The sequence below is a fragment of the Sorex fumeus genome, unplaced genomic scaffold, assembly GCF_029834395.1.
Source record: "Sorex fumeus unplaced genomic scaffold, SorFum_2.1 ptg000115l, whole genome shotgun sequence".
Classification (NCBI taxonomy): domain Eukaryota; kingdom Metazoa; phylum Chordata; class Mammalia; order Eulipotyphla; family Soricidae; genus Sorex; species Sorex fumeus.
The window spans coordinates 5,587,736-5,659,824 of NW_026606172.1; the positions used below are offsets into that span (position 1 = coordinate 5,587,736).

The 72,089-nt window shown below is 36.5% G+C and overlaps 1 pseudogene; it reads right to left on the reverse strand.

The window, feature by feature from the left end:
* Nucleotides 1-33,027: 33,027 nt before the first annotated feature.
* Nucleotides 33,028-33,190, reverse strand: LOC130043230 (uncharacterized; annotated as a pseudogene).
* Nucleotides 33,191-72,089: the final 38,899 nt, after the last annotated feature.

The following is a 72,089-nucleotide window of genomic DNA, read 5'->3' on the forward strand; positions in this document are numbered from 1 at the left end:
CCAGTTTCCTTGGTTGCTTTCTCTTTTCTCAAAAATCAGCTAAAATATTAGTTTATTTACTATCTAGTACCTCTGTGAAACAAGTGTTCCTGTTATTTCTATTATACATATGAAAAATTTCAGTAATGAGAAGCTAGGTAACTCACTTTGTTGGTGACTTGAACCTGAATCCTCTTCAAATCGACATGATTCCAGATTGCTTGCTTCTAAGTATTGCTCTGTATTGTTTTCCTATAATTTAGTGTTATCTTTCTAATCCCTCCTCACCAATTATTTAGAAAGAAAAGCATAATACTTAAGACTGTCTCACTGTCACTGTCCTCCCATTGTTCATCAATTTGCTCAAGTGGACCCAGTAATGTCTCCATTGTGACAATTGTTACTGTGTTTGGTATATAGTGTACCTCAAGGGTAGCTTAAGACAACAAAGTTTGAAATTAGACTCTCTGATTTCTAATTGGGCTTTAGCAACTGCTTGGCCTTAGGGTAGTTAGTTAACATTACTATGACTCGGTTTGTTGAGTAGTAAAACATATAGCAAATCCCATTTTAGAGGTTGTTGTGATAATGAAATAATTCAATTCACCAAGATGCTATAGTTACCTATGATTTCTCCCAGAACCTTTTATGGTTTCAGCTATTATATTGAAATCTTTATTCTATTTTGATTTATTTTTGAGTACAATTAAAATGTAGCAGTTTAGTTTTTTTCTTTTATGTGTGGCTGTCCAGTTTTCCAGCATCACTTATTGAAGAGGCTTTCATTACTTAATTGTATGTTATTTATTCCTTTATCATAATTATTTGCTTGTATATGTGCAGGCTTATTTCTGAATACTAAATGGAGTTCTATTGAATTGTTTATTTTTATTCCAATATAATGTTGATTTTGTTAATGGAGAAGATTTTGAAATCAAGGAGCATAATTTCTCCAATTTTATTCATTTTTCCTTTATGTGTGTGTGTACTATGATATATCCATGTATATCTACATAAAAATATGTAGATATATACATAGACAAATACATACATATATTGCTTCAGGTAAAAAGGTCATTTCAAGGTTTTGAATTTATTATTTTTGTTTATGAGCACAGAGTATCTTTTGCTATTTCTTGTTATTGCTCCCTTTTTTTATTTTGTTTGTGGGGGTGGATAAATTTTCAATTTCTTTCAGCAATGTCTTAAAGTTTTTAAGATACAAATCTTTCACATCCTTTTTTTTTTTTTTTTGCTTTTTTTGTCTCACCCAGCGATGCACAGGGCTTACTTCTGGCTCTGCACTCTTGGAGTTACTCCTGGCGGTGCTCAGGGAACCATATGGGATGCTGGGAATCGAACCCTGGTCGGCTGCTTGCAAGGCAAATGCCCTACCCGCTGTGCTATCTCTCCAGCTCTCACATCCTTTATTAAATTATTGCCAAGGTAATTTTTCTTTTTGGTACAATTGTAAAATTTTATTTTATTTTTTATTAATTTCTTTTCCTGATGGTTCACTGCATATAGAAATACAACAATATTTTCTATATTGATTTTCAGCCTGCAACAATATTGTACTCATAGTTGCTAATAGATTTTTTGTGTATTCACAAGCTTTTTCTCTTGGTTTGGGGGTCATACCTCATGATGTTCAGTACCTTTTTATGGCTCTGTGCTCAGCGGTCATTCTTGGCTGTGGCAGGGGACTCCTATTCAGTGATGGGAATTGAACCACATTCAGCTAGATGCAAGGCAAGTGCCTTTGCTCCAAATGATCTCTCTGATCACACAGTTTTCTCCACTTAAAATCATGCCATCTACAAATTAAACAGTTTTGGCTCTTCCTTTCTTTTATGATACTGAATCAGGTGCCTTAATTATGTTTCTGTAGATATGTTTCCAATGGCAAAAGAATTAAAGAAAAATTAAACAGATGAGACTACATTAAAAAACTTCTGCACAGGGACTAAACCTTTATTAAAACCAAAAAAGAAGGGTATCTTTGAAGAATACAAAAATCCTAATTCAAAGAGATATCTACACCCTATTGTTCTTGACAATGTGTTCACAATAGCCATTGTTACAGAATAAAGATGAAATATTTTTGTCTTAATTTAGCCAGCTAAATAGTTTCCTTTTTTACTTTTTTGTTTTACTTTTTTTCTTTTTAAATTATTTTATTATTTTTTATTTTGTGACATATTCGATATGCCAGACACAGTAACAGTAACAACAGTAACAACAAAGTAGTTCACAGTATTTGATTACATTTAATATTTGAACACCAATCTCACCACCATTACACCTTCCTACCACCATATTTTGCATGCTTCCATCCCAAACCACAACCCCTGCCCTAATTAGAACCTAAATAATTTATTCTGTATTGTTTTTTATGGAAAACCACTGAAAATGCTACAAAAAAGTTTCCTTAGCAGAAAGAGTGTGAAGATTATTGTATTTCACCCATGGGCCATTAAGCCCTTCTGTAAGAGATAATTAACATGTTGTTAAAGGTTGAGCCTTATGTGCTATTATATATATGTATATATATGTGTATGTATATATACACACATATATATGTATCTTTAAAAAATATTTCCCTCTAAGATTGGTTGCCTTCTACTTTTAACCCCATTGAATATGTTGCTGTACTCTTGGATTATGGGTGGTGTGAGGTATGAGTTGTCGCATTGGTGGCCATGCAGTCCAGAAATATGTTCACTTCTGGATGAGGCTCAGCTGGAGCATGTGCAGAGTGGCCGTGAGAATGGCCGTGGGTAAATTCTGTAGGTTTCCAGCTGCTGGGACTGGGTCCATTGGGGTGGGAAGGGGCCTCACCCTCCCCACTCTGGGATACCCGGAATAAAACAGCCTGGTGTGAGGTCCAACGGCATGATTACGGTGTGAGTTATGTTATGCTCCCTCCTTTTTCTCTTTCTTTCCCTTTGTTGTTGTGTTGATGGGATCCACACACTTGTTTGTGATTCTCACAGAATCAGCTCAACGCTCTTGGGGTTGCATTCTTTAGTTGTGCACTCACATATACTAGATTGTGGTGTACCAAAGATTTCACCTTTATGTTGAGCCGGGCTTGGATGACACTTTGCACGTGGGGTGGTACTGGTACTGGGTTCAAGCCAGTGTTTTTATGTCTGTTGATTCATTTGTACGTATTTTACCATCCTAATATTCTCCTTTTACCCTCCCTCATACCTACATAATTTTGCACCTTCGAATGTTCTGCTTTCTTGTCATTTTGCCTGACTGAAAATCACAGATGTTGACTGAAGTTTATGTTGTAGAGTAAAGGAAACCCTGAATATATTGCCATCAATTTAAGTTAGTAGTTCCCAAATTTGATTAAGCCCTGCAAAACTCCTGAAGAACTGAGAGGCTTGGCTGTCTCAGTAAAATCTTCCAGATGATCATAAATAATTTCAGCCAAGTTAGCAAACCATTAGTTTAAAATTAACAAATAGAAATACTGTCGCATCATTACATTCTTGCCACTTACCCAGCCAGCCCCCTTCTCATGGAATTTGACAATATCTGACTAAGATAAGCACCAAGTGGTGGCCCAGGACTAGTGAGAGAAGACCACCTGTCTTGCAGCATGAGGCCAGCACCAGCAGCATGCCATTTGCTAAGTGTCTTCCAGGAGGCTCTTTTATTTTAACAAAAATTTAATTTTGAAAAAGCCTTCGAAGATCGTTCCACTTGTACACATTTGCATTGCTTCTTTTGCCATTGGACAGGTATCTACAGGAGTCTACTTAGGACTGCTCATATCAGTATTAAATAGGCCCCTGTTTCTCTTGCTTCCATCAGGAACAGCTGAGCAGCTGGAGAAATGAAAGACTGCCAAAACCCAGATGGGACAGTCTTGAAATAAAGTCCTTCTTTGTAACCACAGGTTGGATTTGGAGTGTCCTTGAAATGACACAAGTAACATGCTTAGAAATTTCTGGTCCCGTAACTCCCTCCTGTTGCCTGCAAATGCCCCATCCAAATCAGATGTCCTGTGAAACTGAGATCTTTACCTTTGTTCTGGTCCCAGTCTGAATGAACAGGAGTTCAGCTGGACCTGCTGGTTGCCAATAAATCCTGCTTCTAAAGCATTGTGAGTGTGACTTTTTTTCTGGTCCACCTGGGCCCAAATCCCACAACAATACCAGTAATAAATATATAGGAAAAATATTTTTAAAAAGCTGAACTGGCATTTTTATTTCATCCCTTCCTATTTATTTTTCTCTTCAGTTTCATAGACCCGCTTTCTGTGTTAGATTAAATAACTCTAACCTTATTGAATTTCATGGCAATGTCTGTCCAATTCTAAGTTCTTTCTTTTTTATAATTTTTCTGGGGGGCTCACCCAGCAAGGCTCAGGACTTACTCCTGGCTCTGTGCTCAGGGATCACTCCTGGCAAGCTTGGGGCATTATATAGTTGCTGCGGATTGAATCTGGGCTGTTTACAAGAAAGCCAAGCACCCTACGTGCTGTACTAGAGTTTTGTCTCTATAATTTCGTTTTTATATCAATAAATTCTACACTTTTTAGTTTTTTTCTCTGAGATCTTGCATTTTCTTTTAGGATTTTCATCACATTATATGGATGTTTTCTGCTTATTTTTTTCCTCATTCAGGTTATTTTCTTTTGCTTCATCTGGATGGTTATTCTGTTTCCCATAGGTGGTGACTTTAATTTTAGAATTCTCTCATTTATGCACCTGTGGTGGGAAGGTGGAGGGTAACACATAGACAGTCTGGATCACTCCTGTATGGGAGGTGATGCACAGGCACATAGGTACAGTTCCATGTTGCCACTCTGGATTCATGCTCAGAATAGGCCCATAGCCAGGCATCCGAACAACATATACAACAAAAACAACCTGTTTCCAATTTACACTTCCACACCCTGAACCCTGCTGGGAGTGATCCCTGAATGCAGAGCTAGGAGTAAGCCCTGAGTAAGTCAGTTTATGGCCTGGAAAACAAAACAAACAAAAATTACCTAAGAATGAATAGCATCTGCACACCAATAAGCTTCTTAGAGACACAAGAATTCAAATATGACAAATACTACCGAAGAACTAATTCTCTGAGCGAGCTCGGGAATCTATGTTTTGCTAGAAGTCCAAGTAATATTTATGTCCTCTAAAGTTATAGAAGGACGGTTTTATAATATGTGTTGTGTCAGTTACTTACACTGAAAGTATGATCTCTTACATCTGCAGATGACTCCAAGCTGGGAATGACAATCAATAGATCCAATATTACTTTGCGAGGGACATTAAAATTGTGCAAATCAGAACAACTGATGTGACAGAATAACATTTAAAATGCGTAACAACAAACCTTTACCTAGTAATTATCACACATTAAATACTTCATAAATAATGGCATGGTTGCAATGTGATTACAGCTCTGGCCCCAAGATAGTGGCTGCAGAGTGGCAGGCATGAGAGCTGGCAGATTGGCGCAGCTCTGAGAGCTCTGAAAAGCTGGCCAATGCAGCCATAAATTTCTGCATGAATGAACGTAAGTGCCCTTTAAATAGTCTATCTCAAAAAAGAGTTCTTCTAAGCAAAACCAACCTGGTAACCAGGGAATGCTGGCTTAGAGTGTGACCCATTAAGATGGCCACACTAGCATCACAGCTGATGGAGCTACCTCAGCTCTTGGTACTAGGAATGGGGATGCCTGATGGCTACCCAGAGGCAGAATTTTTGTGTGAATGACTACTGCTCTTCAGGTCTAGCCTGGTACCACTGTGGGGTCTGGGTCCTGGAGTTGAGGGAGTGCCTCGGGTTCTCACAATGGATGATTTACTGTCATCAAGGTATTTTAGCTGCCACTCCTCCCCCAGATAAGCCCTCATCAGTGCTGGTGCTGTTTGAGGTGCACTATGAATGAAAATCTCCCTCAGAGTCAACTGGCTGGAGACTGGATCGGAAAATGGGGCCAAGTGCCCCTTGGTCAGGTTCTGCTCGACTGGTTATGGTGGCCCACCAGGAGTTCCCAAGTCACATGTATATCTGCCCTGGCTCCTGTACTGGTCCCTGCTGAGGCCGCTGCCACCATCACCAATAGGGCCCAGAGGGCCCGGTGCTGTAAGCTAGTCAGCCTGGTCCCAGGGGCAAAAGCATTAGCAGCCTCATGGTGCCCTTTGACTTCCTGATGCCTTGAGTTGCCCCTGTGCCTCTGGCTGAACTCCAACAACTTGGGATCAAGTTTTTCAAGAAATTATACTGCCAAGATTTAGTTACACAGGGGCTACACAAATAAACTACTTCCAGTTCTGTTGTACAAACTCATTTATCAGCCTTGATCCAAGGACTTATGAATCAATCTTCAAGGAGATAAAAAAGACACAGTGAATCTTCTTGGACCCTTGCATGCCTGAATAACCTGGAGTACATCAGAGGAGTTTGGATGATCACAGTACCTGCCCAAACAGAGCCCTCAGCAGTTGCTTGCTCCCATAATTCAAAATCACTGCCGGGTCCCTGGCCAGATCCTACCATTTTGAGTCAGAGGTCACCGAGAAATTAACCTGCTGAAAATTCAGTTATACAAGTTTTGTGACTCAAATCTCCAAGCTTTCTTGGAATCAGGATGGGCTACCTTTCCTCACCTTCCTGTACTTCTGGAAGCCCAGAAGTCATGTCCACACCTCAAAACTGCCACCCAGTTTAAAAGGCTACTTAATCTTTACTTTCCCAATAAAAATTCTGAACTTCCTGAACAAACCTGATGACCACTTAGTACCTGTATTGCAAGCCATAATGCAAAGAAAGGAGAGAGAGAAAAGAAGAAAAGTGCCTGACATAGAGGCAGACTGGGAGTGATGGTAGGAAGAAAACTGGGGACATTAGTGGTGGGAAATGTACACTTATGGAGGAATGGGTGTTGGAATATTGTATGTCTAAAACCAACCATGAACAGCTTTGTAATGGTCTATATCACGGTGATTAAATTAAAAAATTTTAAAAAATCAGACTAATAAGACAGCTATCCACACGAGTTATTAAAAGCTGCAAGCTTTAAGTTATTTTAGTCTTAAAATCCACCCCTATATGTTTCTATATAGTGTATGGGGTGGTATTTTCCAAATTGTATTTCTGATTTGACTCTGCTTAAACTCTAATATTGGAATTCTAAAGGAAGTCTGAGGAATGAGAAAAAGGATAAAGACTTTTTTATGCAATTTCCTTGCTGCTCTCATCAGTTTCCAGTTGCTATCATTTTCTCTCTAGCTTCACTACATCAGCCTATATTAATGGTTCATTTTAGAAGCAGAAACTAAACTATTTGTAGTTTTCTAGTATTTATAGAACCGGAGATTTTCAACAGCCTCCAGAAACACAAGAACAGAAGATCTTTGCCTTCTACTAAATATCTGAATTTTTATTCCTCAAAGTTATTTTAATCTCAGAACTAGTGCCAGCTCAGAGACATCTCATCAACATTTTTGAATTGTAAGAATTCCTTCCCTGGTTGTGTCTCTATTTCTGTAGTTTGTAGGTGCTTAAAATTTCCACTTCCTACTACATGGAAAGTATCATGCTAAGCAAAATGAGAAAGAGAGGGACAGACATAGAAAGATTGCATTCATCTGGGGAACATAAAGTAACAAAATAGGAGACTAACACCCAAGAATAGCCAAGATTAGTACCAGGAAGTTTACTCCATGATTTGGAGGCCAGCCACACATGCTAGGGGAAAAGGAAGCTCAGATAGAGAAGGGAACCAAATAAAGGGTGTTGGGAGGATCCTCCCAGGATAGGAGATGCATGCTGAAAGTAGACTATAGACCAAACATGATTGCCACTCAATGCCTCTTTTGCAAACCACAGCACCCATAAGGAGAGAGAGAACAAAAGGGAATGCCCAGCAACAGAGGCAGGTTGGGATGGGGGGGGAAGGGGGGTGGGAGGGATACCGGAATCCATGGTGGTGGAAAATGGGCACTGGTGGAGGGATAGGTACTTAATCACTGTATAATTGAAACCCAAGCACAAAAAATTGTAAGTCTACAACTGTACCTCATTGTTTGTCACTAATAAAAATTAAATTAAAAAAATTTCCACTTCCATAATAACTCAGTGTTCTTTTTGCCTTTATACCCTATCAGCTTCATGAATTAGCAATTTTCACATTGTTACCTTCGTTAGAATAAATTTTAAACTTTCCCCTGACTCACTGAGCATAGACTAATATTATAGATTACAATAGATCATAACTCAGAAATGTTTAAACTGCAAATTCTTAGACTGTTTACATACTGAGAACATACACGTTATTGAATAATATTATACAACTAAGGACAACCAAGTTTTTTTAACCAGTTTTATAAAACTAATTTTTGTTTTCACTTTAAATTTTAAATTACTTTCTTTATCAAATTGTAGAAAACAGCTATATACTAGTTGATGTATCACAGGTGGACTAGAGGCAACTGTTAGATGATCTAATATATAAAACAAGAAAGGATCCAGAAATAGTTTATATCTCTTCAGAGATCAAAACTTTAACAGATTGAAGTAAGGTTTGAAAACTTTCCCAAAAAATCAGTACTATTTAAAAATAAAATGTACTTCTGAGAAAGGAGTAAATTTCTCATCATAAAAAGTACTCTAGGATAATTTGTAAAACTACTACTTGAGTCTATAAATCATGGATATTCTTAAATTATATAAGTAATTAAATTAAATGAATTATCTAATTGCATTGCACTTCTATGATAATGTAGGAGAATGTATGAATTGAGTATGTTGCCACAAGATAAAAAATATTAAAGCCTAACTTCCAATGAAACAAATGACACTAGGAGTCAGGGCCTTTGGACGATGACTAGGTTATAGGGTTGAGCACTCATATATTGAACCTTGACCTTATAAAAGATCACAGAGATCTCATTTTCCCCTACAATACTAAAAGTACCATCCAAGACCTTCAACCAAGAAAACATATGAAAAGAACTGTCTTCTAATAGAAATCTGCTAATTGCTCTGCACTGAATGTGCTAGTGCCTTGAAATTAGACTTCCCAAACAGCACAGTTCAAGAAATAAATTTCTAATTTTTAATAAGCTAGTAAATATATTTATCTTGTTATTTTATAGCGACCACAATGGCCTAAGATGTGAAGGAAGGTCAGAGTTATGGGAGATCATTGGGATCTGTGAATGAAATCTATCTACATGGTTGTTAGGTACTAGAGCAAAACTGTGCCAGAAAAGTGCTGGAAAGAAAATAGGAAATTATACTGGGAGAAATACTGATCTTTGGCCCATTCACTCTTAGCAATAAGCAAGACCAGTAACCCTAGAAATTGAGCTTTAGTCCTTGCCTCAGGTTTCATAGACAACCTTTGAAATACTCTGCTCCAACATTGTACGTACAAATGTAAAAAAGTTTCCATCTGAGATGGTTAATTTTCAGAGTTTGTAAAGATATTTTTTTCTTTTTGGGTTATACACAGAGATGCACAGGGGTTATTCCTGACTCATGTACTCAGGAATCACTCCTGCTGGTGCTTAGAGAAACATATGGGATGCTGGGAATCGAACTCGGGTTGGCCATGTGCAAGGCAAATGCCCTACCTGCTGTGCTATCACTCCAGCCCCTGTAAAGATATTTCTAATACATTTGAAACTTTCTATTATACTGGAACAGAATAAAAATACTATTGATGTTTCTAACAAAAATATTAGAAATTTTCTCACAATATCACCATCAGCCATGACAACAGCACAGCATATTGGAATACATCCCTTTAAAATGTGCCCAAACATAATAAATAGACAGCAGCATGATATTTGGTGTTTATGAGATATTAAAATCAAATGGATGTCAATTTCTATAAATGATGTAAAAAGAACAATTTTATATACAATTGGAAAATATAATGGGATGAATTAGTAAGGTCTGCTAAGGTTTAGACTGAACAATTTTGTAGCCTTCACACGTAAATGTATACTAAGAGGAGTGAATCTGTATTCACGAGAGTTTTATTATTATTAAAATTTTACCTTTACAATACTTAAAATGAATATTAAGAAAGACATAAAATAATAATCTCAGTTCTTTGCATAGAAGGTATATTTGATAGTTTTATTTTTTGATACTTTTAATGTTACTCAGATACGAATTTATCATTGGTGAACTAAGCACTCATTTATATTTTACTTCTTTAGCGTTATAAATGTAAAATAATTGCTCAAAGTCATTGTTTTCCAAACACTGGAGCATATGGACAGAATATACCTTTTACATATAAAATTTCTTGTACATGCCAAAATTCCTTCTCTACATACAAAATTGTTATACTTGTTATTCTTAAAGGAAGGAAGATAGAATTTTTAAGATATTATATGTTTACTGCTACAATCTACCTTTTCACTAATCAAATTTTTCAGGTCTAATGAGAACAATTTACTGGTTTTGGCATATGGAATACGACACAGATAGCTTGCCAGGCTCTGCTGTGTGGGCGGGATATTCTCAGTAGTTTGCCAGGCTCTCGAGAAGGATAAAGACTTTTAGAATGGCCTCTGATCACCGTTGCAGGTATTCCCATGGTTCAAACCATATTTGAACCCCATCAAATACGGTGCGGTAATCTTGGAAGTTGGGTATTAAGTGTCTTATGATGTGTTGAGCGGCTGCAAAGCGGCAGCATAGTTCGGAATGTGTCCTGGAGCGTGGTGGCGTCTGGGTAGTGGGGGTAGTGGAGGCAATGCCCACCTGTTCTTAGCCAACTACAATACCAAGATGACTGCTCTCTGACGTCCTGATAGATCTATCACATCTTCCAGAAGTGCAATGGAGAAGATTATCTATGACTTATACTCAGATCTCTTCGATAGCCACGTCCACCTGCCCACATACCAAATTCTGCAGGATGGATATGTCGTTCTGAACTTTCTCCCTTTTGAAATTGACACGCCATTTCATCAGTAAAGAAGTGAACAGCGCCCAGTCCAGACACGGTCAGATGCGAACAGCTGAAGAACCTGCCGTCAGTACTCATCAATACACTAGCTCGGCTCTTCACACGCTACCTGTCTGAATGCAAGGTTACATCCCAATGGAAAATGAGCAGGACTATACTACTGTACAAGAATGAAGACATCCACAACATAGGCAACTATTGCCCGATCTGTCTGTTGTCTGTCATCTACAAGCTGTTCACTCAAGTCATCCTGAATAGGATTGGCAGAACACTAGATGAAGGACAACCATGAGAGCAAGCCGGGTTCCGCAAAGAATTCAGCATAATTGACCATATCCACACGACAACCAAGCTCATTGAGGTTTCTCGGGATTTCATGATGCTGCTCTGTCTAACATTCATTGGTTTAAAGAAGGCCTTTGATTCTGTTGAGACTGAAGTGATCATCGAAGCCCTAGTAAAATAGGGCATTCAAACTCAGGATCTTTAGTGAGCTGTATTACGGATTCACTACCAGAACCTCACCATTCTACAAGGAAGTGATCATCCATCTCAAGAGAGGGATTCGGCAGGGTGATACCATTTCACTGAAAGTCTTCAGTGCCACCCTTTGAGTACGTCATACGATGACTGGAATGAGAAGGAATGGGAGTGAAGATAGACAGTTGGCAACTACACCACCTCTGCTTCGCTGATGACATTGTTCTAACAACACCAAACATTAGCCAAGCGACACAAATGCTGGCTGACTTCGACCGTGAGTATGGAATGTTCAAACTACAGCTGAATCTCATGAAGATAATGTTTATGAGAGATTGTCTCATTCCTGACATTCCATTCTCTCTCAATGGAATGGACATCTCTGAATGCAACAGTTATGTGTACCTAGGTCTAGAAGTCAACATGACCAATGACCTGGTACCTGAGTTGCGCAGAAGGAAGAGAGCAGCTTGGAATGCCTTCAAGAGCATCGAAGAAATAGCCAAGGGGACAAAGAACCTCTGCCTCTAGGTGCATCTCTTCAATTCCACTGTTCTTCCTGCATTAACATACGCCTCAGAAAACTGGGCCCTATGAAAACTGGATGAGAACAGTATTTGTGTCACCCAAAGAGGAATCAAAAGAGCTGTGCTTGGAGTATCACGCTTCACTCAAGTGAAAGAAAGAATCCGGAGTTCCGACCTCCATCGATAATCAAGAATCAGGGACACTGTTTCATTTGCCAAGGCGTCGAAAATCACGTGGGCTGGACACATATTGAGATTTGGAGATGACTGATGGACTAGAGCCATTACCAACTGGATTCCAACAAGACTTCAAAAGATCGTGTGGCCGCCCACCTATGAGATGGTCAGACTTCTTTATCAAGACCCTGAACAATCAGTTTGAGGCTCTTCATGTTTCTGGAGCGAGCAGATGCCATTGGGCTACACTAGCACATGACAAGGACAAATGGAGACATTACTGGCATCTGCTCGAGCAAATAAATGAGTAACAGGATGTCAAGTGATCAAGTGATCAATGAGAACATTTATACTTTTAACATACAAACCTGATACTCAGAAGGAAATCTTAAAGAATAATGTTGGCAAATATAAGGACTATCATAAATCTATAAAAAATTTTAGCTATTGATGTAAGTCTTCAGGTGTATTAGTAATTGCTTTATAATATTTGCTACCCTTAATTTGGATAATAAAGGTCGGTAAGTGTCAAGTTCTCTTAATCTATTGATTCCTTAACCAGTAGTTAATATCTATACCACTATTATTACTTACTCTACCTTTAATGCTACATGATACAAATATTGTCAGGCCTTCCTTTAAAAAATATCTATCATTACTTTGAATGATATTTTTCTATCCCTTTCCTTCAAGCCTGTATTTATCTTAAGCGTTCAGGTGTGTTTCCTGTAAGCAGCAGAAGGTTGGATTTTGTTTGGGGATTTGTCCAGTCATTCTGTGACTTTTATAGGAAAGCTCAGTTCACCGACATTTAGAGAGATTATTGTTGTGATGGAGTTTTTGCATTTTTTAAGAGGATTTAGGTTATTTTTCTCTTCAACATTTGATTTTTATACAAGGCCATTTAATATTTCTTGTAGAGTTGGTTTGAATGCAACACATGTCTTCAGCTACTGCAGAAGAATGGTTTGTTTTGTTTTGTTTTGTTTTCAAGGGGGTCACACCTAGTCGTGCTTAGGGTCTACTCCTGGCTCTGCGCTCAGGGATCTCTCCTGGATGTGCTGGTGTTTATATGTGGTGCCAAGGATCTAGTTGGGATGAGTTGCATTCAAGGCAAGTGACTTTTTCCCTATATTATCTCTTGCCCTTTAGAGAATATTTTTATACTTCTCTCAAATCTGAGTGATAACTTTTAGTTTAGAGAACTCTTAGTTGAGGATTCTTTGAATTCAGTACTTTGGATATGTCATTCCATTCTTTTCTTGCTTCTCATTGCTTGCAGGGTTTCATCTGAAACCTCGTGTAAATTTTATGTCTTTTTCCTGGTATATGAGATGTTGCTTGTCTCTTGTTATTTTAAAGAGTCCATATCTCTCTTCAGTTCTTATTTTGAGTACAAAGTATCTTGATATTATTCTGCTTAAGTTTATTTTGTTTGACACTCTTTGAGCTTTCTCAGTCAGTATAACAGATTCCCTCTATAGTTTCCTACTATGGAAGTTCTCAGCTACTGTCTCTTCAACCAGCCACTCTCCTCCCTTTTTTCTCCTTTTCTATAAGCTGATAAAATTTCTTTAATTCTGATATCTTTTATCTTGCTATTATCTGCAAAATATCTCAACCCAAGTGTCTGAGATAAAGATGAATGAATAAAGAATCTATGGTACATCTACACAATGGAACACTACACAGCTATTAGGAAAAGAATCAAGTCATGAAATTTGCTTATACATGGATGGATTATGATGAGTGAAATGAGAGTATTATGATGAATGAAATGAGTCAGAGAGATAGGGATGAACATAGAATGATTGCACTCAATTATAGCATATGAAATCATCAACAAAAACAACATATTTGGTGAATACCCAGAGACATAGAAACAAGGGACAAGAGAAGTGGTCCATATTAGGAAGCTTGCCAGAAAGTGGGAGGGAGAATGCAGTTAGGACAGAGAAGGGACCACTATGACAATGATAGTTTGGAAATGATCACTCCGAACAAAGCACAAGTGTGGAAAGGAGATAAAGTGATATGCATAATAACCTTTCAGTAACAATATTGAAAACCACCAAGAATACCTAAAAGGAGAGAGAGGAGAGAGAGAGATATTTTGAGAGGGGGGGGGAGAGAGAGAGAGAGAGAGAGAGAGAGAGAGAGAGAGAGAGAGAGAGAGAGAGAGAGAGAGGAGAAGTGTCTGCTATTGAGGCAAGTGGGGGGTGGGTGGACATTAGAGAAACTGGGAATATTGCTGATGGGAAATATGCATTGCTGAAGGGATGATTGTTGGAATAATTGGTGCCTGAAACTCAGTCATCAACAACTTTGTAACTGTATCTCATGGTGAGTCATTTTTCAAAAGTAAGTCCATGACAATAAATAAAATTGTTTTCATTTCAAAACAATTGAAGTTGTTTTGTGCTCCTAGAGAGTGTGTCCATGTATGAATACATACACAAGTACAAATAAAGCAAAGATAAAATAAAAAACTTGAACAACCAAAAATATGTAGTTTCTATTAAATTTTCTTTATTGATTTTATGTGCCTCAATTTGAGGTCGTGAATTTCTTGTTTTTTTCCTTTCTGCTGCTGAGACCTACTATTTTCTTCTTTTAGGGTTGGGGGAGGGGGCACACCCAGCAGTGCTTAGGGCTTACTCCTGGCTCTGTGATCAGGGATCACTCCTAGTGGTTCTTTAGGGAGCATATGGGGTGTCAAGAATTGATTAAATCCAGGTCAGCCAAATGCAAAGCCTATCGTCTATACTATTGATCTGGCCTGAGACCTTATTTAACTAATTTCTGTTAGATGACGATTTTAATTTTTCCTCATCAAATTTTCTTCATATTTATGGAATTTCTCTTTCTTTCAATGGTTTCCCAGTTTAATGGCTATCGTCAGGACTGTCATCTTGTAGTCACTTTTGACTAGCATTGAAAATTCAGATGTAATTGAGGACTTACCTGGAATTCTTTCCCCATATGTTGAAACTGCTGAGTTTTTTTTTTTTCTTTCTGTTATCCTGGTGCTTTGTGGATGCTGAGGGTGAGACTCCAAGTTCTAGGTCTTTAATTCTTTCCCAATCGCAGGTTTAAAACTCTTTTATTTCCTGACAATTGCTTTTGCCTTATGAAGATGTCTTCTTCGATTGGTGGGAGTAGGTCTTGAGCTCTAACTCTGCAGTGCTCAGGGAGCAGACCAGGGCTACAGCAAGATCTTTAAGCTCAGTGGTGGAAGAGAGTGTTTGAGCAGTGAGAAGTGGAGTAGAACTGGTGGAGGAAACATGGGCAGAAGCATGGGCAGAGGTCAGGGTCCTATTAAAAGGCAGAGTGGCAAAGAACACATTGAAGATAGTGAGTGAGATATTGAAGGACAGGAAAAATTAGTTACTCAAAAGCTAGTTTCTCGCAGGTTCTAAGATTGATATTTTTTTTCATAGGGACTATACTCAGTAGGATTCAGAACCACTAGTATCATACCTGGCTGTGCTGGAGGCCTTAAAATACTAGGGATCAAGTTCAGGACCTCACACATGCTCAACATATGTTCTACCATTTGAACTATCTCACCTATTACAATATATTTAAATTAAAGAACAATGTCTCTGGTACTTAAAGTAGAATACACACATTTTGAAAGTCTATTGAAATGATATAGCATGAATTTATTTATTTAAATTCAGTCTGCTTTGTGTTAATTATGAAGGTCTTCTGAAATTGAGATTATTTGCTTCTAGGAAGAATTTGGAAATGAAGAATCATATTCTTAGATACGCCTTTTGGTAAGGTGAGTTATTTTACCATACTTATTTCTAATAAAATGGTTCCTACAAATACTTTTATTACTTCTATGGAGAGTCAAATCATGATCCTAAATGGGAAAATTTAAATGAGGCCAACTTGCTGAAATCTGTGTTAGAATTGGATATGCATGCCAATGAATCTGATTCACAGTATCTATTCTTTTAAGACAATATGAGTACAACAAAAATGGATTGTTTTTTTACTTATTTGATGGGTTCAGATGACAAAAGTACCAAATATGTTTACTGCTCAATGGGAGATCTGGTTTCCATGGGGACTAAACCAACCTCATCTGCTGTTTTGCAGACCATGCTCCATACTCCACCTCCACTTTGGCAGGACTAGAGAGTGGCTGAACACAGCTACTCTGGCAAGTGTGCATAGTCATCTATACAATGTCTTCTCATTTTCCACCCCCTTCCATCAACAGAGCCCAGGAGGGGGCTTCAGGGAGATGCAGTTTTCCTCCCACTTTCAAGTTACATCACTTGTGATGCTCTTTGAAACAGGAACAGTCGACATGGTAATGATAAACATCCGCCATGTGTCACAATGTTTCTTCAAGTTAAGTGTCAAATTATCTGGCAATATAAATAGGTGCCTAATTTTATTGTTATAATGTCTTTATGAAATACTCAGCACAGATCAATGGCATTTCTTCAACATATTGATTCAATATCTATCACTCCATGACAAATTTTTCTAGTTAACATATACTTAAATTCTGCTGTTCATCATTCATGTGTTCAGCTTGATATAAGTCACATATTGTGCTAAGAATGAAGAATATAGATATAAGTGATAGAGTTATAACTCTTCATAGCTTAGAATTTAGAGAAGAATCAGAAGAAGTGGTATTTGTGGCAAATGTGATGATATTATACTTTACTGGATAATATGAAACCATAGAAAGACCCCAATATCATAACAGTGATTTAAGGAAGCCAGTGGAAGTTTCCTGAGGGATTACTTCAAGTATGAATAAATATTAGCCTGGAGAAAGAATCATTCTGAGCAATAAGTAACAGTAAGAAAAGATGAATGTTTTAAATTTACTTTTTAAGACAAACTTATTTATTTTGGTTTCTGGCTTTTTAGCCAGAGACAACCTGTGCACTTAACTCAAACCTGGATAGCAGAGAGTGGCGATGTAATGCCAGGAAGTGTGAATTTTTATTCAAGCCCATTGAAGAAGGATAAAGACAATTTAAGAGAAAAAAATTGTCTTATATGTATTTTTTGGTAATATTTTCCTAACACTGTGCAGGACACATTTTGAACAAAATAATATATTTGCTGGTCATTTGGTCATTTTTTTGGATCTGAGTCAAAACACAGTACTGATAAATATTGAAGTCAAAACCTTAGCATTTGAAATTCAAAGTTTCACTTAATGCAATTTATGTGCTGCCATTACAATAGAAGTGTTGCATATTTATGTATTTACGCATATGCCAAACACAGCAACAAGTCTCACAATGTTACTGGACCCATTCAAGCAAATCGATGAACATCAGGAGAGTGACAGTGACAGTGTCAGTTTAGGAAGGAAAGAATGGTGAAATGGCAGGAGATTGGCAAACCAGCAAGCATGAAGATATATAAAAGGCTCTGGCAAAGGGCATAAGCCTAGAACAATAAACCAAAGCATTAAAAAAAAGACACCAGAATACAAAAGTGTTCTCAAAATTTAACTTTTTGAGGAGATTATTGAAATCACAGCGTTTCACACTATAAATGTGGAAAGGAAGAAACTCAAAGATTTTCAGAAACTTCAAGATTATCAGCTGAATCACTTAATTTTATTATAAGTACAAATAAAAAGATAATAAGATGAAATGATTTACTTTAAACCAGGCAAATCTACTCATTTGCTCTTTGTTCAGTTTACTTTTCCCTTTTTCTAAGACAAGGCATAAGATAAACATAGGAAAATTATGTAAAAAGAATTGTAGGCCTTGGGAGTGACTTTATGTGATCGAGTTTTAGTCTAAGAGATAGGGATTATTAAAAGGGATTTTTCATTTATAAGGCTCAAATAAAATATTAGCAAATAAACTGGAATATTCTCTCTCCTTTCAATATACAACAATACTTGTCTTCCATCAGCTTTTATATTCCACTTTCATTAGATTATTGAAAGATTAAAATTCTGTTTAGTAGTAAATATGTATTAAAGGCCTCAATGATAATTTTCTTTTAAGAAAAGTGTATAGACTAACTGGGTGGTCATATACAAGTATCACAACCAATTCCATTCTTTAGGAATTTGACCTGAGGTCATTCTGCTAGTTTGTTATCACAATATTTTGTAATCAGTAAGTAACTGATTGAAGTAGTGATATAAATTAAAAATTCGTTAGGAGAGGGCAAAGCCCAGGATATATAAAACTAATTAATTTTCTTATAAATTGAAAAATATTGGGCATAATGAAAACAATATTCTGAATAGTTTAAGAATCTTAAGCAGGACATTTGATAACTATAGTTAGGATTGAATGAAAAGGTAAAGCATTTGTCTTTCATTTGGAATAGTGATAAGTATTCTTCAGGATTCCAAGTTACAAAATGTGTGGACATTTGCATGTGTGTGGGTGCCATTCAATTTAGTCCTGGGCAATTGAAATGGCTAAATAACACCCATATGGTAAACAGCTTGGTACGCCCAGTATAAAGAAAAAAGGTGTTGGCAGGGGATCTGTGAAGGAGGCATTATTATTTTCTTTCATAGAGGTGATGTAAATGTCCAGTTTCCATTTAATTTTAAAGATTTTTTTTGTTTTTTTCTCTCTTTTGGGTTAACATACTAGACTTTGGTTATGTCTTCAAAGAATATAATATTTTCAAAACTAATGTTCATGCCTTTGAAAAGAATTAGGTAGCTCATGCCTTGGAGGGTGATGGAACACATCCTGGATATTTAATTTTATATGCTAAAAATTTGTTAAGTTACAAAAGATACAGAAAACACAAAATATTATTTATATGGGACAAAACCTTTTATTTTTGTAAGGAAACATGGCATATGTGAAGCACAGATATTGTGATTATGGTAGTTAACAGTTGACCATTATTGAAATTGTACTATCGGCCAGTATTTTTGTTATAATTTCTAAATATTATTAAGTGAATTTAATTTCATTCCCGTAATAAGTCTATGAAATTAGTATTAGCTGATGTGGAAATAGAAAAACTGAGAGGTTAAGTAAATTAAATTATTGAGTGATGCAATCAGGAAATCAAATTCAGACCCTTATTCCACAGCCTGAGTCACTATCATACAGTGGTAAGTTGTGTTTTTATAATAAATATCAACATTTTCCATGTTTAGTAACAATTTTACAACTTTTTGGACTAGGAAACGTATTTAATATCAGGATGCTTTTATAGCTGGAAAGACGGGAGAATTTGGGTAAAAGGATATGTTTTCATATCACTTTTTTCCTCTATAATGAGCTTCATCTTCTTTGTCTAATATTTTGTAAAATGTTTTCACTAGCAGTGGCTTTCCTTTTCTCTTAAAACAATCTTTTTCAGGTTCATAGATCCCTTTGAGAAAGTAAAGAGAAGGGTGCTCTTCATAGAAAAACCTCCGTACACAGCAACAACACAAACTCCAAATGAACTGAAGTTTCTCAGCCTCCTACAATTTTTTTCAGGTACTCTGTCTTGAAAACTTCATACCAATCCAAAGTTATATTTATTTAGTACAGAAGTCTTAAATTTTAATCTGAAATTCATGAATTATAAGTAGCTGTAGAGCTTGGTAAATCATCCTTTACCATTACTAATATCACAAAGAGAAAACTTTTAATCGATTTGATTTCACAGACCATGTGTGAATATTGATTTCAACCCTGCCATATAGCTTTTCAGCATGCTGGGTGAAGAGACTATTCTGCCTGCATTTCAAGGCAAGATTTACTAACCACAGGAAGAAAAACTAAGAACAAGGCACCTAAGATTTGGTGCCTGAATCACAGCATAGGCTACTCCTATATGTATCCAAAAGACTAGTTAAATAATAATGATACTTCTGCATGCAGTGATGATTTATTTGTCACAGACTTGAAAGTAAAAGTTATTTGAAGTTTTCAAATTCATATAAAAAGGCAAAGGGTTCTGAACTTCCACTGTTTTGATTATTTACAGGTTAAAGTGTTAAAGATTTAGATCTAAATGACAGTTTATTATGTGTAAATATAATATACACCATAAGTCTCTACTTCATTAAGGAAAATGTAATTTTTAAAAAAAATTGTGTTCATTTGTGCAGCAGTTCTATTCTTAGAGTTTTGTTTCTTCAACATGTGTATGGAGTATATTTTAGATTTGGTTTATATTCAGAGTGTCTATCACAAGTTATTTTCATGATTTATAATGTTTTATCACTTACATCTTTAGTAGACTTTTCTGTGTTTCAAAATATCATGACTTGATTCAGTCTAATGTGTTCCCCTAAGGTGTGTAAAAGTGAAAAAGAATAAGACAGGTTTATTATACTGTCAAATGTTTCAGATCAGATGTCATTATCATGTGGTTTAGAAATATAAATAAGAAGTTATTCTCTTTTTTTAGCTTTTTGGGTCACATCCAGTGATGCACAGGGGTTACTTCTGGCTCTGCACTCCGGAATTACTTCTGCCGGTGCTCAGGGGACCATATGGGATGCCGGGGATTGAACCCAGGTTGGCCGCGTGCAAGGCAAATTCCCTACCCACTGTACTATCACTCCAGCGCCCCAGAATTATTCATTTCTAGGTGATAGAGATAGTGCAGAGACAGTACCGGTGCTTACAGATAGAAGTAGTGGAAATAAAATTTGATAAGTACTTAGTACAGTGATTAGAAATGGGATCTTAAGACTTTTAATTTTCCTCCACCTTCTAATGATCTTGTATTTTGATGTCAGCATCTATTTTGCCCCAAATCATTAATTTAACATTTATCCAGTATTTATGTTCATAATGTATTTAAAACAAGAACCCACCAAAATCAAACAAAAACCAATATTGCTAAATTTAATAATAATCCTTGTTGTCAAAAGTCCCCAGTCTCCTTTTGAATCTGTTTAAGTATGGAATTGCCTTGGAGGTGGAGAGATAGTACAGCAGGTAAGGTGCTTGCCTACCACCTGGTAAATCTGGGTTTTAGTACTAGGCAACACATATGGTTTTCTGAGCCCTGCCAGAAGTGATTCCATAGCACAGACCAGGAGTAAGCCCTGAGCACCGCCAGGTGTGGCTCAACCCCTTCCCTCAAATACGTGGAACTACCTCAACTAATAAAGTAGATCTCACCTAATTTTGGAGGCTTGATAATAAAAGGACATGCCACTTTCAACTTGCTTGCTAAAATTCTTCTAGAGTTAGAGTTTGGACAATCTTATATGGAATAATTCCAAATAAAAGGAAAACAAGAGAGGAGAGTAGGAGAGAGGAAGGGAGGATAGAGGAGGGGAGGGGAGAGAGGGAGAGGGGAGAGAGAGAGAGAGAGAGAAGAGAGAGAGAGAGAGAGAGAGAGAGAGAGAGAGAGAGAGAGAGAGAGGAGGAACTCTAAGTGACAGAGAACCAGACTCTCCTTTTTTTCCCCAGTCATATCTGGTAGCCTGTGATTAGCTCCCAATCTTTGATAATTCCTATGCATTCCTGTCTACTTATCAGTTCTTTATACTGTGTTCTTCATTTAAAATCTACTTTCTTATTTATTTACTTATTTATTTTGCTTTTTGGGGGAGAGGAGGTCACACTCAGCGATGCACAGGGGTTACTCTTGGCTCATGCACTCTGGAATTACTCCTGGTGGTGCTCAGCACATATGGGATGCTGGGAATAGAACCCCGATTGGCCAAGTGCAAGGCAAATACCCTACCCACTGTGCTATCATTCTACCCCTGAAAAATCTATTTTCTTTACTCTCTGAAAAGTCAATTTGTACTGTGCATCTGCTATTTTTCCATTTAATCCTTTAATCCCCATATATAACCCATACATATCTATATATCTATATGTAAAATCTTTAGTCTCTCTCTCTATAATTTATTCCTCTAAATACTGATAGAATTTACCTCTTCACTTGATTCATTAAATGAAGCAAGCATTGTATTATTATTTTGTGCACATTTAATCATTTCCAAGACAGAGTTTATATGTGATTTTACTCAAAGAACATTTAAAAATTGTAGCACTGTATCACTGTCCTCCCATTGTTCATGGATTTGCTTGAGCAGGCACCAGTAATATCTCCATTGTGAGACTTGTTACTGTTTTTGGCATGTCGAATATGCCACAGGGAGTTTGCCAGGCTCTGCCATGTGGGCAGGATACTCTTGGTAGTTTGCCAGGCTCTCCAAGAGAGACGGAGGAATTGAACCCAGGTTGGCTGTGTACAAGGCAAATGTCCTACCCGCTGTGCTATGGCTCCAACCCTATTTAAAAATTGTAAGTAAAGTAAAGTAAAGGCCCTCCCGTTGATCATCGATTTGCTCGAGCGGGTCCAGTAACGTCTCCATTGGAGACTTTGTTGTTACTGTGTCTGGCATATCGAATACTCTCCGTAGCTTGCCGGGCTCTCCGAGAGGGGCGGAAAATTGTATTGATTTTTATTTAGTTAAATAACATTATTTACAAAGGTATTGATAGTTGGGTTTTCAGCATATAAAAGCTTAACCCCGCCAGTGTGAACCTTCCTCTACCAGTATTGCCATATTCTATTCCACACTTACACTCCTGCCACAAAGCTCTGCCTGCCACTTTGGCAGGGACATTAAAAAAGTTTGGTGATTGCAGCTTAGGTCTTATGCTTTAAGTATTATTATTAAGCATGTATTTTGGATATATGGCTATATAACTCTCCTACACACCAGTGTAAGTGAAACTCAGATCCCAGTTACCCCATTACTTCCCTTTATCATCTTCTTTCTTCCCTCCTTAATTTTTTTCCCCTCCTCTGTCCTCCCTCCTAAACTCTGGAGTTAAGAGTGATCTAGACATTCTGCCTTTACTACAATATATTTCCTCTCCAGTTATTTTATATACTACAGACAAGTGAGACCATCCTGTATTTGTCTTTCTTCTTCTGGTTTACTTCATTCAACATGGTAGCTTTCAGTTCCAACCAGCTTACTGAAAATCGCATGATTTCATCATTCCTTGCAGCTTCCTAATATTTCAATCGTGTATATGTAGCAGCACTTCTTCCTAATCCATTGTTCTGTCATTGTACACCTAGTTTGACTCCATCTCTTAGCTTTTGTACTGAGTGCAGCAATGGGTAATAATGTGCATATGTCTCTTTGAATGAGTGCTTTAATGTCCTGGGGGTAGATGCCCAAAGTATAATTGGTTCATGTAGCAGCTGGGTCATATAGCAGCTCACTTCTAAGTTTATTGTGGACTCTCCATACTGTTTTCCACCAGACAACATTCCCACCAGCAATAGATGAGAGTTCAACAAAGGGCATTTTGTAGGTGAACAATGTATTCCTAATAACTCAACATTGTTCTGAATTAGAGTTGTGGTAATAAGACATGTGTAGCTTTATTATATTACAGTTTCCTTTCTCCTCAAATTGCATTATATTACTTCTGTCATGTTACATAGACTTGATTTTCTTGCATAAATATTTGCTTTATAAGGAAACATTAATTAGGTCTTAGCTACCATTGGCAACAAATCAATGTTTTGTGCTTTAGTTGTCATTTCACAAAACATTCTTGAGGTCTAGAACAATGGTTTATTGTACTATAAATCTTATATTTATAAACTGTTATTATCCTCATGTTTAACAGAAACAGTAAAACAAAATTACCTAGGTTTCAATGACTTGTGTTTGCTGAAGAACATATTAACATTTAATTTTTTAAATTTTACTTTATTTTAGATATAATTTATTCCCTACTTTTCAAAAATATTAAAAGGAACAAAGATTAGTTTAATTTAGCATATATTTATAGGGGTCTGAGGTAGAGCAGTAGTTTGGGTATAAGTTTAGCATGGTCCCAAACCGGGTTTTATCTCTGGGCACCTCTAGGTAGTGGGCCAGATAATCTCCGGAATTGAGATCTCAATTAGCACTGTATCCCTAGCCCCTTGCATTGAAAAACTGTTCCAGTTGACTTAGAATCATTAATCGGGTCACCGGATCTCCCTAGCACCAATTTTGAGCCCTTTCCCCCAAAATAACATATTTACATTGAAATTACAACAGGTTTCTTATTTAACATTTTAAGAAAGATTTTTTTCTTTTCTCTCACTGCCTAAATGTTTGGATTCAGGTGGAAAGGGTAGAAGAGAAGAAATTTTTTATTTATTGTATATGTCATTACTAATGAGCAAAATTATATTAATCGCTTCATTTGTTCACCCCATTCTTACAAACTTTCCTTTAATACTAAGAAAAGATATTATAAAACAATGTCAGCTATTTCTGTGTTTGACAAAAATATATTAGGTTTTTTTAAATAGCAAAATCAGATGATGTTTAGCCAACAAAGAGTTGTGTAAATAAATGTATCCAATAACCCAGTAATTGCTGAGAGAGAGGCAATGTTATGAAAGAAGTCTTGTACTAAGTGTGGGGTTAGACCCTTAACAAGACTGTGCTATTTGAAGACATCCTGTAGTTCTCTGAATTCCCATCATGCTTTTAGTCATAATTGCTTCACTAGTACTCATCTGGGATGCTATCAGAAGAGGCTTAATTTTTCCAGGAAAGAACAAATAGGGAAGCAAGTGAATTCTCTCAGAGCTCCAGTTCTGCCTTGGTGAAGGTTTCTCCATAATAAAACAATGAAGTAAAGCATTAAAGAAAAAGATTCAACTGAATCAAGTATCTTTAAATAGATTATTTTCCACAAGAAATTAGTGGGTGCTAATGTTCCCTTGTTGGCTATAAAATCACTGGGGGAGAAATAACAATTATGGCAATCAGAGAATAGGTTAACCTTATGAACTTAGATACAATGGGGGGAAAAACACAACTTTTAAAAGATATTCAAGAAGATAGCACAATTAAGATGCTCCTTTCCAGGTTTCCAGCTACTTCACTTCCTCTCCAGAAGGGGCTCCATAGCATCTATAGATACCCTTTAAGGCATAATAAAGTCCATTTCTGTTTGTGGATATTAGGAACTTGATATGTTATTAATCAAATGAGTCTCCGTAGTTTTATTGCTTCTAGAATCTCCTGAGGCATTATATACAGCTGCATTCAAGAAAATGAACTGTTATAAACTTGATCATATTCATCCCTTGGGCTCATCTGATTACAAAATTGCCCAATGAGCTGTTACAGTATATTTAACTAATTAGTAAACCCATGCATTCTTACTTTCTGATTTTCTTTTTTTTCCTTCTGATAGTGCATATCTTCCCTTTCTGTAGCAGTGTGAATAACCAGTGATTGTTGTGCTGCCAAACACTCAAATCCTATCAATAAACTATGCCTTTTCTCATGTCACTCATTGTGTGAGGAAAATGAATGCCGGATGTTTCTTTTGCCATTTTATTGATTTTTAAATAGGACACATCTGAACACAACACAATTCAATTCAGGAAGTTAGAGAGTCATATCTTACTTCCAGATCAAGCAATTTCTAAATAAGTGGATAAGAGTCAAAGGTCTCTTTGGACAAATTTACACTGTGCAAAATCAAAAGGCATGTTTTAAATAAAAGAGATTGCCATATGGTGCAAGACTGATATTATAGCGGGTAGGGCACTTGCCTTGCATGTGTCCAACCCAGGTTCTATCCCTGAGACTCATCTGGCCCCCAGAGCCTGCCAGGAGTGATTCTTGAACATAGAACCAGGAGTAAGTCCTGAGCACTTGAGGATGTGGTCCCAACTGCCCTTTCAGCTCTTAAATGAGAGAGATTATCATAGACAAGTGGATTTTTAAAAAATTTTTTTTTATTAGTGAAACACCATGAGGTACAGTTGTAGATTTACAATTTTTTGTGCTTGGGTTTGATTATACAATGACCAGATACCCATCTCTCCACCAGTGCCCATTTTCCACCACCATGGATAATATCCCCCCCACCCCCATCCCCCCATCCCCACTGCCTCTGTGGCAGGGCAATCCCCTGTGTTCTCTCTCTCCTTTTGGGTGTTGTGGTCTGCAAAAGAGGCAGTGAGTGGCAAACATGTTCAGTCCATAGTCTACTTTCAACATGCATCTCCCCTCCTGGGAGGATCCTCCAAACACCCTTTATTTGGTGTTCCCTTCTCTATCTGAGCTGCCCTTTCCTCTAGAATGCCCGACTGGCCACTAAGCTATGGAGTAATCCTCCTGGTGCTGATCTCAGTTATTCTTGGGTATTAATCTCATATTTTGTTACTTTCTATCCCCCAGATGAATGCAGTCTTTCTATGTCTATCCCTCTCTTTCTGACTCATTTTGCTTAGCATGATACTTTTCATGTTGTACCACGACAAGTGGATTTTTAAGCAGGTGTATTTCTGCCTTTGTGCATGTTTCTTCATAAAAATTGAAGTCAAGCATATCTTTAAAAAAAATCCTTTCTGTACTCCCCTGAGAGTGGTTTACATAGAAAAGTTCTGAATTCTTATCTTACTTAATGGGAAGCTTCCAACAGTGTCCAGACCCCACATAAAGAGTAAGATCTTCAAGGGGAGAGCCAGCTTAAGCAGTACTAATTCGCATTTCTAATTGGAACAATACATTAACAGAAGGAGTAGTGATGCTATCTACATCATAAAACTCAAGAGAACCTTTTGCTGGTTGCTTATGCCATTGGCACCTTTAAAAATTCACCTGCTGTCAGTGTGATATCCTGTAGGAATTTTCTGCCAGTGAATTTATTGAAATTTGAAAATGCTGCCAGCGCCATTCCCATTACTCCTGGAAACTTTGGTAAGTAAATCCAAGCAATTTTGTAGAAGTTGAGACTATCTCTGACAACTAAGCCCAAAGCTGATCACTATCCCCTCCGGAAGGATACCAATGTTTTCCCCTCCTCCCCAGTGACACTGCTCTGTGTCATGGCAGACTCTCCTCTGAGTCTTAGAGAACTTGTGAGTTTATGTAAGAACAAGGAAACACCCTCAACAGTTCTAATATCCTGGATACTGACCTGGAGATGCTGTGCATGTGTGGTATCATCATGTGACCTTCCATGTGACGCCTACTTCTGCAGAGATCCCGCAGCATTGAACAAGAAGAGCAGGGTACTGCTCTTTTTTATGCCATAAACAGGAGGAACATCAGAGTGAGTATATGGCTGCACCACTTGTCCTTAATTTTCTTCTTTTATTTAATTAATATTTTTAAAAGAAGGAACTGTGATTTATAAAGTTATTGATCATTTTAGGCATATAATATTTCAACACCAATTTCACCACCAGTGTCAAGTGCCCTCCACCAGTGTTCCCAGATTCCCTCACCATCCCACCCCATCCCCTACTGTCGATTTGACAGGCACATCGCAAAGCTTCAGTGGTTGCCGCTTAGATATCATGTTTTTAGTACTGTTGAATGTGTTTTGGACATGTGATTATACCACTCACTCATATCCTGTTATAACTGATGCCCCAGTACTTGTTTTCCCATTATTTTCCATTCTCTTCTCCTGCTTGAATTCTTCCCTCCTGTCCTTCTACTCTCTCAATATTGGAGTGAAGGGTGATCTAAGATCTCCTCTTTACTCTAGTACATTTTCCTCATCCAGTATTCTATATACCGCAGGTAATTGATACCATCTTGTGTTTGTCTTTATTTTTTTTACTTATTTCACTCAACATGATATCTTCCAATTCTAACTACATTGCAGCAAATTGCACAGTACTCCATTGTTTGCATATATCATGTCTTCATATTCCATTTGTCCATCATTGGACACCTAGGCTTATTCCATATTTAGTTATTGCACTAAGGTTTTAAGTTGATCTGAAAATGCACAGGTACCTTCTGGACCTATTTGGGAGCTCTCCAGTGAGGACAGATGTGCTCCTTCTGAAAGTGATGGCTATAAGTCTGCAGTTTCCACTGCTCAAACCGCTGATTAATTTTATTTAGATACAGTCTTTCTATATTAATGATAATTAATGATACACATGCACATATATACACATTATATATACTATATATCACATCATTAAATACATATATATATTTTTTATGATATACTATTCAGTACATCAGAAGGATGCTGCACTATTTGGAAACTTTATGAGGATTATGTTGTATGAAATAAGTCAAAGATAGAAAAAATATATAATCTCATAATAAAATAAGCTCAGAGGTAAAAGAACAGGTAGTGGTTGTCAGATGAAGGGGTGGGAAGGGGTTGTTATGGGTAAAGGTAAAAGTGTTAAAGATTCCACTATAAAGTGTCTAGGAAAGTCATGGGAGTGCCCTAATTATAGTTAATAATAATTTATTGAAAAGTTTCTAAGAGAGTATTTCTAGCAGTTCACATCACAATAACATTTTTATAATCCTGTACAATGATAGAGTTTAATTTGATTATTGTTTTGAATGTTTTGAAGTATATACAAGGAAGGGAAAGTTCAAGGGAAATTTTGGGAACTGAACTATATACAAACCAATTTCTATAATTTGTTATAAGTGGATTATCTTTGGGGAAAAAGGCATATATTAATACTGTCCTATTAATTACTGCTCAAAATCAAAGTACACGCTATGATTCTGTTGTTTATAAATACATGAATATTCATAGGATAGAAATATTTCCAGATTGGATAACTTCTACAAGTATGGCTTATGTAGAGGTCCTTGCAGAGAAGGGAAAAAAAAAACTTCCCAATTAACAAAAAAGTGCATAAATCTGTGTTTTTATCTACTCTATGTCAATACATTAACAATTAAAAGAAAAAGTCTCCATACAATTGATTTAGAGGTTGACAGTATAGATACTTTAACAAATGATAATGCTGATAATATTCAAGTTGAATAATTTGTTTCATTCTTAAGATTCATTAAAATCAGTTCTATAAACATGGGGAAATGTATTTTAAGTTTTTCCTTGTTTCTTATTAATAAAGACTCTACTTCCAAAATATTTATATACTTCACCTTTTCTTTTGATAATTATAGTTTCTTTGAGGTGTCATTACTTTTTGAAGATAGTGGTAGGCACAGAGTATTACAAAGTGATAAATATAATAAAGAACAAGAGTCTACCAGTGGAGGCAACTGCTGCTGTCGGTAACTGGTCTAAGAGCATTTTTTAAGAACTTTTATTAGTGAAACACCACGAGGTACAGTTGTAGAATTACAAATTTTTGTGTTGGGTTTCAATTATACAATGATCAAGCATTTTAAAGAATGAAAGCAAGGTCTGTGTTTTGTAAGTTTGACAGAACAAGGGAGCTAATACAGGACACTTTCCAAGAATTATAGAAGCAATTCACAGAAGAGACATAAATTAATTTTTATTTAGATACAGCACTTTCTATATTAAAGGGAAAAATAGATCACTCCAAAGTTAGTTTCAAAAATACTAAAAAAGAAAGAAAATTAAAGGAGCCTGATTGAGGGAGAAGTAAAAAGTCAAAGAACTCTTGGGGGTTGAAGAAATAGCACAGAGTTTAAGGCCCTTGACTTACAGATGTCCAACTCTTGTTTGATCTCCAGCACTGCATCTGAGTAAGCCCCACAATGATTTCTGACTTCTGAGGCAGGAGTAGACCCAAGCAACCTTAAGGAGTTATCAACATCCCCTAGCCCCTAAAAGAAGTCTCAAACTGGGTGGGAGAGAGTTCAGGGGTTTAAAGCTTTTACCTTGCTTGCCACCAACCCTGGTTTGAACCTGGTTTTATATATGGTCCCCGGATAACTCTGTGGAGTGACTCAGAGTAGCTGAGTAGACAGTTAAACTTGTTCTGTTTAACTGAAAAATAGCTTTAAAATTTTGATAGAAATTATTCTATAAATTGCTTTAGAGAATATTGTTGGTTTTCATGCAGTTTTACAAAACTGAAAATACTTTTAATATCATTAATTTATTTTGTGCATGACTGTAAACTAAAAGACCCTTCAGTTTACCTGTTTTCTCCACAAATTCTTTAGCCTAAATGATTCAGCTGAGAGTCTCTTGTATATCAATGTTTGTTTTTATTGTTGAGTTTCCATCTATGTTGTTGTAATTCCAGTTTTTCAAAGAAGCAGGGGCTATTATAAAAATTTAACTAAAATGGTTCTTCTTTAGACCATCTCTTTTGGCATTAACAAAGATGTAAATCATGTAGAAGGAATCCATTAGAAATATCATTACCAAAAAACCTATGCTTTTGACTAATTATAATCACATATCTGGGTAATACCTAGATTTTATACTTGAGTAAAGAGTAGAAAATTATTCTATTTTTCTACATTTTATCCACTAAGATGGAACAGATATTTTAAACCAACTATATATATACATAGTATCAATATGGGTGGGTGCTTTGGTGGAGCAAAGGAAAAGACAGAATTCAATTATTTTTTCTTATAAAATTGAAAATGTCATATATCAATCATACACAACCCATCCAATTTAAAATTATTGCAAATCAAGTTCACACAAGATTCCAATTCAGGTTGTCACTTTGAAGATGAAGTATCTGTTATAATTTTTGTTGTTAATTCTTACACATGGCTACATATTTTGTGTGCATATATATGCATATTTGTGGTGCACAAGCTTGTTAATGATATAGTGCTATTAATCTTTCCCTTCATTTTCTTGGCCAACGGCATTCAATCATTGGAAATGCCTCAATGCACATGTTCAATGTTCAGTGTTCTATGTTCAATGCACAAAGGGTTCAGCCTGTTTTCTCCAATGTAATTTATGGATTCACTTTGTAGATTAAGGACTTTATTTACTTTTGTGAATGTTATGAAACAGGAGTTCAAGTTTATTGGGTTTTTTTACATGTAACTGACCAATTTCCCCAGCACCATTTGTTGAAGAGATGTTCCTTGCTCTATTTCAAACTCTTTGGTCCTTTTTTAAAAAATAATATGTCCATATATGAGAGGACAAGTCTCAGAACTGTCTAATCTATTCCATTAGTCTGAGATTCTGTCTTTTTCCCACTTAAAGTACCACACTTTAATAGCTTTATACTATTAAAGTTGAGCAGACAAAACCACCCAATTTTCTTTCTTCCTAAGATCTCTTTAACTATTCTGGGGTGAGGCATTATTCCATGAAAATTTTAATAGCATTTTAACTGTCTCTAAAAAGTGGCTGGTCACTTTCAGAACTAATGCATTGAGTTAGCACTATATAGTGCTTTGAGTAGAGTTGTCATTTTGACACTATTAATTAGGGATGTATTCCAATCCATAGACAGGAGACATGTTTTTATTCTCTTGTAACTCCTTTTTAAATTTTATTTAAAATAAAATATTTTATTTAAACAAAAATTATTTAAAAGAGTTCAGTAAGCTCTTTTTACATGGACACAAATCAAATTTATGAGAGTTCCTTTCTTATGACCTAATTAAGTCCCAAAGTTCCACCTCCTTATACTAGCACACCAAAGGTTGTCATTTGGAATATAACTTTTAGGAGGACCAGGCCTGAGCAATAGTACAGTGAGTGGGGTTCTTGCCTTTTAACTTGACTGACCAAGTTTTGATCCCTTCACACACTCCCTTGCCAGGAGTCACCCCTGAACTTGAGCAATGAGTAATCCCTAAACAACACTGGATGTAGCCAAAACACACACACACACACACACACACACACACACACGTAGAACACAATCAGTCCATGACACCTGGATCTTGTTAATTTTCATATTATGTTTCAATATATTTGGGATGGGGACTGATTTTACATTTATTGCAAGATCCCAGGTAAGACTGATAGTCCTGGTCCTGGAATAAATATGCTGTATAAGTCTTCAATTTTTTCCTTGCCCTTTTCTAGGTTCATTATAATCAAATAGTCTCCCCAGTTCCATTGTTACTTAAATGGTGTTAGACCAACTGATAATAAAAACATGCACTATAACTAATTTTTTTATTTTCTTTTGTTTTCTTTTTAATTTTTATATTTCAATTTTATAAATCTTGGGTCATAGTAATAATAAAGGGGTTAGGGCATTAGCCTTGAAAATAGTTGGCCTGGATTCCATCTGGCATCATATATGGTCCCCTGCCAGGAGTAATTTCTGAGTGTAGGGCCAGGAGTAACCCCTGAGCATCACCAGACGTGGTGCCCCAAAACAAACAAATGGAAAATCAAATTTATAAATATTTTGTTTTGCTTGGAGTGTTTAATAAAAATCACTTTGGAGGAAGGAGCTATAAAGATTGAAGTCTATCTTTGTGTCATGATGTCACCTATGGCCTGATCCACTCGAATGGAACTGTTCTACTTGATTATGACTAGCTGCTGCCTGTCACAACATATAAAATATCCTTTCTGCATCTCCCTGATGATTAACTGTACCTCATGGTGTTTCACTAACAAAAATTTTTAAAAAATGTAAATGATAGAGAATGGGCACTGGTTGAGGGATGGGTACTGGATCATTTTATAACTGAAACCCGAGCACAAAAATTTGTAAGTCTACAACTGTACCTCATGGTGTTTCACTAATAAAAAATTTTTAAAAAATGTCCTCTCTTTGTGTGGCTTGAAGAGGATAGTACTATTTCAGCCTGGTCTTTTGGGAATATTGTGGCATCCTGCAATTCCAAGGGGGTTATATTACCAAACAAATCAACTAAAATAAGAAGCAGCCCGACAGAAGTTTTAATCTGGTACCGACTTCTTGTTTGCAGATAGTAAATAAGCTAAAAACAGTGTGCTTTATACTTTCAGTGAAAGCTGCATCTTGTCACTCTTGTACATGGATAGAAGAAACATACAGAGAGAAAATGCAATTGTAATTTGAAAAAGTTAGAAGGTGAGGGAAGGGACTTCCTTGACAGTTAACAAAATTTTTAAAAAAAATGTTGTGAAAGCTTCTAATACTATTGCCATTTTTTCAATAAAAGGTAAGCATTTATTTCTTGAGGTTCTAAATTCTATCTCTTATAATTATGTTACATAATCCCTCTATAGACTATGAAAGACTTAACTTCTGCCATAGCTAAGCAGAAATTTTCATCATTAGTGTCCGCACACCAGTCATGTCCTGATGATAGTCAAGAATGGCAGCATAATCACAAGTCATTTCTATCAGAACTTAAGACTAACATGCAGGTATATTGATCTCATATGCCAATGACTCAAGCACCTTTGACTATACAACCAAAAAAAAACTATTGGCATGTTTAAAGAATTTCTGATATTTCTGTTGCTACTCTAATTTCCTTTGTTTTCCCAGAATGGCTTGTTATTTGTGGGCAATTGTCTGGAAACAATAGGAAATTATTTTTAAACTGTAGGCATCAATATGCAGCAAAGTTGTTGCATTAGGTACTGGTTTATATAAATTCATAACAAGAATTATACTAGAAAAAAGACAAACTCAAAAGCAGTTGGAATAGTCCAAATATTTCAAACAGAAACTCAGAGGTTTTTGAGGTTTTTGTAAACACAAAAGGTAGCTTGACAAAGGGCTTTGTTCTGCATCAGATTAATGTCTCAACTTTTCCCTTACTGAAAATAGAGGGAATTTCTGCTCCACCTCTGCAGGAATATTTTGGAGAAAATGGAAGTATTGCTTTTCAAATACTACATAGCTATAGGAACATTAAAATGTCATCATTTATGGAAACCACATCCCTATTTGCTAAGGATGTTAAACTCATCTTTGTATTGAAGGGAATGCAAGGTGTATCCTGCCTTTGTGTCTTTTTTATATGGTGTATGGGAGACAACATATTTACTCCCCACGTAGTCATTGGACCTTTATATTTTAAAGATGAAAGGGTCAAGGATATAATGGTAGACCATGCTTCATGTTTATGAGAACCTGACTTCAATCCCTGTTACCACACACACACACACACACACACACACACACACACACACACACACACGATGTAACTCAAAGCTGAGTAAATAGCAAAGAACAAAATAATAGAGTTGGGTGATGGCAGAGGGAGTGGGGGGGGGGGGAACCAGACAGTATTGCCAAATAAGAAGCTGTATGAAATACATTAATTATCATCACTGTAATTTCTAAAATAAAAAATATATGCCAATACAAAAATGTACTAAGTAAACTCTGATATAATGCTGTACTAAAGAACAACTAGCATTAGACTAATCTAAATGTAAATTCCCCTATTTCTCAAACCCTGTAAATAATAGGTTTTTCTTTTCCCATTTTTATTTATTTGTTTGTGTAGCTACAGACTGTGTAAAAGTCACTTAAGACCATAGTTTGAAATAACACATGAGGAAATTTTCTTTTGGTCAAGGTGGTCAAATGACTAAGATTTTTGATTCCATTTTAGGCTGAGGCCTCTGTTTATGGTTTGTGGCTTCAGTGATGAAAAGAGATTGATTTTATTGTTTAGAAGATATGAATACCTTAGTGGCACTATTCTAAATCAATAAGAAAAGCTTTCACTACAAAGATGACATATGTACATACATAGACCAAGATCTTTTATGGAACCTTATACATTGCCCTGTTAATAAAACTGAAAGTCACACTTATTATCAGGATGGGAATATTTTGGCATATCTTTAATGAACCACGTATCTCAATTGCATTATGAAATATTAAAGCTAACTCATGTTCTCAATTACTGTTATACTTGTTTCTTAAAACTTATTTTGCACAGGATAAGGCACTTTCAAGAGGGAAGAGCAATAAAAACATTGACTCTTTTCAGTGATAAATGTGTTATACATATATTTAATTAGTCATCATAATTAGAAATATCTGAAGCAATAATTATGCGATAATGTTTGGTTCATGTAACAATGAATCCCTTGAGAGCTTATAAAATATGATGCAATTTAAATGATATTAAGTATATTCATCTTCTCTGAGTAAGAAACATACCAGCAAAATCCAAGTTACATCGAAGATGAGTTCAGAAATTAGTTTTTAGAATAAAATTTGACTATGCATGTTCATTTTGAAAAATGACTAAAGTAAAATGAGAAGAAATCTAATAACATTTATTATAATATAGTTTTTTATCTTGGGGAAAATAAAGCCATATCAAAATATTTCAAATATACAATTATATTTGAAAATACATTATTGAATAAAATGAGGTGGTTGAGCAACTATTATTTGACTGAATTAAGCATCTTGTGAGGTATAATATGTTTAGTAAGCATTTGATAAATATATGATTAATGAATTTATAAATATAAAGGTAGTTAATACCTTTGAGCATAGCTTTTCACATGTAAGTATACTACTCCAAACTAATATTAATCTATAGGCATGTGACTCACTTGTACATGTTTATCCCTTAAAAAACATGAGAATATTCTATAAGACTTATCTCTTGATGTGTGTCTTGTTATATGTTTGAATTGCAAGGTAATAGCTCTCTTAAAAGATTACATGGGACTTATTACTCTCTGGAGAAAGCCATGTTCTCATTCTTCCCTCACACTTCTCTAAATTTCTTTCACTTTTGTCATACAGAGTTGTTCCAAACAGACTAAACATAGACAATGATTCTTCAGTTACTTCAGAATTCACATTTCTCCTCACAGAAGTAACTGGTCATTATTAATAACATCTGTGGATTCACACACACACACAAATTGGAAACCATTCACTTTGTTCTTTAGTTGATTATTGAGGCTGATCTCAATCAACTCTTCAAGCAACCAATCTTGTGGAAAGACTAATCATCTTTATAATGTAAATGTGTAATAGTTTTTGGCAATACGAAACAGACCTTCATCCAGACTTGGCCCACAAGGCTTCAGTTTGCTGACAATGATACTGGATGCTAATGATTTTTGAGAGATGTCCAATACCTGGTATAATGTGCAAAAGAAAGGACTATTATATATGAGTGTATTTATAAATAGATATGTGCATGTTACCATATTATTTTATGGATTTTACCTGTCAGTACATGTTAGTTAATTGTTTTTCTGTATCTGAGATACAAATTGAAATGGAAGAATAAAATATTTTTTCTTGGGACATGATTAAGTAATAGATATACTCTTACCATTTTGCTGAAGTTGTTATAAAATCAGTGAAATATTTTAGCCAAAAATTAAGTGCATATATTTAAATAAATTTTACTTAGATAACAGATATTTTACATTATGTATTACAAATTAGCACACTACACTTTGCTATTATGTTTATTTGTGAGACTATGTCAATTGACTCTTAGGAGGGAAAAATATTTGAATCTGTGTGGCTCTGAATTTTCACACAAGCCTGAATTCAATCATGGCATATTACACACATTCAAGGTGGCTATCATGTACTGATAGACAATGTTAATATGAAGTCCGAAAATGATTTATATTTTCTTGGTTGTCTAGATTTAAGAAATTACACATTAAATGCTAACAAAGCAGGTGAAATGTACTTAACTGAATCACAAGTGAAATATAAATATATCAAATTTATAATCATCACACTAAGAATAATTGCACTCAAATACTATTTGAAATCGTCGATTGCCTCGAGCAGGCCCCAGTAATGTCTCCTTGATCCTAGCCCTGAGATTATATTCAAGGCTCTTTAGGAGAATGAGACCCATCATTGTTACTGGTATTTGGCATATTGGGTACGCCACAGGGAGTTTGCCAGACTCTGCCGTGTGGAAAGGCTACATTCGGAAACCTGCTAGTTTTTCCAAAGTAGGAATGAGATAATAAGATGTCATAATAAGTTCCGGGAGCTGGTTTTTATAGTCTCTGAGTCTTGACTGTTGATGGGATTACACGGCGCCAGGGGGCCAGTTGGTGGGTGTGATTTGTGTGTGACTATTTGAAAGCTCTTATTTAAATCAATAAAGAAATCACTTAAAAATTGAAGTTTTGAGGTATGTCTTTGTCTCATTTCTTTGTGCTCATCATTATGAATGCATTGGAGGGCAAAATGGTTGCATTCCCCAGGCTACTGTTGGTCCAAGAGTCTGCTTGGGTCTGGCTTGGCCACAGTGCTTTGGCTTAGGGGGTGTTCCCAATAAACAAGTGGCTGTCAAGGAAGATAGGAGGAGTCAGGAAGGGGGAACTTCCAAGGACTGGTAACTTAGCTTAGATTTATCTGGACAATGATCAACTCTCAGTTTGTCTCAGTCTAACAGTGGTTCTCCATAAGCATCACTTAACCCAGAGGGCCAACTAAGAATCAATTCCTAGCAAAGAGAAGAATGGGGCCAGCGGGTGCCCTTAGGCTTGCTGAACCACAGTCACAGGGCTCCTGGAAGACTATTTCACCCTTTCCTCCAGGGTCTGCTGCCATCTCTGACTCCCCTGCCTGAGACTTGGGTGAAGGGTGAGCACAGGTTCAAATCCCATTTGCTTTGCTAGAGGCTTTCCTAACCTACCTTAGAGTGCTGAGTAACAGCACTGAGTAAAGTGGCGGGAGCTTGTTTCTCACATACCTTGACCATCTGCATTCTCCTCTTGCTATCATCTTACCTATTCAAACCCACCCCTGAGAGCACTGGAGACTCCTCTTGGATTTGCATAAAAGTAACCCAAAGCTGGGACTAATTTCCAGTCAGTTTTCGGGAACCTCTATAATCCTGCCAACAAAGTACACATGTTAGGTGATGGGCATCGGTCCTCATAGATGTTCCATATGCCGCGGTGCTCTCTTCAGAAACTCTCAAAAATACAAAGGATGGAGCTATGGGATGGGACTTGCTCATCAAACTGGAATTAACTGGAATTTCTGGAAAGCGTCTAATGGCCAGGACTGTGTTGGGTTCTACCAGGGCTCTGAGGCCCCAGGATCCTGCACTGCGCCCTGAAGAACAGGGCATGCACAACATCCTAGTTGAGAAGCAGCTGATACAGACTAAGGACTGAAAGGCCAGGGTTATAGATCATGGCCCTGCACAGAGGAAGGTGAAATGTGATGCCCTAAGCAACCTGCAAGACCCTGATCCCACTGAACCTGAGGTGCAGTTGATTTTACCACCCTTCACTGTGATCCCTAAACATTGTTTTTCTGCTTTCTTAACATGGCAAACCTCCTCTTCCGGCTAGCAATCTTTCTAAACATCCCTCAGATGTGTCTTCTTAATTTTGATTTGTTTTTTATTAATTTTGATTTATTTTTCAGGTTTTGGTCCACACTCCCGACTCTGCTCTTGAAGACTCCTCCTGGAAGTGCTTGGGGGAACAAATATGATATACTAGGATTTGAGCCCAGGTCAGCAGCATGCAAGGCAAGAACCTTACCCATTGTACTATCTCTCAGACCAAATGTGTTTCTTTAATGAGTTTCTTCAAATGTCAGAGTTCAATGAAATATCTTTGCTTCTATTAAAATTAGGTGACAGCATTACACTAATTCAAATTATTCATAATGGGAGGGAGCAGTAGAACAAGCTCTGTGTCAGAATTTGTCAAACTTTGAAAAATTACATGAAGAATTTTTTATAAAATCTCCAACTTAAGACACCTTTTCTAGGGTCCTTAAAAATGTTACATGAAATCGTGATGATAAACAAAGATCTTAGTCACAATAATATTTTGAGAAGAGAAAAATAAAAATTAGCTAAAATAAGGAACTGGTTAAAGAAACGATCATACATCCATTTCATGAAGCGCTGGTTGTCAACTAGAAGGTTGACTAATCATACCTTGCAAAGGGAAAGAGATCATTTTGTATGAAAGGCAAGGAAAAAGTGTACAGTGAAATGATTTAGTTTTGTTTACTTATGCTTAATTTTATTTTGTGATGGGTTGGACTATACCCAGTACTGCTCAGTCCTTACTCCTTGCTCAGTGACCAGGATCACTGCTGTCAGTGCTATAAGGACCACGTGAGGTGTCAAACATGTAACCAGGATTGCTGAGGTGATGAAATGCTCTGGTTTGAAAAAACCTTATTAAACACAATTTAATCATTTTTGTGGAGAGAAAGAGTCTCTTAATCAGTGTTCAGGAGGTCTGGGGATGGTCACTCTCTGGGCTATAGGAAGCCCACCAAGATTCCTGTTCAATGTTCAGTCATGTGATGAAGTCCTGCTAGAACTCTATGCTGCTTGGGGCAACAAGAGGTACAGCCTGTGATTCTTAGGGACATGCGGTGTCAGGATCAAACTCAGGTTCCAGGGTATCTAATGGATCCCTGGCAACTGAGCTTTCTCCCCAAGCCTTTTACTTCAAAATAGTTTTAGGGTGCTTATAGAAATTATTTTGTATGTGGTGGAGTATCATAGTTTTTGTTTCAAACGATACATAATAGAGAATGTGTCAAAACAGATAATGAAGGGTCAGAGAGAGATAGCTCAGAGCACTAAGGACTTGTTTTGCTAGGTAGAAAAGCTGAATCCCATCCCTGGCACCTCAGGACTCCTGAGCACCACTGCGAACAGCCCCCAGCACAGAGCCAGGGGCAATTGTTGTACCACACAGTCGGTAACCCCCCCCCCCAAATTTAAAGAAATTTCAGAGTAAAAAACCCTTACCTCTTTGATAAAGAGTTAGTTTTAATTAAACTTGTTTGTAGTGGTGGGTTGTCAGTATGAAAAAGCCTTCATATTAATTCCTAATGGCAGAAATAGGCCTTTGAAACATCTGACATATTGTTATGATTGGTCTTTGGGGAAATTTAGTCATGTAAGTTTACTCATAAATTACCTATTTAGACTTCACTGTCTCTCAAGTAATAAGGAAAGTAATCTACAAGATAGGGAATGGACTTTGGTATCTGATACCTGAGAAAAATGTTATCTACATTTAGGTTTTCTGTTGTGAGCACACAAAACTTCACGGGACAATTGACAGGGTCCTTCTAGCATATCTTGACTCATAGAAAATGGGCAGATATGAGAGGATATCAGTCCACTGCATTCTGCCTGCCTTTTGACCTTTAGGAACAGTCATGGTGAGTGACCTATGGAATTCTTTCATCTTGCATGCCTGAATATGAAACAGACCTGACAGTGGATATTTGAGATCCCAGCCTGTTGGGGAACAGTTTTTTCCCCAACAGTGCCTGGACACGTTGTGCACCGGGTTCAGACAGATGTGGGGTGAAGGATGACAGGCACATGGAGAAACAACCTCCAGGAGCAGTTGATGGCTGCGCACTGTTGCCAAATTGATGCATATTTCATAGTGGGTTTCATCTTAAAAGGATGGTCCAATCACAGAAAGTTTATCATTATTAGCCTATCATTTCTCCAACTCTGCTTTGTCCCAGTCTAATTCGAATCAAGGCTAGATGCTGCAGTTAGGATGAATATTGCTAAGAATATTTGACAGTTTATGTGTCTTGGGTTCCTGTGACCAGAGGCTCAAGGCTGAACACCTGGTTTTGGCTGATGTCCTGTTCTTGCCAACTTTGCACAGATACTCTCTCTCGTGAGGCTTTGCTTCTGGGCCACTCTGCAAGGTCTGGTCTGATCTGCACCAGTGTCTGTCACCATGCTCCACACCAGCCTGGTGGAATAGAGCGAGCTAGTTCTGAAAATGGGCAGCATTTACCAAGCCTTGTTATTACACACCCTGAGCTTTGAAGGTTGTTCTAGACAGCTGTTGCTGCAGCAAAACCTGCCTCTTTCCATGGACATGGAAGGTCTTTCCTATGCAAATGACCTAAACACACTTTATCTTCTTCCCTAAAATATACTGGAAATAATAAATGAAAAAAAATAGATCTAAGCCCTGACTATATAGAGATATGGGTCAAAAATGCACATTTAAGAATAAGTCCATGGAGATACGGTAGAAAGGGTAAAGCACTTGTCTTGAATGTGGTAAAAGCAGGTTTAATCCCTGGTACTATATATTGACCCAAGAACACCTCCAGGATTGCTCATTGAGCAGAGCAAGGTGTAAGTTTTTGCACACTGGGTGTGGCCCCCAAACGCTCTCCCCCCAAAAGATATAAGCATCCATGTAGTTATAAAATATGCATTATCAATGTGATAGCCAAATATCTATCTATCATCTATATCTATATATATATCTATCTCTCTCTCTCTCTCTCTCTCTCTCTATATATATATATATATATATATATATATATATATATACTGTAGCACTGTCCTCCTGTTGCTCATTGATTTGCTTGAGAGGGCCCAGTAATGTCTCCATTGTGAGACTTGTTGTTACTGTGTCTGTGTTTGGCATATCGAATATGTCATGGGGAGCTTGCCAAGTTTTGCTGTGCAGGTGAGATACTCTCGGTAGCTTGTCAGGCTATCCGAGAGGGTCAGAGGAATCAAATCCTGGTCGGCAGAATTGACCACGTGCAAGGCAAACGCCCTACTGCTGTGCTATCACTCCAGCCCTGGATTTTAGGTAACACATAACCCTAAGCATTATCAGATGTGTCCTTCCTAATGGTACCCAGCTATATGATTTGAGCAGCACCACATCCTTGGGCCCAAGAATTGAATTGTCCACTTGGGTGGCCCCTTGGCTTCCCGAACACTACTTGGGAGGTCCCTGCAGACTATAAAAAACAAATATTTAATATTAATTAAACAATATTAATTAGAAAATATTAATTGAATCATCATGAATATATATTGTTTCAAAGTTACTCCTTTGATTATTCCTGATTGAGTTTCAGTCACACAATGTTCCAACACCCATCCCTTCACCAGTGAGTGCACAACCACCACTAATGTCTCTAGTTTTCTTTCCTCTCACTTCCACCACCCAACCCCACAGTCATGTTCCTTCTCTCTCTCTCTCTTTCTTATTTTCCTTTTAAGCAATGTGATTTGCAATATTTTAACTGAAAGGATATCATGCATATCACTTTACTTGGGCCAGGAGAACTGGTCCATGGTAGGCAACTTGCCACAAAAGGGGCAGGGGGAGTGCACTTTGGACAGAGAAGGGACCACTATGACCATGATAGGTGGAAAAAATCACTCTGGACAAAAACTGAGTGCTGAAAGGAGGAAAAGTGATATACTAATTTCAGTTGTTATTGCAAAGCACCGTGTCTAAAAGAAAGATGACAGAGAGAGAGTGAAGAGAGGGAGAAAGAGGAGAGAAAGAGAAAGAGAAAGAGAAAGAGAAAGGGAAAGAGAAAGGGAAAGAGAGGAAGGAAAGTTTCTGGCATAGAGGTAGGTTGCAGGGACAAGGGACATTACAGGGTGGGGCAGGAGAGGAAAAATGGAGACATGGATGGCAGAAAATGTGCAATGTGAAGAGATGGGTGTTGGAACATGTATGACTGAAACTTAATTATGAACAATTTTGTAATTGTGTATCTCATGGTGATTCAATAATTAAAAAAAACATGATGTAAAAGACAAACAGAAAGCTTCTTAGGAGTAAAGAAGCAGCTGACTGAGCAAACAGAGGTACTAAGATACTTGAGCTTCAACTTGAAGTTGAAAGACAAGGAAGGGATTGCCCTTAAAGCACTATTTACTACAAGACTTACTGCAACTGGACACCTAGGTGTCCGGAGCCTGTTAGGTATGAGAAGAGTTCTGGAGAGTTGACAGCGTTCAGTGCACTCAAGGTCATGAAGTGTGCAGTGAGCAGAGAGGTGACTTTACACTAAGTCCAACATAACCCTTGAGACAGTACTTCCTTTCAACTAAACTTTACTTCATGTGTCTCTGTGTGGAGCGGGGTGGAAGGAGGTTTGTGGGACACTTATTTGGCCACACCCTACTCCCAGCTTTGTATTTTTGGGTTGTGCTCTGTGGTGCTTGGGGGGTCATGCAGTGGTAGGGTTAAAATCTGAGCCTCTTGCGTGCAAAACATGCACTCCTCCCATTGTGCTCTCTGCCAGGATTCTAACATTTAGTTACCTGAAGCTGTTTTCCTAACTAGTATAAATTCCGCCCTTAGTATACATAAATGAACTTGGAATGTTGAATGTCTGTAATGTGAGGACATTTCTGTAGAACTCTTGCCATAGATTCTAGAAGCAAGAGAAAATAAAGCAATTTACTCATGAAATTAGTTTCTAATATCATCCTGAGTATGATGGGTTTTTCATACTTTACACTTAATCATAACAGTTTAAATAAGAAAAAAAATCGAAACTTTGGAAGAAAGACAAAAATGTTACATTTTTCTGAGTCAGCGACAGTCTTGCTAAATAGCAACAACGAAAATACTAAAATTACACTGCCTACCTTAAACTCAAGTAAAATAAGATTATCAAGAGTATAACATAAATTTATAAAATACCATACAAGTAATTATAATCTATAATACTTCTATTTGGATTATTGTATGTTAAGAATACCGAAATAGAAAAAAGTTCAAAATGATTCTATCAGGTCAAAAAAGATTTTCTGCATTATGTAGCTAACTTGTTGGCAAAAGAAAAAAGAAAAAAACAAAACCAGAAATACTGCCTAAAAATACAGTGAATACAACTTAAAGGATTCACCTTTAGAAACGTGTAGTTATGGAGAATTAAGATATCATTCTATCCAACTTTTATTTGGATCACTATTTATGCTTTAGTAACAAAAATTTAAAAAGAGAAAAAAAAATCACAACTTTAGTTAAGCAAGAGGAATGTGCCTTACAGTGGTTCTGAGACTTCAGAAATAAATTTATCAGATAGTTGAATCACCCAGAAGCTGAAACACTTCTATGTTGCAGGTTGAATGATGAGGAGACTGAATTGAGTAACATTGTATGACCTTTTTTGCTTGTGAGATTTTCTGTAGGTTGTCTTCTATAATGTATGACTGATAGGAGAAAGCAGTGAAGGCCCAAACTGCCCTGTCAGATTAGAGGGTTTGCATCGTGTCAATATCAGTCATTGAACCCTTGCTCTGATTGGCAGTTGTCTAGGTCCTCTGCAAATGTCTCTTTTTAAAACATCAGGAAGTGAAAGATACTTTTCAAAATATTTCCTTAACACTTTGACTACTTATGAACAAACAAATAAACTTTAGTTTGGCTCCCAAATAATCCTTTACCATAAACAATGTCTTAAATCTATACACATTTATTTTCTGACAACGTGGCCCTTAGAAATGCAAAAACAGTTTCACTGGGTTAAAATCAGAGCGTTCAGGGAATTTTGTTTCTTTTAGAGGCGTTGAGCACAACCCCTTCCTTGTCTTTGACAGCTTCTGGAGGTGCCTATAATCTTTGACTCATAGCCTCATTACTGTGACTTCTGTTTATAACAGATCACTTTGTTTTCTAACTGACCCTAATGCCTCTTTCTTATAAGGACCCTGGTGAAGGAGGTTTTCTCCATGGCTTGGAGGCCAGCCACACATGCTAGGGGAAAAGGGAGCTCAGATAGAGAAGGGACCACCAAATAAAGGGTGTTGGGAGGATCCTCCAAGATGGGAAAATCATGCTGAAAATAGACTATAGACCAAACATGATTGCCACTCAATGCCTCCTTAGCAAAACACAGGACCCAGAAGAAGAGATAGAGAACAAGGGGGAATGCCCTGCCACAGAGGCAGGGTGGGATGGGGTCGATGGGGGGTGGGAGGAATACTGGGACCCGTGGTGGTGGAAAATGGGCACTGGTGGAGGGATGGGTTATGATCACTGTATAATTGAAATCCAAGCACAAAAATTTGTAAGTCTACAACTGTACCTCATGGTGTTTCACTAACAAAAATTTTAAAAAAAAGAGGACCCTGGTGATTAGACTGGGCTCACCGAGATAATCCAAGATATTCTCCCTATCTCAAAATGCTTTCCTTACTTAAACCTAGTCTACTTTGTCATGTCAGTTCTTGAAAACTAAAAGATGAACAACTTGGGAGATGAGGAGCATTGTTCAATCTACCATCACTATATGACTGTACCACTGTCATCCTATTGATCTTCAAATTACTCAAGCGGGCCCCAGTAATGTCTCTATTCCTCCCAGGTCAGAGATTTTAGCAGCCTCCTCTTACTCCTCTTTTCCCAACGATTGGAGGCTCTTTCAGGGTCAGGAGAATGAGACCTATTGTTGTTACTGTATTTGGCATATCAAATACGCCATGGGGAGCTTGCCAGGCTCTGCCCATGCCTGTGGGATACTCTCAGTAGCTCCCTGGGCTCTCCGAGAGGCATAAATGAATCAATCTACCATAAAGATTTTTGTTAATGCCGTCACATCAATTGTTTCTTCTAAACAGTCTACTCTAAGAGGTCTATTTTCTGATGTATTCATTTTGTAAGATTTCAAATTTTCACAATATATTTATGTTCTCTAAGATTAGAATACATTCGTGCTTAGCAAATGCTCACCCAGAAGTTTTATGACTTATAATCTCCACGAGCCCTATTAATGATTTTATAGAACTGCATTTTTGTTTATATTTACTTATTCTTTATTTTCAGCCTTTCAAAGCAGTTTCCCTGCTTTCCTCAGGATTGAAATTTTCATTCAGTCATTTCTTTAATGTTTGAAAGTGGGCTTCATTTTTCTTGTATAATAAGTATAATGGCGGTGGTTTAGTTGGATCTACTTGAAAATATAAGTGTCTTGATGCACTTGCCATTTAAAAACAGAATCTTTGTTACATTTGTTATCACTTCCCTGTTCTAAACATTAGATTACTCTTCTTTTAGTCCTTGTTAAAGTCTCCTTTCTTAAGTAAAAATTTTCAGATTTCAGGTTCTTATTAATGGCCTCCAGCTTTTGTATTTCGGCTAGAGTGTTCTCAAGTCTGGCTTCCATTAAAGTTAATTCAATCCTGCAAATTCTTCTTTATGAAACTAAGCATCCCAAAGATGTGCTCTCTTTCCTTCAGAACAGCAAAAACTCCAGTGGTCTGTTATTTGTTTCTAACAGCATAAACTCGTGTTTTGATGACTAAAGAATACTAACATAACTAAACTGTCTGTCTCCTACTGCAATCTGCAAGTATTGACTGTTTGAGGCTCTTGATCGGCACTATCATGCTGTTTCACTCTCCAGGAACAGCGTGATTCAGAGCATCAACAGACTGGGCATGGTCCCAGAGTTCACAGCTATGGTCCATAATATCGTGAGGTGAGAGAATTCCATAGACATGCTTCCTAGAATCAACACCATCCATGGCAACCAAGGCAGATCATAGTGTCGGTAGGAAAGAAGGAATAAATACAGAGGAAGAGTATCTTCAAACCTTTAAAAATCTGACATAGTCCCAGCTGATGTGAACTAGGCTTCCAGAGGCCAGTATTGGGTCTCTGAATCTCAATACCATTACCTAGTGCCCTAACATCTTGGGAATTCATGACTTGTCTTCCCTATAAAATGTTACGGGACACTGGTTGGAATGTTCCACTGCTTATGAAATACTTATGGGATTGGGTGGGTGGGGGTGGGGGTGGATTTGTAGGTTGCCAACTCTTGACCAATAATTTATCTTCTTTTAAATAAATTTCTCATTCTGAGACAATTTTTAAAGTTATAAATATTTGGGGGCATAAATGATATTAACTTTATCATTACACACACATATATGCAGATATTCTAAAAAGATCATTACAGATTCAGTTAATGTCATTTACCATGCACACTTTTAATTTATCTTGCATTAATATCTTTTTAAGATCTCTTAGCAACTTTCAAATATGAAATAGAGTATAATTAGCCATATACACTTTAACATACATACCGCCAATGTATATTCACTTCATAAATAGAAGTTTTGAATGCCAATTTACTTTATAACTAGATGTTTGTTCCTTTTACCATCGTCTTCTTTTTTTGAGCAATTCTTTTTTTTTTTTTTTATTAGTGAAACACCATGAGGTACAGTTGTAGATTTACAAATTTTTGTGCTTGGATCTCGGTCATACCACGATCAAATACCCATCCCTCCACCAGTGTCCATTTTCCACCACCAGGATAATATCCCTCCCCCCCCATCCCCCCATCCCCCCCTGCCACTGTGGCAGGGCATTCCCCCTTGTTCTCTCTCTCCTTTTGGGTGTTGTGATCAGCAAAAGAGGCATTGAGTGGTGAACATGTTCAGTCCAGTCTACTTTCAACCTGCATCTCCCCTCCTGGGAGGATCCTCCAAACACCCTCCACTTGGTGTTGCCCTTTCTATCTGAATTGTCCTTTCCCCTAGAATACCCGGCTGGCCTCTAAGTTATGGAGTAATTCTCCTGGTGCTGATCTCAGCTATTCTTGGGTATTAATCTCATATTTTGTTACTTTATATCCCCCAGATGAATGCAATCTTTCTATGTCTATCCCTCTCTTTTTGACTCATTTCACTTAGCATGATACTTTCCATATTGTACCACTTGTATGTAAAGTTCATGACTTCATCTTTTCTAAGAGCTACATAGTACTCCATTGTGTAGATGTACCAACGTTTCTTTAACCAGTCATCTGTTCTTGGGCACTCAGGTCTCTTCCAGTTTCTGGCTACTGTAAAGAGTGCTGCAATGAACAAACAAGTGCAGATGTCACTTCGGCTACACATTTTTGCCTCTCTGGGATAAATTCCCAGGAGTGGTATCGCTGGGTCAAATGGGAGCTCGATTTCTAATTTTTTGAGGAACGTCCATACTGTTTTCCAAAAGGGCTGAACCAGTGGACATTTCCACCAACAGTGAAGGAGTGTCCCATTCTCACCACATCCGCGCCAGCAACGGTTGCTTTTGTTCTTTTGAATGTGGGCCAGTCTCTGAGGTGTGAGATGGTATCTCATTGTGGTTTTGATCTGCATCTCCCTGATGATTAATGATGTAGAGCATTTTCTCATGTGCTTTTTTGCCATTCGGATTTCTTCTTTGAGAAAGTTTCTGTTCATTTCATTGCCCCATTTTTGGATGGGGTTGGATGTTTTCTTCTTGTGGAGTTCAACCAGTATTTTGTATATCCTTGATATCAACCCCTTGTCAGATGTGTATTCGGCGAATATTCTTTCCCATTCTGTAGACTGTCTTTGTATTTTGGTCACTGTTTCTTTGGAGGTACAGAAGCTTCTTAGTTTAAGATAGTCCCATTTATCTATCTCTGTTTTCACTTGCTCAGCCAGTGGCGTGTCATCTTTGAACATGCCATTAGCCTCAATGTCATGGAGGGTTTTGCCAACTTTGTCTTCAATGTATCTTATGGTTTCTGGTCTGATGTTGAGGAATTCTTACCTAACCTCTGGCAAGCACTACCCTGCACTACTCTTTTTCTGTATCAGTGACATTTCTGTAAACTAGATCTCTTTGCTTCTATCTCTTTTCTGTTTTTGCATTTTGTTTTGGGTTATTTTTATTTTATATGTAAGTGGAACTATATATTATTGATCTTTTCTGTCTAATTAACTTCACTAAGCATAATACTGCATACCCAACCTTGTTGTTTCAAATGGAAAGATATAATTTTAATTGATAAATTCTTTTCCCGTTGAACATATATGTATATATAACTATATTTCTCACAATATTTATCTGCTCATTATGATGATGAATGATTTATGCATTTCTCAGTTACTGAAAATATGTTAAAACGAGGTGCATTTTTCTAGTTGTGTTTTTATTTTATTTGGATAAGTATCAATATGAAAAATTGCCAAACCATGCGGTATTTCCACTTTTAATTGTTTTGGTGGAATGCAAATACTGTTTTCCACAGTAGCTACACCAAATGACATGGTTTTTAGCAGTGCATGAAGGCCCCTTTTTCTCCACATTCTTGTAACATTCATTTATTGTATTTTTGCTAGTAACTATTCTAACAGATGCCTAAGATCTCACTGTAGAATTGATTTTCATTTCTCTGATAATTAGTGATCCTGAACATCACTCACATTCCTGTTGTTAATTATCTATAATGCCATCATTAAAAAATGTTTTTAAATGATTATTTTAATAAGATTATATTCTTACTAATAAGAATCTTACATATTTTGTATGAGAACTTTATGTATTTTGAACATTGGTTCCTTGTCCTATATATGACTTGTCATTTTTTTTTTCATTTATTAGATTGCCTTTCATTTTGCTGTCACTGTCACTGTCCTCCCATTGTTCATCGATTTGCTCGAGCGGGCCCAGTAACGTCTCCATTGTTACGACACTTGTTACTGTGTTTGGCATATTGAATATGAATACGTCTCGGGTAGCTTGCCAGGCTTTGCCGTATGGGCGAGATACTCTCGGTAGCTTGCCGGGCTCTTCGAGAGGGGAGGAGGAATTGAACTCGAGTCAGTCATGTTGGCTGCATGCAAGGCAAACACCCTACCCTCTGTGCTATTTTGCTAACTATTATTAATACTTTTGGCTTTATTGAAGCTTTATATTTGTTTGTTCATTTGTTTTTCTGTTTTAGGGAAATACTAGCTGTGTGCAGGAGTAATTGTAACTTGGGAGGCACTTTTGGAAGTGCTCAGAGTAACATAAGACTACTCAGTTTCTCTAAATCCATTTATAAAGGAGTATCCTTTCCCTGTCATATATTCTTGACTCCATTGTTTTCACTAAACTGCTTATATATGTGTGGGTTTATTTTTGAGTCCTTATATTCTACTGATATGTGTGTCTAAGTATATAGCAATGCTATACTTTTTAATTATCTGGGTTTATGATGTTTTAAATAATTGAATATGCTGCTGCCACTCCTATTGTTCTCTGTCGCACTTCCAAATTTCCAGAGTCAGCAAAAAAATAAATCCTCGGGGTATTCAGATTCAATTTAATTTTATAATCAGTGGATGTTGTTTAATTATAAATATATTCATTCAGTAGATGCTATACGCTCACATTTTAATTAATTTTTTTTCAATTCACTTTTCAGCTGGATTTTGGCAGATATTACAAAAGATTAAAAGTGGCAGATATTACAAAAGATTCAGCAGCTCTGGCTTGCTGAAGTCAGATCCTACTAGCTGGTCAGTGCTAAGTTATAATAATTTCCCAACCCTGTTTTAGTAGTGTATCACTAATAGTTGGAAACACAGCATGGTTGGCATATAAACCAAAACTTCTATACCTGAGAAATAGACAGTCAAAAACAGGTATGAAAGTATGTCTACCCTTTGGTATCCAGTCATCCAAACAGTGGGTTGTTTTAAATTACATGTGACTACTTATTATCAATCATCTTTAACCATAAATGCTGTCATTCTTAGCATTTAGGAAAATCCTTAAAGTCAAACATTGTCATTCTTGGGATTTAGGAAAATCCTTAAAGTCAGTTTTCTCCCTTTCAGAGCAAAGGTGAATGAGAAATACCATTGCCACCAGAGGTCACTCTTAACCTCCTGAATCAAAAGTACCCAACCCAAACAAAACTCTTGGCATGTGGAATCAGGAAAGAAGTTTTCTGTTGAACCAAGTTAATACCCTAAAATCCACACTACTTTTTCTTAGATATACCTGTGGGAATTTTCATGAAAGATAAAATGCAGCACAAGTATTATGAATATTATTAATTAGAGTCACTTTCCTATTTATAGTCAAGCATAGAAACTGCATAGGGTCTACTGTTCAGTGATATCAAAATAAATAAAATTATTAATAGAGGAAGTAAACCATATTTCATTAAGATTTAACTTTGTAAACACATTATTGTGAAACACATTATCATTGGAACAGTCTTTTAGTTCCCAAAATTAAGGAGAAGGCTTTAGTAGAGAAAAAACACCTCAACAACCACTTGACCCTGGGAGAGATGATTGAATTTTGGAGAGACCATAAACTTCTGCCTAACTTTTGCAGCAATCTTAGAATTTGATAAAAAATGTAGCTCTATTAAAAATAGACCATTCAATCAATATTTACTTGAAATATTATTGTTCAATAAAATAATACGTTTACTGGTTACTGTCTGTAAATTCTATAAAACAACAAAATGCTACTGCTCTCTGATGTCTTAATTCAACTCAGAAATATAGTCTGATCTCCAAATAGTATATGTGGTTTCAAATGTGTGTGATGAGAACTCAGAAACAAAATTAGTTATTTGTAACTTTCTCTTAAATTTGTTGCCTGATGGCCCAGATGTAAAGTTGGTGAGAATAGGAACCTAAAGATCTAACTCTCTATTTGAGGAATATTAGACATTATAGAAACAAGTAAATGATTCCCAGAATTCCCAAAACTTATTTGAAGAAACTAGCACATAGTCATAAAATAGAGGGTAGAGGGATTGGGATAGAGTAGTTTCAAACAGAAAAGTCCTCTTAACTCCTAAGAGTGGAGTTAATTCTATGAAAGAAACCACTGCAGCCAGAAGAGTGAAAATTTCTATATTTATTTATCTTTTCTTGCAAGGGTGTAGAGAATCAAACCCAGGTTGATTGCATTCAAGGCAAGTACCCTGTGTGCTATACTATCTCTTTGGCCAAAGATGACTTTTTAAAAGAAAAAAGTCAATGCAATAGCTTTTATTTAGATCTGGTTTCCTGAAAATCACCCTTTGTAACTAATTTTTTTCTCTGCACTTTGTGTTATGTTAATTTCATCTCTTTTGGATATCAATGGATAGAATGTGGGCACAATAATAACAACAGCACTGCAATACACAGCTAGAAAGCAAACATCATGGTGTGTAACTTGACTAAATGAGACATATCTCTCATTTGTTCAGTTTTAAAATTAGATTAATACTGGCTTAAATGTTATTTTCTTGATATTTTAAGCATATATGACTGAATATAAGTGACTCATTTTCTAATATCATCATTAACAGAAAACTGCAGGTCAAAGGAAGATACTATATACACAAAGTATTGGTTATTGAGGTTAAGTAAGAATGTATATAGGTGCTGAACACAATGCCGTGAACCAATCCTCTCAGTAAACAAAGAAATGATTCTATTTTTTAAAATTCAATTACTAATTAATTTAGATTTTTATTCACTACTTTTGTTGTGGGCTGGAGCAATAGCACAGTGGGTAGGGCATTTGCTTTGCACACAGCAGACCGGGGTTCAATTCCTCCGCTCCTCTCGAGAGCCCACCGAGCTACCAAAAGTATCCCCTCTGCAAGGCAAAGCCTCGCAAGCTACCTGTGACGTATTCAATATGCCAAAATCAGTAACAACGAGTCTCACAATGGAGACATTACTGGTGCCTGCTCCAGCAAATCGAGGAACAACGGGAGGACAGTGCAGTGCAGTGCTACTTTTGTTGTGATGAGAACTGTGTGCAGTTATGAGAGTAGGAAACAATAGTTTGTCTAATACAGAAGTCTCCAAACTTATTTGGCCTACTACCACCTTTTCATAAAAAGAAAAATCACTCACACCCTGGAAATCTACCTGCTTTAACTGACCAAACAGAAAGAGCCTCACAATTGCACCAGAGCCCAGGAGAACTCACCCCAATCATTCCACAGATTCACCACTTTGGGAGGATTTGTCTAATATCTTCTAAACATATATTAATTCATTATTTACTCTTATATAATCACAAGTTGATTGCTGTGTATAGAGAAAGTTTGTATGAGAAATAGCTATCATCATGATCTCTGTTCACAAGGAAACTGAGATGAGAACAAAATAATGGCTTTCCTAAATGGCCCTGTTCATGGCAGAGTTAAGGTTTGTTTGACAGCACTTCTGCTTAGTCCAGCCCTATTCTCCAAACAATGAGTACCCAAGGGCTTGCCTCCTTCATTCAATAAAGAGCTGTGAGTTCTGTCTGGGTGACTGTTAATTACTGACAGTAAGTCCACTTAACAACTACCTTTACATTCTGAATACTAATCGTTTTCCTGAAAACTTTGTGGGGATATATGCTATGGCTGTTGCAGGTAAAAGGTATTAAATGTTTGTTTAACCAAGTGTCCCTGATAGAGGTGCTTAAACAAAACAGTGTGAAACATTTTGCATCCAAAATAATTTCAGTAGCCTCTCAGCCCATGTCTCACTTACTTGATTCCTGCCCAGCTGGGTATCAGTCTTCAATGACTTTGATGCCGCCTATTCTAATCTTTGATTTTTTCCGAGTGCCTATGGAAATACTGTGTCTGGGGTTCAGTCACCTGTTTATTCCCTTTAAGTGAAAATATTACCAAAATATACAAAATGAGTTTTCCAAATACACTTGCAGAATTTTATATTTCTCTAATCATAGTAAAATTCTCATTATTGTCGACAATGCTATTTATTTCTGCCCATTCCATGTCCATTTCCCAAATTTAGTGTTACCATATCAGTCCATTAGAATCAAATGTTTTATTCCTTTCTTCTTAATTGCACACTATTGTTACTTCTCTTACTCCATTCTTTTAGTTACCAAACATTTTTCTAAGTGCATTTCATCATTACCCATATCCTCTAAAGTGCCTTATATTTCCACATATTTCCTAACATAAGAAGAAACAGAACCTGAATATTACTACTAGTTTCATTCTTTCTGGAACTAAATTACTTCATTAACCAGAGCCTCAAGACTCAAAAATTTACCCTTTATTTATTTTATTTTATTTTTTTATTTAAATGTAGGAGTATTGCTATTTATTCAGTCATTGATCAGGCTGATTGAATTGGGCATGAACTCCACTAAAAATTTACCTTTTTAGAAACAGGTAAATTAGTGAAACTGGAACCTCCATTTCCTAAATTTTGGAAAATTGGTCCTTCAGCTGTTGTTCATAAGCTTCAATATTTCTTTTTCTTTTAAACTGAACCCATTAATCTTACAAAGTCTTCTCATGTTTTCGTGATTTTCAGTGTTTCATACTTATCGTCTCATTATTCACATTTCTCCCTTGAGTATGATGGTAAATTTATGCTTGATCTTAGCCAAAGGACTAAGATAAGATGTTCAGTAAATAAATAAAAAAGGTTCTACTAGTTATGACACAGCAAGGATGAGAATCAGTCAAGTCTTTTACTTTTGTTTCCAATGATCTGTGATACTTCATTTGCAAGAGCTGGCTCAGTATCATAATTTCATGCTTGTCATGCCTTTTATGTGATTTAGTCACTGTTCTCAATGATGAGGAAGGGACTGTGAACACTATTCTGTCCAGTTGTAAAAAAATTACACCAGAATCATGTATTAAAATGATATTAAAATAGTTTTAAGTGGCATATATTATAATTCATTATTCATGATACACAGTTTTTCCCCCTTTTTTATTAAGAATCATTTTATGTAATGAATGTCATTGTCAATTCATTTTAAGTCAGTGAGACCAAGGCATTCATTTCCCCCCCATCTTTTGTCAGGATTCCTTTGCAGGCAATGCAAACAATGAGTTGCTATGCGGTAAATTTTCTCAGGGACGATTTAGCTACTCCATTCCCAGACACTCATATGTAGCACTCAGATATATCTTAATATGAAGCAATGACAATGATCTCTCTGTACAGGCTGTTATGGGCTGGTGCTAATAAAATATAGCTAACCATAGGGAGCTCATTGGTGTGTTTTATGAGTAAGGTATGATTATATGAATTACAAGTAGTAGGACCTAGGTAGAATGTGATAGGATAATCAACCACAATAAAAAAATGCTCTTTTGTATCACTTCATAAAATGGAAATGTAAAATTCATTTGCATCTTATTCTCCAAATACATCTGCTACAATTATTTTCATGATGGAAACTTAGAGACATTTTCTTTACAAATGTCTTTATACTCTACAAACTGATGTTTGTATTTTTCATCATGTATATTTGAATAAACAAGATAAAATACTATGTAATTTGTGTTTATTTTCTTAGATTATCATACATAATGCTATATATATTTATTAGAATTATTAAAATCAAACAATATGTATTAATAATCCATAAACAGAATAATTTAATGATTATTTGTCTTCTAATAATAAATCTTATAAAATATAATTTATATAAATATCATTGCATGTCAACAAATCTGCTTATAAAGTGTAACATCTTACTAACTATAATAAATTCAAGCATATCAGAAAAATTATTCTGGCTTGTGTTATGGGATATGCCTGTCTTCTAGGTTCAAAATTTAATCACACAAACTCCTACACACTGTCATGGTTCCAATAAAGCAAAAGTGATGTAAATGTCATTAATAATTGCTTCTTCCTAGGTTTTTAATAGTTCCACTGTATGTAGCACATATATCATAACTGAGTGGGTGCTGGCTCCAGATACATTTTTAAAGAAATATTAGTCAACTGTAATAATTTCAAGGAAAAATAATGAGTATTTAAGACATCTGATCTTTAGAAATGGTAGAAGCAAAGAAGATAATAAGACTAAAAATGTAATTCTGAGGAGAGTGGGTAGTGAGAAGGCAGACATTCAGAGTTTGATGGATACAGTAAGTTTTAGACAAGTGAAAAATCTGACAGGCTTGAGAGTTTGATGGATACAGTGAACAGTAAAAATGTGCAACATGAAACATGGAAGATACATTTACTTTACTTACATGGAATATAGATACCAGAAAACATTAGGATCCTGCAAATTCAGAGTTCATTTTGATGTTAGTATATGTGCTGCCGAAGCGAACACTCAGAGGCCATTTTTTTTTTTTTATAATTTATTTCTTTATTGAATCACTGTGGGAAAAGTTACAGAGCTTTCGGGTTTAGGTCTCAGTCATGTAAATATCACACACATTTCCCTTTACCAATACTTATTTTTAACCGTGAACCCCAATAGAACCCCACCTCCCACCTCTCCCAATTCCTGTGAGGCAGATGAGTTCTAGTTAATACTCTATCTACTTTGACTAGATACATTGTTTCGATAGAAGATGCACAATTATTGTTTAGAGTTTACGACCCCCCACCCCCCAATCAGATATGCTGAAACAGCGTTGTGAAATGATTTGCTTTCTACAGCTTGGTTTAAGAATAAAATGATGTTGCGCGGCTGCAATAGCGGCCGCGCGGTTTTGGATTTCTGCTGTTTTACTTATTAACCCTGGAAGTATTTCTATTAAAAGTTAGATAGTTAAGAGATTGGTTTCTGTGCTCTGGAGTCGTGACCGTGCCGGAGAGCCACTCCTGGGGGGCAGCTGGTGACCTCGGTCGGGCATGAAGGACGGCCCAGATCGCCCCCCTTCCCATGAAGGCCCCTGCCGCCCCCCGCCCCCGGCTCAAACCTGCTGTCCACAAGGCTCCCGTGCGGCCACCATCTTTCTTTCCAGAGAGGAGCGGGCAAGTGGGCCAGCACCCTTTCCCCTCCGGGCAGGCATGGTGACATGGTTTAACACATAGTCCATTTGCTTTTCTGCTCCAAGCGGGTGGCTCTCTGTGCTAAGTCCTTGTGCCTCTGGGGCCGTGGCCGTGCCGGAGAGCCGCTCGTGGGGGGCAGCTGGTGACCTCGGTCGGGCATGAAGGACGGCCCAGATCGCCCCCCTTCCCATGAGGCCCCTGCTGCCCCCCGCCCCCGGCTCAAACCTGCTGTCCACAAGGCTCCCGTGCGGCCGCCATCTTTCTTTCCAGAGAGGAGCGGGCGAGTGGGCCAGCACCCTTTCCCCTCCGGGCAAGCATGGTGGCGCGGTTTAACACATAGTCCATTTGCTTTTCTGCTCCACGCGGGTGGCTCTCTGTGCTAAGTCCTTGTGCCTCCGGGGCCGTGGCCGTGCCGGAGAGCCACTCGTGGGGGGCAGCTGGTGACCTCGGTCGGGCGTGAAGGACGGCCCAGATCTCCCCCCTTCCCATGAGGCCCCTGCCGCCCCCCGCCCCCGGCTCAAACCTGCTGTCCACAAGGCTCCCGTGCGGCCGCCATCTTTCTTTCCAGAGAGGAGCGGGCGAGTGGGCCAGCACCCTTTCCCCTCCGGGCAGGCATGGTGGCGCGGTTTAACACATAGTCCATTTGCTTTTCTGCTCCAAGCGGGTGGCTATCTGTGCTAAATCCTTGTGTCAGAGGCCATTTTGAGTCATTATTTCATCCAAAAAATAGAATGCCACTAAATAGTAAATTTTTGATATTGATTATTTTTATTTTATTAAAATGTTTGTTATAGTTTAGGTGCAGTGGGTTATAACATTATTAATAGTTACAGATTTGATGTACAAAGTTTCTGCACATCACTGACTCTAAAGTTCCCAAGATCCTCTAGCACTCTTTATTTTTTAAATTTTTGAGTATTATTTATGTGTGTATTTTACAATAGTAGCAATATTATTGTTTTATATTTGTGGTACTATGCATCATGCTCTCAATCAGCGTTTTCCCACAATTTTCCTAAGAGCTTTTATTTTTAAGCAGAAATGGTTCAACACTAATTAGGGTGCTGGAGAGGATCAACATGTTCATTGATACAAGTATAGTAGACTTTAAATATGGTTTTCTTATTCATTATAATCTCATTGGGATGTATTCCAGATGAATAAATTGCTAGGATTAGTAAATTGGGATAATACTCCTATGCAGCAGCTAGCTTGGCCATAGAAATGCATAACTTTAAGGCAAATTAATCATCATATAAAATCAAGATTATAGATTTTATAATTCACAGAACTATTACAGAAACAGGAATCTATACTATTTAGGATGACGATAAAAATTTATTAAATAGCATGTCCTAACGTCCAAAAAATATTTTACATTATTTACATCAAAGGCTGGGAACAGAAAAAATAATTGTAGTATGATTTTCTTTATCAATTCAAGATTGTACAGCTTGAAACATAAAAAACCAACAAGTGCTAGAACTAGCACTTCATTCGAAAAAATCTGATTATAGATTTCACTGAGCGAATTACTACAATATATGTACGAATTTTAAAGTTTATTTTGAAATAATTATAGATTCACAGTTTTCAAAAAATAGTATGATAAATACTCAGATTTACATGCTCCAATTATTGCCAATCGTTACATTTTATATAAGTACATCAAATATAAAACGTTCACATTGTTACAGTATGTATGTATTTCCTATGCCATTTTATCATAACTTAGAATGTGTAACTTCTTTTATCAGTATACCTATGATACTGATCTAGTCAGTTATCATAAAGATCTTAGTTATATTTACTTTGATAATCACAATTGCCTCATTCCTTTGATACTCCTACCGTTTAGCAATTGTGAACCTGCTCTTCTTTCAATAATTTTTGTAATTTTTAGTCATATTTTACAAATGAATGATACAGGTGACCTTTTATGACTGGTGCTTTCAACTAGCATAATGATGAATATATAAATTTTATAAAATGTATGCAGATGTACAAATATTCCATTTTTATAATAAGTTATTGTACATGTAATATTATTATAAATAACATATAACACAAAACATAAGAAAATCAGTTACCTCTTTAGAATAAACATATTAATAAAATTGGGTGAAAAAGGTAAATAGATTTAGCTGTAAAAGAATTGGCATTTTCTGTGAACTTACGATTTTCTGCTGGTGATTTATTATTTATTTTGCATTACAATTTAAGTGAGCTGTTTTGCTTCCTATAAACAGAGAAATAATTTGATGTGTTGATGAGAAAGAATATAATTTAGCAGTCAACATTCAAATTTATTTTAAATTACATTCCCAGACATAGGGAATTATTAAAAAAGAATTAAGATTTTTTCTCCATTAAAGCTTTAGTAGAATCACTTCATTAAATGACATCTTCAAGGTAAATAGGCAGACAATTAAGTAGCTCTATGAATCACAGTGGCTAGTAAAAGTATTTATTTGCTTCTTTCTTTAGCTTCATGAAATAATATTATGTATAAGACAATGCTTTCCAATGAAGAAAACAGGAAAAGAAAAAAATCAAGGCAAATTACCAATAACATTTGCATCTTAAATATTTTGTTACTAAACAGCTCAAACATGACAACAAGATAAACACTATTTTGGGGGTCTTTTTAATCTAACTTATTTTGTGTAAAAGTCAAAACTTATTTTGACTTCCCTTGACCATGGATGTATATGTGTGCAATAGTCATTTGACCTATCTTTGGGAAGGTAGTGGAGCAAACTGAGGAAAAAGACTATGCTATGCTATGTACATACACAACCTATGTTTACGAACTGTTTGAATAATGGGACAGAAAAACAAAAGCAAAAGCAAAACACAATTATGATATTGACTGAAATTTTCACCTAACTCTTATAAATAATTATATTTTTTGCCTTGCATGCAGCCGACCCAGGTTCGATTCCTTTGTCCCTCTTGGAGAGTCCAGCAAGCTACCGAGAGTATCCCGCCCACCCGGCAGAGCTTGGCAAGCTCCCCATGGCGTATTCGATATTCCAAAAAACAGTAACAACAAGACTCACAATGGAGAAGTTCCTGGAGCCCACTGGAGCAAATCAATGGACAATGGAAGGACAGTGCTACAGTGCTACAGTGCTACCTACCAAGAAATTAGTGAAACATATCAATATGCGAAAGTAACAGAAAAATCAAAGGTATTTGGACTTGTTTCAGACTTCACTAGAGGAAATCTTGTTAAATGTGTTCAAAAGCATTATGTTCTCTTATCTTTATTTTTCTCAGAAATAACACTGTCCTCCCGTTGTTCATTGATTTGCTCGAGTGGGCCCAGTAACGTCTCCATTGTGAGACTTCTTGTTACTGTGTTTGGCATATTGAATACTCTCGGGAGCTTGCCAGGCTCTCTGAGAGGGGTGGAGGAATTGAACCCAGCTTGTCCGGGCTGGCTGCGCACAAGGCAAACGCCCTACCGCTGTGCTATCACTACATTTAATATATTCTACTTTAGCACAGAATAGCACGGTCCTCCTGTTGTTCATCGATTTGCTCGAGCGGGCCCAGTAACGTCTCCATCATGAGACTTGTTGCTAATGGGCTGGAGTGATAGCTCAGCGGTAGGGCATTTGCCTTATAAGCGGCCAACATGGCCGACCCGAGTTCGATTCCTCCGCCCCTCTCGGAGAACCCGGCAAGCTACCGAGAGTATCTCTCCCACACGGCAGAGCCTGGCAAGCTACCCGTGACGTATTCTACTTTATGTATATAAAATATCTTAAACACATGAAAATGCATAAAGGAGTAACAGATATAAAGTCAATGAATAGTCGATATGAACATATATTTTTTCTAAATTTAATTAATTTTTACAAAGTTGTTCATGATTGGATTTCACAATATTTCAACACTCATCCCTGCACCAGTGTGCATTTCTCAGCACCAGTGTTCCTAGGTTTCTTTCCATTACCCCCCCTCTCCCGTCCCCCCCCCCCCGCCCGCCCCACATTTCCTACCTGCTTCTATGGCTGGAGCTTTTCTTTCTCTCTCTCCTTTTGGGCATTGTGATTTGCAATACTGATACTGAAAGGTTATCCAGAATACCCCTTATCTACTTTTAACCCTCAGCTCTTGCCCACCGTGATCATTCCCAGCTGTTATTGTCAGCAGGCTCTTCTTTTATTTTATTTGTTTTTTATTTTTTTCAGTGAAGAGTGCTTGGATCATACCTGGCAGTGCTTGGGGATCACTGCCAGACTTGATTGAGTGCTTGGCAAGGGTGGTAACAGGAAATATGCCCAACATCAACAAGGTTCCAGGTTGGCAACACGCAAAGCAAGCGCCTCAGCCCCTGTACTGTGATTCTAACCCCGCAATACCTAATTTTTACTGATATTTTAAAATAAATATATTTATAGAAAATAAACAACAAAGACAGAATGTACTCCCTGGTCACAAGTAAACATGCTTTTTCTTAGCATACCGATTTTTAAAGATAATTTGTTTGTTAAGAAATACATATTTAGCTCAAGAAAAAATGGTTTTTACTTTAACTGTACAAAATATTAGTGTAGGCTTTCACATTAGTCTATTAATAAATATGACTTATTTTATAAAATGTGGTGTAGATTATAGTTAAATTATATGTGTTCATTCATTTGTTACTCAACCAGTCTTTTCCAATAAATATATATTGGGGATATAAAAATAAATATTGGTCTGCTCTCCAGTATATCGCTAATAGGCACACATATGAACAAAACTAATTCTATTATATAAGACAAATGCTTGAAATAAATTTTTAAAGTGTTTTTTATGCTAGAATAAGGTTGTAATTAAAGATAGAATGGGAGACAAAATAAAATATAAGAAAGTGACATACTTTGTCTTTGTGCCCTAAGAGTTGAAATGAAACCTGAATAATTAAGTCCAAGTGCTTTATTTTACAGATGTAGAAACAGAAGTTCAAAGAGTCGTTGAGTAGTTAGACTATACTCTAGATTACAGCCAACCGTAGCACTGTCCTCCCGTTGTTCATCAATTTGCTCTAGCGGGCCCAGTAACATTGTGAGACTTGTTACTGTGTTTGGCATATCGAATACCTCACAGGTAGCTTGCCAGGCTTTGCCGTGAGGACAAGATACTCTCAGTAGCTTGCCAGGCTCTCTGAGAGGGATGGAGGAATCTAACTCGGGTCAGCCAGGTCGGCCGCATGCAAGACAAACGCCCTACCCGCTGTGTTACCACTATTACATGTCAACATTTAAAATTAACTCACTTTATAAGTTTTTTTTTTTTGTGTGTGTGTGTGTGTGTGTGTGTGTGTGTGTGTGTGTGTGTGAAGAACAAAGAAGTAGTGAAATAAAGCCATTTACACAGAGATCCGCATGAATGAATATCTGGGAAAAGGCTAATGTGGTGGATACCACGTAAGTTTAGAATAAAAATACTTGTACTAAATACTACCTCCTCTTAATGTTGCATTTAAGTTACCATTGTGTAGCCTTATATTAATCTTTTTAACAAAGGAAAATCATTCCAACATATCACAATTGTTTTGCCATCTGAAAAATTTCATTTTAATCAAATGCATTATTTGATAAAATTATCGCATATTATTAAAATATATTTGCAAAGATTTTTCTTTAGGGTTGAAATAAAAACTTGGCTATTATGTTGAATTTGAAGATTATATTTATTTTGCAATCTAAGAGAGTGTTATCTGCACAACTTAAGACAATTAATAACTTTGTTCTATTTTCTGTTTTTTTTAATTTTTTTTTTTACTCTTTGGGTCACACCTGGCGATGCACAGGGGTTACTCCTGGCTCTGCACTCAGGAATTACCCCTGGCAGTGCTCAGGGGACCATATGGGATGCTGGGAATCGAACACGGGTCGACCGCGTGCAAGACAAACGCCCTCCCCGCTGTGCTATCACTCCAGCCCCTTTTTAAATTTTTTTTTATTTTCTGGTTTTTGAATGGAAATTGACCAGGGAGGTCAGTGCTTCATGAGTTGAAAGACTGATGTGGTGTGATTAATGGTCATAATAGTATTTAATGTTTTTTGCTCTGATATGACATATATCTAAAATCTTAATAGGATGCATACACATTTAAATAGATTTTTTAAAATAGGTTTTGTAATTTTATAATGGAGATGTTTTAAGATATTAACTTGTTATATTTGGGTATAGTGGAATGGAACAGAGATATATGCATAGAAGCAGGACCTTGGAGATGGGGAACATAAACCTCCCGGGCACCCATATTGTAGCTAGAGATTCAAGTCAACCATAAGTATAACTTGGAGACCAGGAAATACCGACTTGACATCTCAGTTGCATTTGATGCTATGATTTAATGGGATAAGGACATGACTGCTTGGGTGTATGACACAATTTGGAAAGTTTGCAGATACAGTGTTGATTTATTACTCTTTTTCATAAGTATTGGTCATTGGCTGTCTGGTCTCTGTTTAATGGATTAGGGTTAAATTTAGATCCAGGAATGAGATGTAGTTTAGAGTAGAATACTTGTATGTATGAGACCCTGGATTATTCTGCAGCAATAAAAAGATAAAATTTGATGCTAGTATGCACATGGGTATGTTTTCTTAAAAATTTTAATAGCAACTGAAAGAGGGATTTAGGATTTATGAATCACTGGTATTATTTTGCAAATTATTAGTACTGTGACAAAGCCAGACATGTGGACAAGAAGAAGAGAAATGAAACAGTAAATGAATTATAATAATTAAAATCTTGCAGTTGTATCTTCTTAATAAAAATATATTTTATGATAGGAACAATTTCTTTCTTGGTAATTAGGTACACTAAAATATTCAAATTCTAGAGAAAAATTATTAGATATAGTAGAGGCAATTATGAAGGAAACCACCCTCACTAAATTCTATTCATTGGTTACCTAGTTCAGGCATTTTAGCCTTGGAAGAAAGTGATATATTCATTGTTATCAATTCAAAAGAGTTTTCATTTCAAAGCTTTAAATGCATTTGTAAACAGCACACCAAATGCATTAAGTGTTCTTCCAAAATCGTCCTATCTATGTCTTTTGTCTAGGCCTTTTGCAGTTATTCAAGACAATTTCAAGATGATAGAATACATGATAGAACTGGAGAGCCTTTTTGACCCTTAATTATAGACAAATTTGTTTCTCCAACAGTAAAAGATTGGAAGGGAAATAATATTCATGAATAAAATGATGAATAGTATTGCTGGAAGAAGCATTGTAGAAAGACAAGTATACCAAAAACAAGCACGAGAATGTTAATGAAGACAAAATCTTGAAGACTCTTGTTTTAAGTATTTATAGTTACTCTGCCCATAGGAAACCTATAAGCACATTATTGTCATGTTGAAATTTAGTCTTGTTGTCTGCTGTTTGAGGTTTGAAATACAGCAAGAACTGTTGGTTAAGTCTTCTTTAGAGAAACATATTCTTTTGAAACTGAAAATGACTGATAACTTCATTTCATTGAAAACTCCTATTTTTCATGAACTTTGGACAGAGATTGAGTGAGACACAGAACTGAATATCTTGTCTACATAATTACTAAGCTCCTCTATTATATTAAGTGATTTTGTGAGCATTGTTCAATCTAGATTAAGATTTTTTTTTGGAAATTGTCATATCCAATTTACTAGGAGATTTAGGTTGAGAGAAATATAACTATGCATTCAATCACAGGTTGGTGACCTGTGACTCCAAATTAAATATGTAAAAGACTACCTCATGCTTTGAGAGACTTGAAAAGTCTTATATAACTCAACTTAAGATGGTTATACAAAACACACACAATTTCGTTATCTAGTATATTAGATAAAAGCTAGTACATAACATGGCAGACCAAGATATATGTCCACTTGATGCAGTAGATCAGGCATCCTGTTGTTTACTCAGTCCTAGTAAAAAGCCAAGGAGATGGGGTGCACTACAAACTGCCTGGAATCTGCATGATGTTTCTTCTTCCTATTAAGGATTCACAGATGGTTAATGCATTACACATTTTAGAGCACTGTTGAATATGCCAAATCCAAACAAGAAAGCCAATAACACCATAACTACTAAGAACCAATTTTTGCTCTGTTCCCTTACTAATTTTATATTCTCATAAAACAAGCAAACACAGATTTGATAGCCTAAATCTGAGAGTTAGAAATACAACATGGGTCAGCAGCACTGCTTTCTTTCTGGCTGCTATAATAGAGAATACATGTTCTTGCTTTTATGAATTGACAGAGATGGCTTACATTTCTGGTCTCTGTTCCTATTCCTTTACCTTCTAATCTAGCCAGGCTATGTCCCATGGTTTACTACTTTTCCTGTAGTTATATCAATCACTTGTACAAAAACCAGGGAACACTCTTTGTTTTAAAGAGTCTACAAGATTAGATTGGACACTCCTGGATAATCCAAAATAGACTTCTCAGTGTAAGGTCTTTAGCTGAATCTTATCTTCAAAGTCCCTTTGCCAGATATACATGATGTTGAACTTCGTTTTATGCCATTTTACTCCATAGACTAGTGGCTGAAAAAGTCACCGACTTACCTTAAGGGTTATTATTGTATTAATATAAAATATGTTAAATGATTCAGAGCCACATATTACATCTCTGCTAAACATTACGTTATGTACCTTATTTGCAAAACGGAAAAGATCCCTGATTGTTGTTTCTTTCTGAGATACACAGAACCACAATAAAATAATGTTTCTCTCCCTTTGGAGAGAATATGTAGGCATTCCGGTTTGGCTAATCCTTATAATCTTATGAAGATCGAAGGTCTCTAAATATTCTTGTATATGTCCTGTCAACAAATGACATATTTGTGCTGCTTCCTGGTCATTTGTTTCAGTCAGGATGAGTTCTTAAATACAGAGGGTCAGGAGATAGTTCTATGAAATACTATTAACTTAAAATTAAGTCATACACTTAAAATAATACACCTAAGTTAGGAACTGAAATGATAGCTCAGTGGACTGGAGCACGTGCTTAGAGTACAGGCGGATCAGGTTCCATCTCTGGCACGTTATGGTCCTGAGTACCACCAAGTGCCATCCCTGGGTACAGTACCAGGAACAGAGACTGAGCATGTCTGGGTATAATCACAGATTTGAAAAAAAAATCTGAAGTAAAAGAATGAAATTTGCCACTGCACTTGCCAGGTGATGGTTAATAATTATAAGTGTCACAAATTACATTTGCCTAATCAAAATATGCACACTTAATGGGAGTGTAAAACTTAATTTGCTTTATCAAAGAGATCACACCTGCAACATCAGTATCAATTACCATTAGTACCTGATCTAATCTTATTTAATGCTATTTTCTGACTTATTTGTTTTTACATTCACTAAAGAGGCAAATATATTAGGTTTCTACTAAAGTAATTTTTAATCAAAATTATAAAAAACAATCCTATTGCCATATCTCTGGGGCAAACATAGATTAATGCCATATTAGCACTCTAGCACTGTCCTCCTGTTCATCGATTTACTCAAGTGGAAACCAGAAACGTCTCCACTGCCACATTGCCACCAGTAACGTTTCCAATGCCACATTAAAGGTATGTAAATTTCCACAGTGTCTGTCCCAAGAACATGAAAAGACTAATTGGAAAAGATACACGCATATCTATGTTCATTGTAATCCTATCACAAGAGACAAGATCTGGAAGCAGCCTAAATGCCAAATAATAGATAAGTGGATAAAGAAATTGTTGTGTACTTAGCAATGAAATAGTATTCAGCTTTAAGAAAAGTGCAACCTTGTCCTTACCTAAAATGTAATAACAACAGAGGGTCATATTAAGTAAAATAAGTCTGTAAGAGAAAGACAAATACAAGATATTTTAACATATATGTGGTATGTAAGAAACAGAGTGAGGGGATAGACATTGTTCAATGAAAAACTTTTAAACTCTTAAACTAGAACTGAGCTTACCCAAGCTGGGCTGGGGGTAGGATAGGGAAGGACGTGGGGTTATGGGGAGAGAAGATACGGCAGTGGGCAGATGAGAAGTAAAAATGGTGAAGGAAGACTTTCAAGTGGTAAATGAACAATGTATGTCTGAATCATGAACATTATTCTAAACCACATCTGCTCAATGATAAATATATAAATAAATAAACAAAGATGTCAAAGAACCAGATTAACAGATCAATTTGATACAACTGCAATTGACTGAAATGATATATCCATGATATCTGCAAACCTTCACTCTATCTTGAAAGATCATAGAGTTCCCATAAAATAATGTTAAGGTTAACTCAGATTCAATATCTTCTTTTCTCACCATAGTTTGGGTGTTCCCCTATTATCTCTACACTACTCATAAACATGTCTACAAATCTCCATGGGGGGGCTAAGAGAATATCTTTTAATAAACTCTTCTCACAGATTTTCAGGGTCCATCATTCAAGGAGCTGAGAATGTATAAACTGATTTAGGGTTGGACCTAGCATGTCTGATCATTTCCACTGAAAAAAGGGTTAGGTTCTTCTTTACAAGACCCAGAGACCTTAAAATTCAATTCACCTTTTATTACTTTAAAATTAAAGTCATTTTTCTTTAAAATTAAACCCAGCACTTATTTCTTTAGTAGACTGGGTGATGACTGGTCCCTGTCAAGAATCTCTATGAAAAATACAGTATGACTACCAATAATATCATAAGCAATATAAGTAGAATATATGCTTTTGCATTTGAGGTCAGAAGTGTTTTGTTGTAGTTCTGACTGTAGTAGCTATAGTTTTGTATATTCTTAATTATTTTGAGTTCTGGTCATTTCCAATGGTGCTAAGGGTTTTCTTCTGGCTCTGTACTCACGAATCATTCCTGTGAGGTTTTGTGGAACATCTGGAGTGCCAAGGACCAAACCTAGGTCCATCAGTGTGAAAGGCAAGAGTCATTCCCTCTCTAATATTGTCTGGTCCTTCTCTCATCTATTTTTTAATACCTCTGAATTAGATAGCATACCAGTGTTCCTTTATTTGTGGATGAAATGTGTCATACCAGCTGTATTCAGGGCTTACTCCTGGTTCTGATGTCAGGGATCACTCCTGAGGGTCTTGGTAACCTTATGTCATGCCAGGGTTGAACCCACATCAGTGCTTAGAAGGTAAGTACTTTATCCTCTGTATTACCTCTCCCGTCCTAAACCAGTATTTATATAAGAAAAAATATACATATAATTAATAAACAAAAATCAACCTATTACACCAAGAATATATCATGAGTATGATAAAACTGATCATTAATGAGACATTAATAATATTTTATTTTAAGACCCTTTAAAGAAAAAATATCATATAAATAAAAACTACTAACAATTCAATAAGTATCCCTTGCTTTTAGACTGAGAAACTATCTAGAATCTTAATGTTGGATAGTTTATGGTTCAGTTTCCTCTTTTGAAAAGACTTCCATGTCACAAAGACAAGGAATAACTACAACCTTAGATATACATATTTCAATGTCTATAGGACTTCTCACAATGCTCAAAGTTTATTCTAATACCACAAAGTTGGGGATTTCTTCAAGGGTTATCCCTTAGATAAATGGTAGATTTTAAATTCTAACACTTTCATTAACCCCATTATAACTTTTTACCTCATGCTGATTCAATTAAAAATTCTTATACCTTGAACCAGAGTGACAGTACAAGATAAAGTGCTTGCCTTGCACATGGCCAACCTTGGTTCAATCCCTGGCACCATATACGGTCCCCAGAGGTTACCAGGAGAGGTCCCTGAGCTCAAAGCCCTGAAACAATAAATAAAATAATTTCTCATTGGAAGATGAAAACTCTAATGATTCACTTGAGACATCGATGAAGTTGGCGGGTTTGGTGCTGAAATATTGTATGCCTAAAACATTATTATTAATTATACTTAAAATCAGAGTGACTAAACAAAAATTGTAAAGCAAAAAACAATGGAAAAATTTTTAAAAAACCAAACCAAAGCAAAACATTTTTTAAAAAGCAAAAATAAAATGGCTGATGAAACTAATGAAAAGAAATCAATTCTTTTTCCTCTATAAATATACTATTTGTACCCTCTGGTTTTTCTTAGGTCCAATCGTTTTTTTTAATTTCTAAATGAAATTTAATTCCAATCACTGTAGACTTCAGGAAATTCATATTCCTCCCAAATATTTCTGAGAATTCCTGGAGATTGTACTTAAATGTCTTTGTGGTTATTCATTGCCTCATGCCAAATTCCTGGTTTTGGCTGACTTCTCTCTGATCATTCCAGCCATCTTTCCACCACCTCCAAATATTTCTCTAGCCTTTCCAGTTGGCTTTACCTCAAATTATAAATGTAGAATTTATTCCCTAAAGTAAGGAAGAGTTCCCATTCCCAGCTAAATAATGAAACTAAATTAAGGATTTAGGGAGCATTAGAGTTAGCAGAATAGGAAACTTTCTCTTTCTAAGTTTATTAATCATGTGCTGTAGAGGATGTTAAATAATAGGTATGGGGGCAGGGGAGGGGAACTTAAGCTGGAAACAATTCTCTTTGCAAATACTTTCTATTAATTTTTTTCTATATTCTCTATCCCTGACCACTCTATTCCCTTCTCTCTCTCTCATAAAACTCTTTTAAATTAGTTAAACAAATATGAAAAAACAAAACCAATTGCAATCCCAAAACACTCATTCCAATTCTTCCCTCCCCCACCACAGCATACAGTTTCTTCTTCTGGTATTATGGAACATACCTGTTAGAAGCTAAAGTTACTTTATGCTAAAATAATCTCTATCGTCAACATGAGTAAATACTGATTTGATTATACAAATAAATCAATTATGTTTATCTATTATTCTCATTCAAACCCTGCCCTGTGTATTGTATTTCAACTTGAGGGGAAAAAAAAACAAACTTTTTTTTTCTTTTTTTTTTTTATTAGTGAAACACCATGAGGTACAGTTATAGACTTATAAATTTTTGTGCTTGGGTTTCAGTTATACAATGATCAAGTACCCATCCCTCCACCAGTGCCCATCCTCCACCACCACGGGTCCCAGCATCCCTCCCCCCCATCCCCTACCCCGTCCTACCCTGCCTCTGTGGGAGGGCATTTCCCCTTGTTCTCTCTCTCTTCTTTTGGGTACTGTGTTTTGCAAGAGAGGCATTGAACGGCAATCATGTTTGGTCTATAGACTATTTTTAGCATGCTTCTCCCACCCTGGGAGGGTCCTCACAACACCCTTTATTTGGTGCTCTCTTCTCTATTTGAGCTTCCTTTTCACCTAGCACGTGTGACTGGCCTTCAAGTCATGGAGCAAAATTCCTGGTACTAATCTCAACCATTCCTGGGTATTAGTCTCTCGAACAAGCTTTTTTTAAGGAAGTTATTTTTACCTGAGAAATTATTCAATATCAAACATAGAAAAAATGTGTTTTTTATTGTTTTTTCTCTTAAATAGTAATTTTAAAAAAATAGTACCTTTCCTGGGACTAGAGAGCTAGTACAGTGATTAAGATGCTTGTCCTACACACCACAAAGCAGGACTAGAATATTGTTGGTCTCTGTACCCCATATAGTCCCTCAAACCCACCAAGAGTGGCCCCTGAGCACAAATCCAGAAGTAAGTCCTGAGCACTGCCAAATGTGGCCCTAAAACCAAAAAGCAAACAAAATAATTAAAAAAATTGTAACCTTTCCTTTCAGTCACAAACGAATGGTGTATGTCCTTTCTGTATACCAGACTACACCAGGAGGGAGACGAAGAGATGGTTAATTTTCAGTGATCCAAAGGCTGAAATTCTTCCAACACATATTTAGAACTCAGAAGTCTCAATATTGACTGTGCATTAGAATCACCTGGAGAACTTTAAAAAAATCCCAGTGCTCAGGCCCCGTGCCAAACCCATTAAATCAGGATCTCTCAGACTTCATTGGGTTTAAAAGCTTTCCCAGATGATTCCAACGTGCAGCCAATGATGAGAAAGGCTGATCTAAGAAATTTGGGGATACCTATAAGCATGGTCAACTAGTGATCAAGCACCATCCAGTGACTAGCACTTCAATGACTATCAAAAGTAATTATGCTGGGGGTAGGCGGGGATGGGGGTGCTGAGAGGATTACAGGAACTTGCAACAACGTTGTTCCTTAGAAAGAATAAAAGTTATTTTTTAAAAAGGCTATCTATTCATCTATTTAGAAATACAGTATAAATAAATAAGAAATTTAATAGCCCCATACAGTCAAACAAGGACTGAGAACCTTTGAATCTAGATGCAGAAGTGGTTGAACCATAACAACCCTATCAAAGCTTTTGAACAGTTATGTTATTCATTTAGTATAATGAATAAGAATATACCAAATGGTCATTTATTCTTATTGTGTTGTTGCTATTGGCCATTTATTCATTCATAGAGTATAAATGAGCAAGACAATTAAATAGCCCCATAGAGTGAAACAAGAACCATGGACCTTTGGATCTAAATGCAGAAGAGGTGGCTAAACCATAACAACTATATAAAAGGATTTGAATAGTTATCTTATTCATTTTTCACTTTTTGAAAGAGTCATGGGCTGGAGCGATAGCACAGCAGTAGTGCATTTGCCTTGTGCACAGTCAGCCTGGCAGAACCGGGTTCGATTCTCCACCCCTCTCGGAGAGCCCAGAAACTACTGAGAGTATCGCGCCCACACGCAAAACCTGGCAAGCTACCCATGATGTATTCAATATGCCAAACACAGTAACAACAAGATTCAAAATGGACACTCAAAAAGAGTCATGAAAATGATTGTATCTTAGATATAAACTCTTTTAAAGACCATATCTACTAACTTCCCATTTAATTTACTTTATATTAATATGGGAATGAAATTTTAGCCATGATGATAACATATTGCAACATATCTATTGAGACAAAATATAGGAGTAGCTTTGCCAAACCCACACAATAATTTAGAAATACATACGGAATTAGAACAAGACCAATAAATATAGGATTCTATAACGCTTTCTGATACTTTAGCTTTTTTCTCTAAGTGTTCTTTTAATCTTTTAAAAAAGTGGGCAGTTTGTGTAAATGTAAATATCCAGTGAATTCATATCAACGTGCTCTAAAATTCTCTCTTTCAATCCTGGTTTAATAATTTGCCATTAAGATTATTATATTGATTACTAACATGTTTGTTAAAGGTTGAGCCCTGTATGCTTATATATATATATGTATATATGCTGTATATATATATTTATGGATAAATTTTTTTCCCCATGAGATCGGTTGCCTTATATTTTAAACCCCATCAAATGTGGTGTACTACTCTTGGTACATCAGTGGTGTGGAGTATGAGAGATAGCACGTGTGCAGATGCGGCTACATGCTCCAGAAATTCTAAAATTTAAAATACGGTTATACAGCAGATTCACTCATAGGTGAAGCTTGTCAGAGCCTGTGAAAAGTGGCTGTGAGCATGGTGGTGATTGACTTCTGGAGGTTTTCAGTTGCTGGGGCTCAGTTGGGGCTGTGTGATAGGAAAAATAAGTCAAATTATTTTGATTATAAAATAACTGAAGATCTGAATGTCACTGCAAATAATTTAGTCATTAGTCTACTATAACAGTTTCCAAAGCTTCCTGTTCCATAATCATGGATAGATGTGATGTGTGGCTCAACCAAGAGTTTATTTTTATTCCTAATACAATTCAGAGGTCACAACCTAAAAGCTAGAAAAAAAGAAAAAGAAATAAAAAGTGCTAACTATAATAATGGGAAGAAGTAAATCTATGACAAAAAATGCATTGCAGATTATGAAAAGTATTTCCAATAATGACATTTTCTCATTTTATCAATACACTGCCACTCAAATTTATTATTTATTTTGATAAATAGTTTTTGTGTTTGCATAAAAAACCATAAAGTAGCTTCATTGGTTTATCTCAAACCTGATTCTTCCTGATTTCTTCTCACATGTGAACTTTTTATAGAAACCTTCCTGAGTTGCCACATTTAAATAGCAACCTCTTTGTTCTCTATTTCTCCTATTCAGCTTTACATTTCTTCATATTCTTTATCATACCCAGGCATGTACATGTATATATATTTGTTTT